At 44.8% G+C, this 71,731-nt stretch overlaps 5 protein-coding genes across 5 annotated transcripts; 4 read left to right on the forward strand and 1 right to left on the reverse strand.

Annotated features, from left to right (window-relative positions):
- The first annotated feature begins 218 nt into the window (after window positions 1–218).
- On the forward strand, window positions 219–1,595 carry LOC128714614 (basic helix-loop-helix neural transcription factor TAP). Its single transcript, XM_053809487.1, has one exon. It carries the CDS (start codon window positions 219–221, stop codon window positions 1,593–1,595), a length of 1,377 nt encoding a protein of 458 aa, XP_053665462.1.
- A 12,852-nt stretch (window positions 1,596–14,447) lies between these two features.
- On the forward strand, window positions 14,448–15,612 carry LOC128712170 (pyridoxal kinase). The gene is made up of 3 exons (XM_053807065.1): window positions 14,448–14,540; window positions 14,638–14,887; window positions 15,029–15,612. Exons 1-3 carry the CDS (start codon window positions 14,448–14,450, stop codon window positions 15,610–15,612), a joined length of 927 nt encoding a protein of 308 aa, XP_053663040.1.
- Window positions 15,613–16,508: 896 nt separating this feature from the next.
- On the forward strand, window positions 16,509–21,737 carry LOC128711320 (protein FAM76B). Its single transcript, XM_053806189.1, has 4 exons — window positions 16,509–16,598; window positions 17,221–17,405; window positions 17,971–18,058; window positions 20,172–21,737. Exons 1-4 carry the CDS (start codon window positions 16,509–16,511, stop codon window positions 21,735–21,737), a joined length of 1,929 nt encoding a protein of 642 aa, XP_053662164.1.
- A 672-nt stretch (window positions 21,738–22,409) lies between these two features.
- Window positions 22,410–22,823, reverse strand: LOC128714732 (uncharacterized). Its single transcript, XM_053809612.1, has one exon. The coding sequence runs from the start codon at window positions 22,821–22,823 to the stop codon at window positions 22,410–22,412; it is 414 nt and encodes a 137-aa protein (XP_053665587.1).
- A 575-nt stretch (window positions 22,824–23,398) lies between these two features.
- Window positions 23,399–28,508, forward strand: LOC128714225 (uncharacterized). The gene is made up of 9 exons (XM_053809101.1): window positions 23,399–23,430; window positions 23,504–23,699; window positions 23,768–25,048; window positions 25,124–25,232; window positions 25,301–26,407; window positions 26,474–27,151; window positions 27,235–27,392; window positions 27,468–28,304; window positions 28,374–28,508. Exons 1-9 carry the CDS (start codon window positions 23,399–23,401, stop codon window positions 28,506–28,508), a joined length of 4,533 nt encoding a protein of 1,510 aa, XP_053665076.1.
- The last annotated feature ends 43,223 nt before the right edge of the window (window positions 28,509–71,731 follow it).

The following is a 71,731-nucleotide window of genomic DNA, read 5'->3' on the forward strand; positions in this document are numbered from 1 at the left end:
CTGCACTATGCGACTTTACTTAAAGCTAAGAAGAAATTAACCGTACGTGTGTGTGTGTGAGTGAGTGAGTTTACTAAGAATAGTTTATAAAGATACTAACTATAGTGCCTGACGGTGAAAGTGTAGCCACATGAGTGTGCTTTTATCCACGAAGTGTTGTCACCTCTGTACCAGTGTTCTGTCCCAGTGCTCCAAAGGCTTCGAGTGACCCGCGAAGTATGTCCTCGTACTGCGGTTTCGATGATCGCTCGTTTGAAGACTTCGACGACTACACGTCGGAGGACAGTGGGTTCGAAAAGAGCTATGAGTCGTGCGCCGGCGATCTTACGTTTGCCGGCTGTCTGCAACAGGGCCCGCGGAAGTTGAGTTTTCAGCATGGAGCGCTCGCCCCACAGATACCAACCCAGATGGATATGATGCTTGCCGAAACCGAGACTTCACCTCCAGCGAAGAAACGAGGCCGACAATCGCTTAAGGATAAAACGGCAGTGGCGTCCCTAAGCAAGAAAGAAGCCGGTGGCTCGTTCTGTCCCAGTCTGGGTGTTCAAACTTCCACTCCGGTTAAACCCACGCCTGGCGATGGTGGTGTGGACCAGAAGCCAAAGCGAAAGTACGCGATGGGCAAAAGTCGTATCACGCGCAACCGGAGTCCCACGCAGGTGATGCGCATCAAGCGTGTACGGCGGCTGAAGGCGAACGATCGCGAACGGAACCGGATGCATACACTGAACGAGGCGCTCGAACGGTTACGGTTAACGTTGCCGACCTTTCCCGAGGACACCAAGCTGACCAAGATCGAGACGTTGCGCTTTGCGTACAACTACATCTTCTCGCTGGTGCAGCTACTCGATTTGGACGGCTCCATACAGCTGGATCTGGAGAAGCTGCAGAGCCTCACGCTTAGCGGGGAGCGCATCAACAAGGAGCTGTTCGACGCGATGTTCATCAACCCACCGCCGCCGGGTCAGCACTGGGGCATGGGAGGACCGTTTACGGCGGGCGAATTCTACAGCAGCATCCAGCAGTACGGTGCCGTTGTTAATGGGCCCAGCACGGCAGATATTGCGTTTCCTCAAGCAACGGCTGCGACGGGACAATTTTCCAAACAAAACTATAACCTATTTCGTGGTGCCTTCGATGCGGCCTACAATGCACGGTCGCCACCAGTGAACCAGTCCACATATCCAGCCGAATATTCACACCAACAACAGCAAACCGCATCGCCGATGTCGATGTCCCAGCAAAGACCTCACCATCATCATCATCCCCATCATAATGGCACTCGACAAGCGTCGTCGTTGGCCGCAGGACCTCCAAACATGCAGCCCGGACAGCAGCCAACGTACAGTCGCGACGGTTACTACCCACAGATGGCACAGAATGGAATGTCCGAGTTTAGACCAACAGCAAGCTGTCCGGAAGTGGTCAGCCAGCAGCAGCGCCATTCACCCCCAGGAGGTGTTGGTCAGTCAATGCACTACAACAGCAGCTTCTACAACCAAACTCCACCCTGGCGTGAAGGCAACGGAGATCCCAGCTATACGGGGCTAGATTCGGGCATATTCGATGACTTTGGTGGTGCCGCCGTAGCATGAAGGTGGAGGCAACCCCCCCACCTCTCCTACTGCCCAGTGCTTAGTGAAGGTTTAAACACGAAAAGTGATATGCGAAGAACGGTTTTTAAAAGCAATTCTAGAGGTACAATAACTATAGGTTAGACGCAACTCACGGCAATCATGTTGTTCATGGCGATAGACTTGTGATTGTTCTGTGGCAAGAACTCAACGGGCTGGCGTGTGTTCCAACAGGTGTGAGGATACAGTAGGGCCGGTTCTTAAAATCGCAGAGCAATGGTGATTCTATCCACGTAGTTATCAGAAAATGCATGTTTAACTGTTTCAATCGTTTACTCCATTACAATCGGTGCTGGAAGGAATTTTGTGACGGAAGTTTCCCATTTTTTTCGATTGTCTATTTTAATGTTCTCCTAGTTTTGTTTGTTTAATGTTCCGCTCTAGTTTTGTTTTCTATTTTGCACCATCTTTTTCTATGTTTTCACACATGTTTAGTGACAGTTTTCATTTACGATGTTCTGTTCTTTTCATTATTTTCATCTTTTTTTTTTTTTGTTAACTCCTCTTATAGAAATATGATTCTAAATTCTTTCCAGCAACGACTGTACGTTTCGTTAAGATAAACATTATTTTTACAACTTTTCTGTCGAGTAAACAGCTTGTTTTGCTTCATCAGTTTCGGAATGGAAAGCAATGATCTGAGGTAAAATGATTTGCTTACTAACTTGCAGAATGTTTTTCAACATAACGATGGTCTGATTTAACTAGTCAAGTTCTTGCCGAAAGTTTACGTAGACGTAGAAACCCTGTGGGAAGTGCAGGAGGTGAACGATTGTTTCGTGACATTTCGGTGCTGCAAATCTCACTCAACAATCGTTTGCGGAGAAATCCGTTGGAAGGATCGAAATTCTTTTGCTTTTGCTCCTTCCGATCCGATTTCAGCATCTCGCCAATTCCTTCTGCAACATTGCCTTCACAAAATACAAATCATATACATTGTACCAACTAAGAGGTATAGCTATAAAGTGCTCTTCGGCAAATCAGGGCCTCTTGAGAGATTTTTTCTATATATACACAAGCTAAGTAGGAACTTTTTAACACGTTTTTAGCGCCACAGAAAATAGTAGCGAAGAAAAGCAAACGATGAATAAAAATAAAGTACCGGAAAACACCAACCATTATACATAAATATGTTTCGTATTGCATCTGTACGCTTGGCGGATGACCTTGTTATGCTGTTTATGATGAAGTTTGTTGTTTTTTTTCCACCAATTTAGCGAATAATTTGAACCTTCTAATCGGTGATGCCAATCGCAATGTCACGAGATTCGTTTCGCGCATTAACGGACAGGTCGGTCCGGCTTCCGAGCGCTACCCTCGCTATTTACACCAGCCGAAAGAAAAGGGAGTTCCACAATGTCCAAACAATGACTCTGAATCGGCGATGAATGGATGGAATCAAAAATTCATTGCTAACGTTTGTCACCCGCTAGAAGCTGACGTCGAGCTGCACTGACGTACGGACCCAACTGCTGGATGGGAAAGGATACGATTTTCCCCTCTCACCAATCGCATCGAATTTTGGGTGGAAAACGGAGAAAATCACGGGTGCATTTTGGTGGTCCCTTTAAATCTGAAACCTGTCCAACGTGGAACAAGCTCAAACTCGGCTGGCAAGCGCAAAACCCCAATTCATCACAATTACCCGAAGCAAACAAACAGTACAAAAACGTCATCCGGCGTGCGCGCTCGGCTAAGGGTCGGTTTAAATCGCTGGCGCACGCATGTTCGTTGCCTGCACAACGTTGCTGGAAGCGCACAAAAGACCCTATTGAAGGTGATGGTGACGGTGGTTGCACATCCAAATCACCGCTAGCATCCGACACGAACGACAGCGCGAGGCAACTTCGTCAAACCCGAGGCGAAGAGTCCTTGCGGGTCCTTTCTGCGCGTCCCTTTTATCCCCGCCGCGTTCCCGATCCGAACCGTACGGGCCTGTCAAGCGGCCGAATTATGCGAATAATCCACTGTTCAACACCTCGGGGGTTCCGAGCGGTGCATTGGTCGGGCTAGCACAACGCACAACGCTGCCAACGGGCTGCCTAACCGACGCGACGTGCTGCCCTAGCACTCGAGGGCTTGGAATTGAATTTCCTCTGCACTATTATTGTTATAGCCATTGTTCCACGGGCACCGGTGCACCAAAGCGTCCCTCGTGCTCGTTAGAGAGTGCTCATAAATCTCGCTCGGCCCTTTCACCTTCATCCCCGGTGCGCGGCGCCAGTCTCTGACAAACTACTAAACGTGGCTGATTGATGATACGTTTTTCGTCGTTCAAATTCTCGTTGCATCCACCTCCCGTTTTTAGACGAGCGCCGCGAAGTTCGCATCGTCGACCATTCGCAACCGGACGGACGGATTGGCTGAATCTCGAGCGCAACGCTCCTCTGGTAGTTTGTAGCAAACAAAAAAATAGACAAACGGGCCAACTCTAACGCTGCTGCTCTCATGAATATCCGACCTGCAGATCGTTAATGTTCGTCCTGCAGCATACAGAAGAGAATCCTAATTGCACCGTGTTCCGTTTGGAGAAATATTAATGATTTTGACGAAGTACTTGCCATCGATTCCTCATCAATCAGTACTGTTTCGGGAGCGAGTGACAACCGGAGGTACGAACCTCATCGCAACACCTCATCATGTGATGGCCATTTCCATCTATAAATTCCATTTTATATTACATGAATTATTTATAAACCGTACTGAATGCTTATGCGGAAGACTAGAGAACGGTGGAGTTGCTTGAAAGAAAGTGTTTTAATTTCACAGAGAATCTTATGGTTTAGGGCCTCAGTGTTTGGTCTAAAATATTGAAGGCTCTAGAATGGAACTTGTCGGAGGATCCTGTAAACTCCAAGGTAAAAGGAAGGACATGATAGCAAAAGTACGATCCCGATCTTCAAGTTGGTAAATAAAGAGTATTTTTCGCTAAGTTTTTTAAACGAAAACTACTGCTTAAGGCGGGTTGTTCGGTGTCTTACTCGTGGCATGGCTTACAGATGGAAAAATGTAACACCATTTTCATGTCCAGTATGTCCTGTCATGTCAGTTGTCGTTACATTTTATTGGATTTGTCGACGAATTTCCTTTGGTCCCACGTCCATTCATGATAATAGTACGTTACACTGCGCTAAGTACATCGGAAAAAGCCGGTTTTTGCATTTCATACACCTTCTTTTTGGCGGAAATTAGATTCAAACCGATACAACGCCCGTGAATACATTTCCAATTCTTTGCCCCCTTTTTTCCGCACCAACCGCACTCGGGCGAAAACGGGGGAGAAAAGGGACCAAATCCATTTACAAACAATGTGTAAAGCCCAACATTTGAGTTGGCTCTACGGCCGTCCGCCGTGTTCCCTTCGAAAAACACAATGAGCCACGGTACAATCGTATCGCCCCCGTATAATTTTGTCATAACCTCAGCAAAACCTCTGCAAGGTGGTGCACGGCCACAAACACAGGCATGGAAGTGTCCTGCACCGCAAGGCTCATGTGCGGGGCCGTTATTGTAAGTCGAACATTGGACAAATCAAACATTGGCATAATTTTTATTACCAAGTGCGTGGCCAGTTGCATCGCTGCAGGAGGTCCTTTTCGGTTGGAGTGTACAATTTTCGGTCGTAAAAATCATTCTGCAGCGCCGGTAGACATAATTGCCCAACTATGCCCATCAATTTGGGAAGATCCTTGTACCACAGACCTTGCAGGTCAGCTCATCAGCTTAACGATCATTTCCGCTATGTTCTAGACACCAACCAGGGATCCGGGGAACTTTAAAACCAGGTTCAAACTGTTGACAACTCCATTGATTGTTCAGGAAAAGTGGAATGTTTTCCGTTTCTGGAGCCATAAAACCGGCGACTGACATTTACGACTGTAGTCGTTGGGGAGTTTAGATGTCGCACCGATGATAAACCCCCTTCAACTGGGTCAGAAACAGAATGTGGAACAGATGTGTCCCATCATCCTCGTCTGTCACCGGACCTGGAGACTATAAGAGGCATCAAATATGCAACATCAGGCTTGCAGAAAAAAAAGGGTTCTGCACGGGTGTTTGGATGCACCGAGAGTGTTGCAACTAAACCCGTTTCGAAAACCACCCCGCGTGCAGCAACAACTTCAAAACGGGTGACATGTGAAATAACATAACTGGCGGCAAAACCACCAGTGCCAATGTATTTATTTTGTCCCTCAACACTTGATTGGCCGTATCGTTGTTTAGCCTTTCGCGGTTTGGCATTAGGTTGCGGGTAGCAGATGCAACAGATGGAACTAGATTGCATCGAGATGAAAGATGCTACAACTGCAAACGGTTGAGCGGAAGTTGGAGTGTTTGTTTTTGCATGCGTAAATAGAGGTGACCATAGTCTGTTTATTTCATTATTAATTTGATAAGTTGAAATCGTTGTGCTTGGAGAGGTCTTGTTACTTCCTACCTTCATTCCGATCTTGTGAGTCTGAGATTCAAGAGACAAAACGACAATCATATTGGACTATGAAGAATGAGACATTCATACAAACAAACTCTTCTCTCTGCAAAAAAAAAAACCTCAAACTCCAACTCAAACTGATCATTCTATGAAAGAATACATCTGGAGGATTCAGATCACCGATCGCGAGTCAGGAATCCTGATCTCCTAATTCAGAAGATCATCCTATATTGAAGTACGGTATGCATCTAACATGGAGGATCTTTCAGTTTCGTACTTCACGTAGAACCTCAGAAGATTCAAATCGTGGAATTCGACGCCACTGCCACATGTCTTGAAGATGACCTGCCTTATACGCTGAAGAGTACCAAGACCTAAGTCTAGACATCATTCACCATTTTCAGAAATACATAAAAATCAATTCTCCAAGGAAAAACTTTGAATTCTCCAAGAATGATCGAATTCCTAGTGGGGTCTTTTTTGTTCCACATATTCTACCAACTGGGTGCCATACAGAGCAAGGTAGGTACTATTGGGGTAGGATGTGCTCATCAAAATATCCTTGCATCTTCCAAACCTCCTCTTTTGGGCAATTAGTCCTCCAAACCTAAAATGTGATTCAGAGATCTTTAATCTTAATGTTCTATTCAATATTGGAAGGTGAAACTCAGTAACAGCATCGATCAATCATGTCAACTATTTGGAAGAATAAATAGATCATCCTGCAATATGGACATCAAATCAAGTGCCTCCGACCCATTCGTTGCCACCGGTTTAAAGTTGTAAAACCTTCAAACAGCAAACTAAAAGTCAATCAATCACGGCACTCTCCCCAAAACGTTAAAGTGTTGCTACAACTTTAAAGTACCCAAAACTTGTGTCGCAACATTGGTCGCTTGGTCTGAAGAACAACAAACAAACAAACCCACTTTGCTACGGGCATGATTAAAACATTTTTGATTCGATGCCCTACCACACGCACACGTAACTCAAGAAATTAGCCACACCAAGCGCACCCAGGGATTGTTCGTTCGTTGCTTGTCACGTTCCAACGGGACCAGTGTTTTTTGGCCCAATGCGGGCAAATCAGGGGAAAAAGGGATCGACGGTTAGATGAACCAAAAAAAAAAATGCCAACTAACCTCTAATCCTATCAGCAAACACGTTTCTGCCCAACGGGACGGCAGCATTCGTTGCCAATCTTTACCGATGCTCATTGGCAGGATAAAAACGCTAATGCATCGCTCCCGTGCGTCTCATCCCGTCTAATCACCTCGGCGTAGGAAATCATGATTGACGTTAGGTAAATATGTAATGAATGCATTTGCCTTCCGTTTGCCGTACCGCAGCGCCTCGCAGCCATCCACAACCGGAAGGCAACGTAAACTTTTGCCCGGTTTTATTAGCTTTTAATAGCCTCGGGACAGTTTGCCGCAACCGGTACCACCCGTACCCATGTGTGCAGTGCTTGTGTTGCTATTAAATCACCCAATTTATAAGGGTTGCAACGGTGCCTTCAGTACTCCCTCCGGTTGCACAATGGTTCCGGACGGAAGAATTTTCCTCGTGTAGTTCGACAATGAAAAGAAGCAAACAAATTGAATTTTCTTACGCACCCACACCCGGCTGCATATGCCGTGGCCCATAATTAACCGTGGCCAGCTTCCGTCCTTAGCTTTCCGTAGCCTGCAGGTAGAAGACAATCTTCCACTTAACGAAGTTTTGCTTCCAGCAATACGGCGGAACCACGGAATCGGCGTCACGAATCGGCCGGGAAACGTTGGAGACAATTTTCTCAATCCCATTTTCCCCTTAGGCATACGGGGGTGGGGGGTGGAAAACAGCGGAACAGAAGCCCATTTCCGGGACCACATACACTGGCAGGCAGATTTAGCGTGAAATCTCGGTACTTCCTGCAGCCGGCAGTTCAATTCTTGCTCCCGGGCCCATTTGCATCCGTGTCCTTTTCCTTTTTCCTTTGAGAAGATTTACTGTTTTTCTTTTTTCGAACAACCTGATTTTTTTTGAAAATATTTAACCATATTGAAATGCACTTTCCCGATTGCCCGCTCCGGATCGGTGTAGCGAATTGGTACAAATTGGTTTTTTCGGAAAAAATTTCTTCCACCTTCTTGCCCACCGTTCGTCCGTGTTTGTCAACCGCAACCAATGCGCGAACATCGCAACGCATGTGGCACCGTTTAGTGGCCCTTTTCATCTTTCATGCCCTGCCCGCAAAAAGGGGACAAATCCATCCGAAAAATTAACCATTCCTTGAAATTGGTTCCTATCGGATTACGGTGGCGGCCGGTTCCGAGGAAAGCAGCCGGACCAGTAACGTAACATGTGACACGGACAAGCAAACAGTGTTGCGAACCGTTTGGAAAGTAAACAGCATTTAAATTCATTACCATTTTCGATTTGTTTAGCAGCAGTGCGTCCGTACGATACGTTCCGGTGCGGTTGGCGGCAGGACACGCTCCGTCCGGGGCAGCCCAGTTAAGTCGAGCAGCCGGAACGAAATGCATAAAATTTCACGCTCTTTAAACAACTCAATCACAGCGTTCCCGTTGCGTGACGCGTAAACCAGTTGTGCTTGGGTCGGGTCGTACCAATGGTTGGGAAAAGCTTTTTTCCGAAACGAAGGGAAAATACGAATCAAATCAAATTATAACGCACGACCAACGCAAGCCAATCAAAGCAGGAGCGGGTTGAAGCCGTTAGCCACGTGACTACTTGTCACTCTATTAGAAACCATTTACGACGCTTCGGGAACCGCACCACCATCCGGTTGAGGCGATTTGGCTAATTGTTCTTAATTCACCGATCCGGATTTTGCCCACCCGGCACGTGTCCTCCAACCTCCAAACCGGTGAAAGAATAAACAAATCGTTCACCCCGTTTTTCCCCGGATTGCGCCACCACGAGCACCCACTTGTTGGCGCGTGTTGTCACTTAAATGTAAACTGAATGCTAAACGTAAACGCGGCACCACGCATATAGGAGGAGCGAATGAGCGAAGAGCCAATCTTGTCACACCCCAACACCTACCGGAGTGTGCGCAAACACGACGATATGTGCCGCCATTGCTAAACAACCGGATCAGTTACCAACGTGGCACGTGGCGGGTGTGAAAAAATCCCGGCCTTGCAACATGCGCTGTTTGGCGCCGATGGAGCGACCAAACCGGGTGGAAGGAGTTTGCAGCGATGGCGCTACCGTAAGTGGTGGTTTCCGGCTTCCGGAAGACTCATCGGGAAGTGGGTGAAATGGTGTGAAAAGTGATTTCTGTGTTCTTCCATGACAGTTGTGGTGTTGGGCCGTTTTTTATACCAAATCGAGGTTGTATTTTCACTATCATCATTCGGCACTCGTGCCCAACTTTGGGATGATTGTTTGCTAATAACACTCAGGCATACGCGTGTGGTTTTATTGTGTTATCTACAAAAGTGGACAATTAGTCCCGTGGGAAAAGATTGTCCAAATGTTACGGACATTACACCGCTATGTGAATGTTGAGACATTTAAACAATCAACTGGTTGTATGAAAATGAAGGATGGAGTAGCAACATCACATATTTAATTCACTTACATACAGTTAATATAGTGAATTATTACATATCTTCCGTCACGGCGATAAAGCCAGTACAACCGGAAATATGACTCAATATGTTCAATTTTCGTACAGCGTATTGGTCCAGGCCGGGTTCCGGTGGGCTGGTCATGTCATGAGAATGACACCGGACGACCCAACCTGTTTTAAGTCGTCCTCATGAACAGAGGAGGCGTAGTAGGCGATGGAGTGATGGCGACCATTAGCGGTTTAGAGGACTCATGCAGCAGGCCAAGAATTTACTGAGATTTATCCAAAAATATTCTGTCCACAGCTTTCGAGTGCTTTTAAACGGGTTAATGGTCTTCGATAAAACGATATAATAAACTCTGTTCGAAGTAATTCGTACAAGTCGCTCCTTCAGGACAATTACCTGCTGGCTATATGCGATTGGTCTTGAAAAATCCAGGTTTTTCTTGTCTTGTTTTGATTTAGTCCAGGTACTTCTTCAATGTTTGGACAATTGATGCAACATTCGGGGGCTTTACCTTCTGGTTTTGCTGCACTTCACGCGTGATGTCTACTGTCGCGGTGTTTTCTGATGTGGTGTCCAGGACAAGACTATTACTTGGCACTCCTGGTCTTGTTGAAGCTAAGAAAATACATAAAAGAAGTCAGATCGACCATTGCAGACAAATACGAAGTGATTTTAGTGTGTAGAACTTCTTCGGTTCGGGTGTGACGCATGCAGCCTAGGTTGCAGGGTACCTGTATGAAAAGTTGGTAAAGTTATTTAAAACAAATAAATAATATATAAAAAAAATAGAGAACATCGATTCAAGAAAAACGCAAGCTACCTCATAATTTATACGACTAGATGACTGTAGAAAACTAGGGATCTGTGAAGTTCTTAGTCACAATTTATCGATCCTAAAATTCTTCCAGAATCAAAGCTATTTGGCGCTAAAAAATACCCGCACCAGTAAATCTGCTTAGTACGAATTCTTCTAACTCCAATAGATTTATCCAATATCTTTTTGCAGTTAATGCAAGAGCTATTCAGGAATAAAAAGTCATCAAAACCCTGGAAGTTCTAGTGATAACTATTGAACAAACTGAAACAGTTACCCGACAATAGAATGTATTAAAGGTTATTTAACTATTAAATTGAGAACTTTGCACTAAAAGCAATCAACAGCTGTAGCCAATATGCAACAGCAAAAACACCGCCAATTACATTCCATTTTTTTGCCGAAATCCCACCATCGCTTCAGTTCCTTTCCTTTGTACCGTTCTGCCTGAATGAACGCTTTATAGGACGTCATGTTCACTTTTATCGATGTCCCACCGTGTCCCATTGTTAATGGACAGTAGTCTTAGCACCTTTCCGGCAAGACCCGCTCGAAGTGACAATGTTTATGCGATTATCGACCAGATGAAGCCACCGCAACTAAGCCTCGCTAGGGGAGAGCAAGAGAGCTACCTGATGTCCTGCCATGGTTCACACTTCACCGACACACCTTGCCGGTCGGTTTCCATTTTTTTTCTCTCATCCTTTTTAGATCTTTCTTTTCCGCTCCCTGTTTGTTGGAAAAGGTGTCGGAAAGCGAAAAACCGTTGACATTGGGAGGTCTGCTTCACTATTGTGAGCTGCACACCGCAGGATATACTGGGGACGAAAAAAAAATCTGTTGTCAACAGAAGGAGTACAAAAAAAAACCTGATCGTTCCACACAACTGCACACACGGCAGCACGCCACGTGCTATAAATGCGCCCCGGCATGTCCCCCGGCGTTGCGTACTGATGCAGTTGGCGTGATAAAGTTAAACGCCACCTTCCGGTCCGGTTTGAAACGTGAGTCCTGTGACGCACCGACCGGAGAATTCCGTTAAAGCGGCACCAAATGGGAACGGCTCCAGTGGAAAAAGGTGTAAAAGCCATCGTTCTCCACTATTAAGCCATTAAGGTGCCGAGGTTCGAAAGGGTCCGCAGCCACGCAGCGATGTTGACCATTGGCAGGCAACCAAGCGGAACCTGGTGACAGCTGCATTTGCATAAATCGCAGCCCGGTAGACGGAAAGGACCCAGGCCGAAATCGCTGTCCTTTTTTGATTTATGGACATACCGTTTTCCGGAACTTCCGGTGCGCCGGAAATTTCCTGTTGATTTCAACGATTTTGGACCAAAAATTAATTATTAACACACATACACACATCCTTCGCGCCAACGTGGTTGTTGTGTATTTTATTTTCATCGAGACATCCGGGTGCAATAGGATCGGAAAATCGCTACCAAAAGCGAAAATCCCGACAGATGCATGTGTCGATCATAATCGGTGGCAATCGGTTTTTTTGCGTGCGATTTCAGTTTGCTCCAGTTTCAGTGCTGTCGTGGTTTTTCCCTTTTTTGGGTTATTTCGAAGTGTTTTTTTTTATGAGAGATAAATTGCAAGCCATTGTGCAGTTGCAATGGTTTTATGGGTTGCTTCCCCCACATTGATTATTTCGGTAATCCCGCAGGGAGAGTTTTGCGGACTTGGGGTGTGCGGAGTTCGAACGTTGTAAGGACGGTTATCGTTAGCTGTGGCAATAATTGTAATTGAATGTAATCTTTACTCCAGCGAAAAGATGTAACGATTAACACCAAAGATTGATACTTTCGGAACGAAAATTTGGATACGTCTACAATGTATTAGTAGGTTGCGTTATTCCTTCCTTCCATTTATTACATGCACTAAACACACATCTACTCGTGACGTTGCGAACAGGAAACAATCCCCTCGCGAAGCGGTACGATCGAGCGTACAGTTGTAGTGCCCTTCCGGCTCCGGAAATATTTACAAACAATTGTGCCCTCTCGAGTTGAATCGATGCGTTACGATCTCGTTGCGCCACTCAACTTTGGGCCCGAAGCACGCCGTAACAGCACTAGTGGCCACTTCATAATCTATCAACACACCGTACCCATCTCTACCTGATTCCCTCAACGAGGCCGGTGCGATGTGTGCGGACTTCGAAGGACCCTAAATTAGGCTACTGCAAGGATAGATGTTAGCGAAAAAAAAATATGAATTTTTGAATCGTAGCGTCAAGAATAAAACCAAAAGAAGGGTGGAAAGTAAAATGATACTTCTTTCTTTTGCTCACCACGATCACGGGACGATCGTTCCTGCATGTGGCCCCGTGCCAAGATGGGTACGTTTGATAAGCGATGCAATGGAGGAACCACTGAGTCCCGATTGCCACGTGCAGCCTGCAGTTGAGAGATTCACCTTACCTGTAGAATTCCACCTTTTCAAGCGACTCGAAGAATCCGAACACGAGCCATTTTTTTTGGCGTGATTTTCTAACTTCCGAACAGATTTTGAGCAAAGAGGAAACTTGTTGATGGAATTGCTTCAATGAACTGCATAATTCCCGTTCCAGTGTTTCAACAGTTTGCCGTTGTGTATGACGGTACCAGATAACTACAAAATTCTAAAGGTTACAGGCGCCCCTTGGACATGAAGCGTTCATCGATGCATAGCGAAGGGCGTGCGGAAGTAATTTAATATTTTTGATTGAATGCAAAGCACGGTGATACAACGGCCCACGAGAATGGTTAGCCGTGTGTGCCCCGCGTCATGGGGGTGTGCGCTGATGTAACATAACCCCAATTGAATTTTGCAAAACCCTTGAAAAGCCGCGCCAGTACTACCCAGAACCATTATCGCTCTCATCTGCAACGCAACGGAACCAACGTTCACAGTTTTCCTATCCTTTTCTGGTAAGGACATCCGAGACTGGTGCTTCCGTTGGTCTTTTTTTTTTTGTATATGAACCTGAACCTGATATGAATCTGATTCCATCGACCGATGCTGGGTGTAATTCGTTTTAAATGCATACAAATGCACTTTAACGCCGGTGTAACAGTTTCTATGAAATGCCGTTCGGAAGGGAAAAGTGATGCCGATCCGTTGTTAATCCGATCAGTAATCCATGCAGTAGAACAAAACCACACCGAAATCCGGTTTATGAATTGCGGTTTTCCTAATGATGCTCTTTTTGTAATACGAAACACATTACTGTGGTGTGTTTAGAATGCAGCAACTATCGATAAACAATTTGAAGTGATTGGTTGAATTAGAAATAAATATCGATTTATCCAAAAGTAAGAAAAAATGCAAAAAATATGTTCATAAAGAAACCAAAAACTTGTAATGCAGTGGTGGAAAATGCTCTATAGCTCATGTTAACCGTTGCTATAAAAAATTATGGCTAGCTATGTTCCCAGTGATGCGTGTGCAACTTTTTATTTTAAATTAATTCTATACAATTTGGAAGGCACCTACGCGAAAATGTCTAAGAAATGAAATTATGTTATAGAAATTTTTAAAATCAGTTTTTATCTAATAAAAGATTACGCTATAAAAAAAATTCCTTGAATATGAATGGCGACTACTCGCGCAGACGAGCCCTGCATCAACAAACAGCTGTCATACGCATGGCGATTTTGAAAAATAAACAACCCACAATTTACACTCGTTTTGTTTAACAAATCCTAGTGTGTGTGTTTTTTCATCACCACCAAATGGACATTTCAGTAATTATTCAACATCAAACCAATTCTTGACGTGATGAATTGCTAAATTGCCTAATAGAACATTATTCAATGCAAGGGGTATGTGTTATCTTATCGCCAATTGCCTTCACTCATACACGTGATCCACACGAGCCTTCCAACGCACCAGGGAAGCAAATGCATTTAATAACAATTGCATATTTACAGCGACGCTGTTAGTTCGCATTCAGCTGCCGAGTATTACGCACAAGCCCGGACGAACACATCATGGCCAGCAGTGGGTTTAACCGTGTGCTATCAATTCAAAGCCATGTCGTACATGGGCATGTGGGAAACAAGAGCGCCGTGTTTCCGCTTCAGGTAGGTAGCGTGCAGTGTGTTTAGTAGCAATGTTCAATGTTAATTGGGTCAGGAGAACAAGTTATAAAAGTGCATATTTTGCCACTTTTCCTTGCAGGTGCTTGGCTTTGAGGTAGATCAAATCAATTCGGTACAATTTTCAAACCACACCGGTTACAAGAACGGTTTCAAGGGGCAAGTGCTGAACGAGAAAGAACTGGCGGACGTTTACGGTGGACTGGTGGACAATGATTTGCACAAACTCTACACACATCTGCTCACTGGATACGTCGGCAACCCGGCGTTCCTCCGCGAGATCGCAACCATTCTCAAATCGCTTCGCAGCGTGAACGAGAAGCTGATTTATGGTAGGTGGTGCAAATGTATGCGTGTATACTCGGAAGCATCTATATTTAGATAAGCGTTTGATAGAGAGGAGTGGTGGAGGTGGTAGGAGTGATTTTGCAACATTGTAGCACATTGTCTGATGAGCTGTGTTCTCCTTACAGTATGCGATCCGGTGATGGGAGACGATGGCATAATGTACGTGCCGAAGGAATTGCTGCCCATTTATCGCGATGAAATTGTCCCGCTCGCTGACATCATTACACCGAATCAGTACGAAGTGGAGCTGCTCACTGGAAAGCAGATCAAAACGGAAACGGACATTTGGGATGCGATGCAATGGTTCCACGAAAAAGGTGTTCGAACGGTTGCGATTTCGTCGTCGGAGTTGGGCGCAAAAGAGACACTGCTGGCGTACGTCAGTAATCGTACCAACGCCGGAACGGAAAAGTACCGACTAAGCATTCCAAAGCAGGGCAACAATGTTATCCGCTTCACCGGTACAGGTGATCTATTTGCATCGCTCTTTCTGGCACACTCGACGCTGACGAACAATGACATTGGCGCTACGCTGGAACGCGCGATTGCTACGTTGCAGGCAGTGATTACGAAAACGCTAAGCTTCATCCCGGAACCGGTACTCCAGGGTAAAGTACCTGTTACGTCTCAAGAACGTGAGCTGAAGCTCATTCAAAGCAAGGCCGACATTGAACAACCGAAGATTACTTTAAAATGTGAAAAGATGTAAAGACGACGTTGGACGATGGAGCGAAGGTATTTTATCAACTTTGTGACGATTGTGACAATACTGAATGTTGTTTTTTTGAGGGAAAAATAATGTATGCATTTGTTGTGAAGCCAACTTGAGTGGTTAAATATATCTGTGAAACTGTAGGCATGTAGTACGAATTTTACTGTACTTGCCTTGATCATCATCGTTGTCGTAATAGCTGAGTACAATCTACATAAAGGCTGTCCGGAATGATAATAGCATGAAAGCATGCAACATTGTTGCAGCGCAAGATAAGCAAGATAAGAACCGTTGACCAATAAGCATCTATTTATTCATATTTATTTGTTATTGTTAGCTGATAACTCAAACTTACAATTGTTTTCTTATCTCTTCTCATTCCCTACTCTCCCTTTCACATATTTATAGTTCAGTATCAAGAACACCACAATTGGACCGTTCCTGCCGTTCCTTCGAAATTAAAACGATGCTGCACCCATTAAACCTAGGGTTTAAACGTGGTGTAGAACGTTCAATTTAAACTGAAATATTTTATTTATGCTTCTTTTAGACATATTAGCTTTTAAAACTATTCAACAAGTATGCAGATTACCAAAAATTCATACACCAAAAAATATGGATTGCTTTCCATGCACCTCAACTATCAAAGACGATATCAAAATGGCTTTCCTAGTGGGCTATGCCGCTGTCACCTTCCCTACACGGGTGCGTCAAACAGTAACGTCAAACAACTGACGCAGACGCAGAGAAAATAGACAAAAAAAGCGTAACGCAAGAGCAGGGAAAACGGTTTTGTTCGGTGTAAAGGGCAAACAAACCAAATAGCAAATTTGTTCGTTTATTTCGTGCGTATACGTGCGTGGTTTTAAGTTACACCCCCTTTACGATAAACGATGAGCGGTGCCGTGATGTTGTTTGCCTGCTCCAAATGCTTCTCACGCCATCCGTTCGAGGAGTTGTCTCCGGGCCAGCAGCTTTGCAAGGTAACGTATACACGTTCTTATAGTGGTGTACCTTTTTCACTCGTTTTTGAGGCTTTTTGGGGCGTTTAGTTTGTTGACGAAACAATGCTCCAAAGAAATGCACAAAAGATACGCGCAAAAATGTGTCGATCAAAGTGACCTAAGGCACTACGTGAAAGCGGGTATGACGCCAACAGGATCTAGAAAATGGCATCCTATTTGAGAAGTGACGTGAATCATTTCAAATTTACATTTTCGCTGTGTACACTGGTACGAAACGCAAGGTTGTGCAAAGCACTCTCAACAATTACGCCTCAGCAAGTGTTTATAAGCGAAAAAATAACACAATTTCCACTACTGCCAAGTTGAAAAAAGCCTATGTGTGAAAGCGTCATAGAATGGACGTGCGTGTGTGTGTGTGTGTGTTCGTTCGAGTATGTAAGACAGAAAGAGAGAGAGAGCGAAGAACAAGGGAATGTTTGGGGGACTAAAGTTCACTGTGACCGTGAAAAGTGTTTACGCTGGCTTTGGTGAAAATTCGTAACCTTAATCTAAGAAAACTAGTTATAAAACGTGAAATTGTGCTCAATACCTACTAATTTTTTCCTTTATTTTTTTCTCTTCCCTCCTCGACATCCGGTAGGACTGCCGTGGATCGTTTCCGGTGGTAAAGTGCACCTACTGTCGCTCGGAGTTCCAGCAAACGTCCAAGGGTAGCACGTCGGCTATCTGCCGGAAGTGTGAAGCGAATGTAAAGCAGTATGGAAAACCATCCGCCTGTGAGCTCTGCAACATCATTGCAGCATTCATCGGATCCAAATGCCAAAGGTTTGTGTTAATGAAAGCGAATCGTGCGTTTTGAGGTGTTCTTTGTTGCTTTTTCACACTTGTGTTTCTCATATATCCTAAACCGTATCCCAAAACCTTCCTAAAAGTCACGCCAGAGCATTAACGCTGAACACTGTGTCATTTCAGTACAAGTTTTGCGTTTATTCCGTTCAAGCAATGCCTACTTCAATTGTCGCTATCCTTTGTGATGTGTCTAATTTTTTATTTCGGTTTGTTTGCTCCTTCCTATGACAAAATGTTAATTAAAACAGCATAGATAAAAAATTACTTAACTATTGGTTTGGAAATTGTTTTTTTTTCAGTCTAGTTTTGAATATTTGAGTAAAATTATTTAACATGTTGTTCGAATACCTTCTTCATGCAATGTTCATTTTCCTGTCCTTCCCTATCATCACAAACACAAGGCTTACATTCCTAATCGTTGCCTTTAGTAAGAATAAAAAAAAACAACTGAACTATCTTCCGCCATAAAAACCACATGAATCCTTCAAAGAAATCGTTTGATTATGACGCAAACATATTTGTACCATCCCACCCCGATTAGGTGTACAAACTCCGAGTTAAAATATGGACCAGCAGTAACGTGCGATCAGTGCAAACAGCGGTGCGCCTTTAATAGGCCCGATTATAAGGTTAGAATGGCAAACCTACTGCGATTCAGCCCTAGAGCAGCCCACTAGCGCGAATAAAGCCGAACTCACACAGACCGTGACTGGTGACTGGTGGTGTTTTAAGCTCAAACAGATAGCGATCCTCACTGCAGAGGATGCAGTAAAACCGGTTGTGGCCGAAGCGGCCCGATACACCATGAGCATACACGAAAACATCTCCTCACAAAAGTCACAGAGTCCCTTCAAAACGAATGGGACACTCTCGCGCACGCATGGCACGCAAATCGATCGGTCGGCCCACCAATAGGATGATCGTGCCGTGATATGTGGCCGGCAAAAGCGAATACATATACAGCAAGGCACCATGCCCTCAACCATGGCGTCAAACGATTCAACACCTTCTTCTTCTGTCCGTGCAAACGGTGCAAAGGGACTGCAACCGTTTTAGGATAATATTGAAATCAATGAAACGGTTAGGAGAAAGGAATAGATTAACCTAAATGAGCTAGCGAAAGTAACGTTAAGATAGAACGAAAACGAGGACAATTAATGTTTTGTGTTACTTTAGCAAATAAGTTCGTTATTCGTTCCTGGTTGAGGTAACAAATTGTGAGCAAATATTAATGTAAGATATAGCAAATTATCGTATTACATGTTATCACAACGTCACGCATGGCTGATGATAGTCTTCTGAGCTTTAATGGAGAAAGTTACCAAACTCAGCCTAGCTGTGTGCACATTACATACGTAATTCTTTTTTAGTTTTACCCAAAGTAAGTGATCTGAAGATTAATGTCAGGGGTTAGAAGCATCCCTTCTTATCAGAGCAAACAATTTACATGAATAGCATAAATGTAACCTAGCAACATTGTGCAATGAGAGGTAGAGGCTCTAACAACTAATTTGAATTGAATTAGTTGTGCTCCGTGTTTATCTCCCCCATTCCAGTCAGAGTGTCAGTAATGGATTAATCCTTTTCTTGGCGTAACGACGGCTCATTAGGTCATGCCTCCTCTATCTGGTCTATTACACATATGATTAACACGTATCCCGTATTGTATCTTTGTATGGAGGAACCTATGAGATTTGGGTACCGGCATGGAATGGCATGGCATGGAAGACATGCGCCATTACCACTAGCCAGTAGGGTCGCGCTACTCGGAAATAGATTCTTTCTTTCTCTCTCCCTCTCTCTCTCTCTCTGTTCTTTGCGTTACGACCTACTAGGCATTTCTGGCTTACTAAACTTATTTTACCACGTAGCCGGATCAGTCAGTCCTTGCTAGGGAGGATTGGTTAGGTCCGTTCGTATGTAGAACGGCGCCGCTACCATCATGCTACCAGGCCGCGCTTCGGAAACAGATTAGGAACTATCAATAAGAGGACAATCAAGCCTTACTACAAGAGAGCCGCTTCTTTGTGACATTTTGATTCCCTAGTTATTAATTGAGTTCTTGTCATAATTCTTCCCCAAAAGTTTAACTAATTGTTAGTATTCGTTTTAATATATACCGATGTCATTCGGTAAGTAGAAAGTTTAATTAGAAAAAATAATATTTTACTAGGCACAAGTTTGCGATTACATCAACAAGTGATCCTTCAGGCCAAATGCACTGTTACTGTTCAACGAATCGAAAGTCACCGGATTGAATCGCCGAAGATCTATTTATGTTTAGCGTCATGATCAAACGATTGTTCTTTCACTGGTTTCCAATGGATGAAATGTTAGTCACAATGGCTACTCTTCATATATTTATAATCAAAATATCATTTTCAGTTTTATTACAACGTTTTTTTGCTCAGACAAAAAAAAAACAACTGCTTAAACTTAAACACCATAAAATATGCAAAATATTTAATGAACCAATTCAACAATGGCGTAATACGTAAAACATACGTCGATAAGAAGTATTATAAACTTAAGGAACACCATTGGACCAATCAATAAGGACATGTGGAGAAGAAGTGTTGGTGCCATTTGACCAGAGACTGGAATTGTATTCGTGATTAATCCTTGATTCTCTTTTCATTCATTTGTCTTTTGCCCAAACCGAGCAATTTGTTAATGTGATAGTGTTAAATTGCAGCCAGCTGTACTGAAATGCAACATTTTGTTTATTTCTTTTTCAACCAGGTTGATGGCAAGTTACTATGCTGGTTGTGCACGCTGTCTTATAAACGCGCCCTCACTAAAGCCCGCCAGGTAGAGAGCGAACGGCGAAGGGCCAAGAAACGAGCGGCAGAAGGATCTTTCCCGCCTCCACTCAGCGGCAGTGGAACGACCGGTGGTGGCAATGATAGGCGCGATCGGATGCACGAAAAGATGGGTAATGCTGGTGGACAGGGTAATAGTGGAGGAATGAATCTACCAGGCGGTGGCAGTATGTCCAGCCTGCCACCACTCGGCGATCTGAACATGAATCACGGCGGACCAATGGGAGGACCGGGTGGTGTCGGTCCGGCCGGTGGTACGGGTGTTGATCGCATAGACAGTGGTGGTCCCGGGGGTGGTGGTGGTGGTAACAGTGGCGCTGGCGGTGGACGAAACGATAACGGCAGACATTCGTCCTCCTCCAGTAAGAAGCCTCGCTCCGATACGGGTAAAATGGTACCGGATATGCCGACCGATAAGCTGCTAATGAAGAGCGCCAACAGTGGCAGCGGCGGCAGTGGCGGTTACGTCGATCCTCACAGCTCCGATCACGTGATTGCGATGACGCAGCTGAAGGAAACGATAGCAACGCTGCAGCGAAAACTAAAACAGAAGGATGGCGTCATACTGGAAAAGGAGAAAGAGATCAGTGCCTGGAAGGGTAAACACTTTCATCTCGAGCAGGAATTGATGAAGAAGTATAAAGACATGGAGAAGAACTACGAGTTCAAGCTGGACGTGCTCAACAAGAAGCTCAAAGCTCAACTGCTCGAGATCGCTGCACTGTCGAAGGCGGTCAAAGAGCGGGACGAGAGCAAAAAGAAGAAGGTGGTGGTTAGCGGGTATCTGGCTACGACGAAGCTTAGCAAAATAAGTAAATCATCCGGCGATTCGAAGGACAGTTCCGATAAGGAGAAGTCTTCGTCGACGCTCGGTCGTACCGGTGGCGGTCGTAACCGTATGCTCGACGATGACGATGATGAGGAAGAGGATGAAAATGGCAGCAACAAAGAGGACAAGGAAAATGACAGCGAAAAGGGTTCCGATAAGGGTGGCTCTGGGAGGAATACACCGCGCGACAGTGGCAAGGATAGCCCGCGTGATGTGGATTCTGGCAAGGAAAGCCCCCGGGAATCCGACAAAGAGGACGAGAGCGAGAAGAAAATCATGAAACGAGGCATCGAACAACAGCAGCAAATGCAAAACGAGGATTCGCAAAATGCGTCAGAAACACCGTTGGAAGCGTACGAGCAACAAGCAAAAGCAAACAAGAGCAATGGTTCATCGACCAAGGATGAGGACGATTCCGACCGGGAAGAGGAGAAAGATGACCGCCGTAGTTCGGATCGCGGATCGGAGGACGGTTCGGAACAGTGTTCGGAACGTGGTTCAGACCGGGGCGGATCCGGTCGTGGTTCAGATCGAAGTGACAACGATTCAGACAAGGAGAGCGATCGAGAGGATCATTCCGACAAGGGTGGAAGCGATAAAGATAGCGACCGAGAGGGTTCAAACAGTGGGTCCGAGAGCGATCGTGATTCGGATTAGGATAAAACAATGCTGCTTATTTTATGTGACAAGGTGCCCATCGAGAGGTGGATACACCGCTTCTTGCATGCGCTCACTGAAAAGCGGGAAAGCATCCAATCCCTATGCTCCATTTATTTTTACACTATTTAAATTAAAAACAAATGCAAGAATGGTCCAACGTTTGTGTAATGTCTCGTATTAGAAGGGAGATTTGACTATCTCGATTAGCAGATTCATCATTGGCCAGTAACGTGAATGCGCGTTCTTCTGGCTAATAAGTTAATTGTAATGTATGTGGTCTTTCTGTTTAATAGTATCCGTTCTTCAAAACCAATTGCCTCATTTTAAAATTGTGAATGTAAGTTGTTTTTAGCGCCATCAGTCACTTCATCATAATAGTGAGTCGGAAGTAGAATGCAGATTCAAGTCGTATAAAGATTGGAAACGATTTTGTAAATCATGCGCGTGATCGGACGTTTCTTCCCAGGTATCGAAACTGATCGCCACCACCAACCTTCTGAAACACTTTCCACGCAGAATGTGGACGAGAGGATACAAATAAACATATTAAAAATAATCATTGTAGCAGCTTAATATTGAATGATGAACAGTAATGCGGTTTGAGGATGGTATATTTGTCTTCCGTAATAAACTCCGTACTAATAGTTATTATCTCCTAAATTACAACGTTTACCACGCTCTGATTTTTCCCTGTGTGGCGTCGGTTAGTATCCACGTGTTGCGATCATGTTTTTTCATCGACATCTGCTTGTGTCGCGGATGCGTTTTACAAATAACGTACAGCCGCTCCTGACGCATCACAAAGTAGCAATCCTTGCAACGTCGCTTCAGTCGACCCTTTACTTTAAAACCGCTGGCAAAGTTCAGCAGCGGTACTAGACGTGTTTGCAGTAAATTCGATCTAACCACGACTGGTACGGAGCATTGGTTAGCGAGTGGGGAAGCTTTGGCCGGAAGCGCCAACGAGTGAAAATATGAAACCCCGCTCGTTGTCGGTCGGACCTGGCTCGACATCTTGGTGGAACAACGTGAGATCGACACGGTGCAAGCAGACCGTAACCGAGCTAATACCGATCCCCACATAGTGCTCTGGAATTTGAAACAATCGAAAATCAAGAAGTGAAAAATAATTAATGTTATCAAGGACCGGTTCCTATTATATTTTTGCAAAACTAACCTTTTCCCGCAGCTAGTGAAAGAAGTAAACAAACTGAATCGGGTTATGTCACTCACCGAGCATAATGGTAAATCCAATGTTCACAAAACAAATCCTTTCTCGTTCGTATTTTTTCTTACTCCAAAATATTGTTTGCAAAAATAAAAATATAGAAATTACGCTAGAAACTATCGTCCTTAATGTCCACCTATGGCAAGAAAAACTATTTTTTGAGCATGTTTTAAATTTTGCATATTTGAAATTGTTACATGTCATTTGCATGACCACGGGCTCGATTAGGTGCAATTTGACAGTTTGAATAAACGGCGCTATTGTGGGCCAATTCGGAGAACAATCTAGCATGCACAACGAAAACTTGCGCTTGTTTCGCGCTCTCAAACCGGGAAACGCGTGGATTTCTGTTAGTTAATTTGAGAATAGGAAGAAAGTGAGTGTCTTTGATAAAGTGTTGTTTGGTGTGTACGCACGCAAACCTCACATTATGGAATCGTCAACAGAGGATGCCAAAGAAAGGTAAGCGCACATTCGTGTGAGCAACAGCAAAAAATGCAACCGTAAACGTTTTTGCCGAATTCCATTCTTTTAGCGACAGCTTTGATTGGTACCTCTCTCGTTGTTTCCACAACGAGTACAAAACTATACCGATACGGAGCGTTCGTCTTCAATTGGGCCGTGGCGATGATAATGACTTTCAGTTTAGCCCAAAAACATATCATTATTTGTCAAGGAATCATTGCATCTTGCAGATTATTGATGGAAAGCCTACCATCACCGATTGTGATGTAAGTATGGCGTATACGTATGTTAGCACTGTACGAAACTGCAAATATTTCATACCTTTCTTCCTCAGTCGCAGCGAGGAACGTTCGTTAACAGTACGCGTCTGGACAAGTCCTCTTCCGGTCCAACTGAACTAAAGGAAGGGGACCGTGTTGGTATCGGGCATAAGAATGATGAAATACAACAATATTTCAAATTCCATTCGAATATACTGAAGTACAGAGTATGTCGCAAGATTCCAGACGAAGAAGCAATAATCATCTCCGATGGGGAAATAGATGCTGAGAACAGTCCTACAATATTGCCTATCATTACGGAAACGACGTCTTCAGAATCTCTGAACCAAACACAAACTTCGTGTCAATCGAACGAAATCAAAATATGCATGCCAAAAGCAGCGTCACCGGTTCCGGGACCTTCTGGTTTGAAGGCGACGGAATGCGTCTCGATCCCGGTGGAGTTACTGAGGAAATCGAGCTTTGAAGAGGAGTATGACATGTGCATGACTCGATTGAATGAGGATAAGGTCGAATCGGATGCAGAGCCGTGCTCGTCTAAATTTAATGATAGCGAGATTATAATCCTTTCGGACGATGAAGATGAGTATGCGGATCTGCATCACACGCAGCTGGTACTTGAAGAAGTAAAAAAAGAATTAGCGGATATGCAAAATCAGAACATTTGCCATAATGTATGTGACGATACGAATGACAAGTGGACGTCAATGTTGAAAATGGATATCGACGCAACACAACGCTACAAAGAAAAGCCCAAAGAGTACAAGGTTAAAACTGATTCCCTTAAAAAGGGAAAAACTGAGAACAAAAGCAGCTCCTCGAAGAAGGAACGGGTTGAAACCACCACCACAAAATCAAACGATAAAAAGCAAGAGCACAAGTCTGTGAAACACTCAACTGGTAAAGAAAACACGAAACAATCCACCGAGACGAAGGATAAAAAATCCCACAATGGTTCTTTGAAAATGTCCTTTAAACGTAGCACGAAGGATTGGGTTATAGCAAATGAAACGAATGAGGAAGCGAAAAAGTTGCGTAAATCTGTTGACTCATCAGCGACCAGCGATGAAGCTGAAGATGGGGAGAAAGGGCAAAATACGGACGAAACGGTCAAGCTCAAAAGTAAAACTCCAGTTGTGCAAGAGCCATCGAAAAATATTCGACAACGACGCCATTCGGTTGCGGACTGGGCTGAGCTTCAGGCTAGAAAACCCCATGGGGTAATTGAAATCGTTCCACCGGCTGGCTTCATGCACCGATCTCCTGTCTGGATGACAAGTTCCAGTACCGACCCGAAGCTTGCCGGCTCCGATCCGAAGCCAACCACAACGGCTGTCGCCCCGAAGCCTACCACCGTCATTCCGAAACCAGCCACTGCCGAATGTTCATACGGCCCGGCGAAAGATAAGGATGCATCGCAAACCAATGGTAAACCCGGCTTAAAACGTCGTGGTTCGATTGCCTCGCCAGAGGAAATGCAGGCACTTTTCCAGAAGAAATTTAAACCACGTCCAAATGGTAAGTGTCTAGCGTTATCAACCACTAGCGACGGGTTTGAATTAAGTTTTGGCTGCTTCTTTTTTCAGTTCCGGACAAAATATTTGAGTTTCATCGTATAAGTGCTGCAGAAAAGGAGCAAAAGGAGCAGCGTAAAAATCGATTGATGGAAGTGAATAAGAAAAATCAACAAAAAATCACACCAGCGAGTGATGGTCCATCCGTGGCAACAAAAAAAACGAGTTCGACTAAGCCAAAGGTAAAGTTTACTCCAAACAATCGTGGAATGTTTCTTACCGCTCCTATTCCGGCGCCACCTTCGCGCGCCGCATCCACGTCGCGTCCAACATCGACCGAGGAAAGCATCATGTGTACGCAATCGACCACATTGGACCAGATACCGAATGTGGACAGTGCGGAACAGGTGAACGATACGCGTCCGAAGAAGCTTACGTTCGAAAGTATGGCACGCGTGAGCAACGTCGACCGGCCGGTTCCGATCCGAAGTGAATTAAGGAAGATAACTGACCGCCGGTATTCGGTAATAGAGCCACCGACGTATTTAAATCCACAGCCACATGCGAGCGCAAAGGGTAACCTTATCGCAATAAACCAAAACAACACTGCTACTGGTTCGCAAAGCTTCGCAGCGAAAACAGTGCAAACAACTAGCAACAGCACAACGAGTTCAAACGCTACTCACGCTTCCCGCGTTGCAGCTCCGTACGTGTCATTGGTACAAAAACTTCCACTAAAAAGCATACTCAAAATATATACTCCCAAAAATAGAGACGAAAGCTCCACGCGAAAACGCGTGACAATCATGGAGAATTTAAACAAGATGAATTTGATTGAAAAATATATTGTTCCTTCACCGATTGCAGTTCAAGAACATGTTTTGTCCCACGAGCAGGAACTGCTTGCTGAAATATTCAAATGGTATCCACAATGGTTGATCGCTCAGCAAACGAAATCGCCACGCAACGTACCATTTGCCAATGAGGAAAAAATGATGCCAAATTTGGAAGATTACGAAGATTTTGAGTGCTTTAGGAAGCTTCACACTCCGTTCCTAATACGCGAACTTTGGAATGAAGTTAGCGCGGATGCTAAATCAATGCCACTTACCTTGGTCGCAAGTATAATCGATTACCGTCGCCCAAAGTGTAATGCTCTGTGCGAAATTGAATGTGAAGGTTGGTATGCTATCATACAGCTGTAACTACTGATCTAACGCACATTTTGTCCCCGTTTATTTGCAGTTTCCATCAGTACCAGTGAAATGCAACAGTCGGCATCATACGATTTCGGCATCATGGAGTACCAGATATCGCCGCAGCAAAAACGTAGTTGGTTTTTTTACAATCACACGCAAGTGCCATTACAGTACGCAGCGAATGTTCAGGATAAGAGTGGTTCACACTCAACAAGAGCAAAGAAGTACATTTTGTATGCGCCATGTGTCGTGCGAAGCCAACTGGAGCCAGGTCAAACGTTCGTCCTGCGTCCATTCACAAGAATCCTTTTGAGTTTGCGACGCGCAAATGCATTGGCTACACTGAAATTTTCACCGTTGCTGTGCAATATTCTGACGCCTTCCTTTAACGTGACAAACATCCTAACGGTTACCAGGCGGACAAAAGCGAATTCAGTTGTGAAAAACTGTGCACCGAAAATGGAACCGGGTACACTCAATTCGGGCCAGATGAATGTTCTGTCATCGGTGTTGGCTGAATGTTTTTATACGGAGCTGCCTACCATTTCCATCATACAGGGACCACCGGGCACAGGCAAGTCCCGAGTTATCAGTCACTTGATTTTGCAACTAATGCATATAGCTCGCTCAAATGGCACTAAAATGAAGGTGCTGATGTGTGCTGCTTCGAATACGGCGGTAGATGTTATAGTGAAAAAATTATTGAGGTTTAAGGAAAGTACAGGTAAGCTCTATATGAAATGCGATGCACCATTCCACGTCGACGTGCAGAGTAGTGATGTGTTTTATTCTTACTCCACGCAACAGCTCATACAAGAAACTTAAAGGTAGTACGGACGGGATTAAAAACCAAAGTCGACCTGTCCTGCATGCAAGTGTTCATCGATAAGCTGATTCAAGACAAAATCAGTTTGGAATATGGGCATGATCGGCTCAGAAATACCACTGCCACCGAAATAAAACCGGTAAGTGGCTTATAAAACAGAGCATAGTTTTTGGTAAAATAACACTGATGATTATCATTTTCCTATTTTGTGTAGCCCCGAACAAAGGAGGAGATTACGGCACGCTCTCAAATATTAAATGAAGCGGATATCGTATGTACGACGCTCGGCAGCTGCCCAATACTTGCATCGTATTCGCTCGACATACAGTTCAACGTGTGCATAATCGACGAGGCTACGCAATGCACGGAATTGTGTACGCTGCTACCGCTACAGTATAAAGTATCGAAGCTAGTACTGGTGGGTGACATCCATCAGCTGCCGGCAACCGTACTGGACCAGCAAAGTATTGAGGCAGGGTTCCGAAAGTCGCTATTTTCACGCATCTATCAATCGTACATAGATAAGCAGAAGATGGACGAGTTAAAGGTACTTACGACACAGTATCGTATGCATCCGGACATATGCCATTGGCCCAACGAGTACTTCTACCAGCGTCAGTTGAAAAGTGCTCCCTGCACAGAAGCACAGCGCAAGGACATTCCGTTGAAGCCGTATATGGTGATAAGTCTCAGCTACGATCAAGAACTGACACAGGCTCAGTACGAAATCTACAACAAGGACGAAATTCGTTTCGTCGTCGGATTAGTGAAAAAGATCGTGGCTTGCTGCAGTAACCGTGCGTCCGTGGCAATAATAACACCCTACGCACGGCACAGAGAAGAACTCATCCAAACGTTGCGCAATCTCTCCCTTCAGCGTGTGGAAGTGCATTCGATTGATTCTGTCCAGGGGAAAGAGTTTGACGTTGTCATAATTTCATTGGCTCGGTCGAATGGAACAGGATTCCTGGATCAACCAGAGCGCATCAATGTGGCGATGACACGTGCCCGACAATGCCTGGTGTTGTGTGGAAACTTCAACAGTCTGCAAGTAAGTTTCTCCGCACACTGTTTGCTCATCACAATACAATAATTTCGTTCTTGATATTTATCTACACAGCACAAGCCTGTTTGGTCATCGTTGCTAGCGGATGCACAGAAACGAAAAGTTTACTACCAACTCGAAGATCATGACGCGCACGCATACGGCGAGCAGATGGTGCAGAACATCATGCAACGGCTGCGCAAGAACTGAAACTTTACATAACATTTGTTATTTTAGTAATAATCTACACAAGACAAACATCAAGCTGCAAACAGGAACATCCGATGCACTTTGTAGGAGGATGTTTAGTATTGAATACCTTTGTTTATGTACATTTCTTAGAAAGATTAATTTCTTTTGAAAAATGTAAACATAAAGTGCCTTGCATGATCTGCTATCTTGACTTTTTTTTCCTCTTGGTTTCAATGTAATGTTTTAAACATACGAATTTTACAAATTTTCGAAATTTGAAATCTTCACTTGATTTGCATAATTTATAATTTGATCATGCTTTACACCTACGTAGAATTACATTAATGTTCGGGGGTAGAGTGAAGTTACCGGGACGTAACTCGTAAGATCACACTGAGACTGACTAAAGAAGTTAACGCATTGTACGCGGTTGGGATGATAGTGGTAAAGAATAAAGCAAGCACTATCAACCTTCATTGGTTCGGTTAATTTTCCTGTTTGCTGGTGAGATGTGAAATGGTATTGGTGAGAAGGAAAAACAGTAGCGATGAGGGAAACACCTGCAGCGCGTACGTACGCTTATCTGGACGCTCTCAGGATATGCAGCTTGTGAGCAAGGAGAAAGAGAGATAGCGCGAGCTAGTGAGAATGAGAATATTGGCGGTAGAAAAATGCGTGAGCGCGCGAGAGCGTGAGAAAACGCGCGTATAGGAGAATCGGCCAGAGAGAAAGGAAAATGCGGTGTGCCTGCTACGGTTAGCTTGCGTTCCACGAGCAGCAGCCTGTTCAGTCGAGAATTGTTGTCGTTCGTGACGGGAAGAACAGTGAGTACGATTGGTGTGTCCGGCACACATTAACGGGTTACCTTTTTTTTTGGTTGACTAAAAAAGAAACAAAATCTCTACCACAGCCCTCTAATCCTCCCGGCGGTGTGTTGTACCCTCTGTACAGCGTTTCTGCCGCCCACGTACGGTTTGCGTTTCGTGCGGAAGGAAACTATGTGTACACCGGGACGGGATTGTGCACAAAGCAAAAATATGGTGCATTAATAATCGCATTCCCTTCGTGTTGGCAGCAGGTGTGCGCGGGTGTGCGTTGTTCGAACGGGTTTTAAAGAATTAGCAAATGTGTGATAAGATGTCGCTAGCGCAACGCATGACAGTGTGGTAGGATTACAGAGGAAACAAAGGCAAATTTAAACCTTACCTTAAGCTTTTAATCACAGCAGGCGTGTCGGTTTTGCTCAACTGCTCCACACCCCCTTCTGTGGTGTGCCGGAATACAGTCGCTGTTGGTGTGCGAAAGCAATGTGAGGTGAAATAATAGCCAACCGCCGCATACCGTTAGTCGTGAAAAGGTGAGCTGGTCAGTGTGTCGGGCTTGTTGCATCTAGTAGCCAAAGTGCGCATAAATGTAATATAATACATTTTCAACCATTCCTACGTGTGTCGGGCTTTGCGAGATGTGTTGAGATATGTGCGAACGAAGATACAGGGAGAGTCAGTTTGTTACCAATTCCTACCGTCAGTAATCCTGTCGTACTTTCGCCCCGAGCCTGAAAATTCATCTAGTGTTCCCAGTGTAGAATGTGAGTTATGGGATTGTTCTATGGAGATCTGCAGCTGAAAGCTGGAAATTCGTGAAAGGTACCAACTCAAGTTAAACATTTCATCGTAAAAATATATCACTTCATGAACAAAACGTTTTTTCTCTTAAAAAGAAGGTATATAAGAATTCGGCCACGGAGTCGATGCGTGAGAGTAGTGTGGGCAAACGAAACGATTTATACGAATTTCATTACAATTTTGATGCCATTTCAGTATGCGTATATTGCAATTGAATTAAAATAAGGGTTTCTTTTTTAGTTTTAAGTTGTTATCTTTTCTTTAAATTCTATAATCTCAATCAACATGTTAGATTCTTCATTATTCTATGCATCTTTCAAAGCATTCTTGAACCATCTACCAATGATAATTAACCTCACTGTAATATAGAAACTTATCGTTTTGAACACGAAATAGCTTGTCGCGGTTATTACGAGTAAGGAAAGGCCAAATTATTTAGCCGGAAGACGAAGTAGTATCAAACTCACCTTAGGGCCACAACTTCCAAGCCCATTTGCAAAATGGGACCCTGTGTTTTAATTTCTTTGCTGTTTTCATTAGTTTACCTACCGAAACGGGTTCAACGGTAAATCTGGAAGGAAAAGTGCCCGCGAGATTTTCTAGGGTGTATGAAAGAGAATCAGACTGCTGGTGTAAGAAAAAACGTGTTCAAAATCCTGAGAAAGGAGAGCAAAACTCCAGAGAGAGGAGAGAATAAGATACACAAAAAAACACTCGCACACACAGAGCAGGAAAAGAAAGAGAGAGAGAGAGAGAGTGAATGTGTTCGTGCATGTGTGTGTGTGTGTGTGTAGGTAGGAAAAAAGGAAAAATAATGAGCATTCCTGTATTATGTCTGTATTGGTGGTGAACCATCGTATCAAAAATTAGGGGAGAAAAAGGTTTTCAAGCCCCAAAAAGCACTTAAATAAGCCAACTTTAACTGGGTCCACTCAATACCAGTAGCCAGAAAAAGGAACAGAAATCAAAGAAATATCTGACACGGGGGAAAACGTTTTGAATAATATTGTTGCTTATATTTGTAAAGTTATGAAATGGATTGCAAAGGTGTATAACTTAAAAAGCGATTAAATGACAGCTGAAACACTTTGTAACATGCATCGTTGCACTCAATGAAGGTATCACAGCCTAATGTACTATCAGACCTTCGCCCTCTCGAACATTCCATTTCAGCGTAACGAGACACGGGGTTTTTCGTCAAGCGCGGGTGGCTTCCTTTCCGAAACCAAATTTCCCACGATCCCGAAACAGGTCGGGAAGATTCTGCCACCGGTGGTACGAAAATTTATCTGCACTCATCAATCTCTATGCTCGTGATTAATATCCGCCCCGGGGCCGTACCTCCGCAAGAGTGTCCCCGCTGTACCGCGTATAGTGCCCTCCCCAGAAAAAGGGCAAAGCTTTTTGTAACACGCTCCGTGCACATGATGGTGGTTGGTGGAACCCCGCAGAATTATAATGGGAGCGTTGGTGCCTTCAAGTTGAGTTGTTTAAATTGCGTGAATTGTGGAGAAATTCATATTCTCCAACGTTTCTTTGAGAGTTTTCCAAAGACCTTTGGAAGACTAACTAGTGGATGTGCTGATTGGAAAGCAACACTTGATCCGTTTATTGTGATAAGAGTGCTGGATTTCTAAGACTTCTAATTTGTGTTGTATCTATCGATCCTTAGCATCGTTCAGCAAACATTACCAGGAGCTCTTAAAATGTGTTAAGATATTCAACATTTTCTCGATTTGTCTTAATTGCGAATTCCTGTCGTAATCGTCAGAGTCCGTTTCGATAGTATATGCTAATCGATCCCACCTGTCGTGAGAATGCCACAGGCTCGTTCGGGAAAATCCACCAAACTCCCGCACACAAACGGTACCATTTGCGTAAAACTCGTTCAGCTTTCATCAGTGACGTCAAACGCCACGGGGATGCTCACAGCAGCGACCGGGGAAAAAGAAAACGGAACGCCTTGCATGGGGGGTGTAGTACCTTGACTTGTTTGACCAACTCGAATTCTCGCAATACTGAGACTTTTTAGACGAGGAAAAACCACTTCACCGTTGTACCTAACCCGGACCGTTTGTCTGATCGCCACGGGGATGGTTTGGTACCGCTCGTGCACACGGTAAGCGAAAAAGGCTTAAGGACGTCCCAGACCCTCGACACTGCACTGTCGTCGTCAATGTAAAGGATGCTGTCAGCATGACGCGGCGGAAGGTCCTTCCCTGTTTGGTGAATTGCTCTCCAAATGCTTTCTGCCGGGCAGCAGCCCGCATTACTCAGCAGTGAGCAGTGCCCCGTTAGCGTTCGGTATCTTTGCAGTATGCTTAAGTAAAACAACCAAGCAAATAAGTGAGCGCAACAACAAAACCCGGGGGGGCTCCAAAACGGGAACGCTGTAGAAATATCGACCAGCCTGAAATCTTGCAAACGGGTTGTACGCCACTCTATGTCCGCTGTTTTGTTGTTTCTTTTTTTTATTATTATTTTAGAGTGAATCTCTTTTGATCATGCATTCCTCGTGCCAAACGTTCGATTGTGCCAACATAAAAATTAAAAAAAAATCCCCCAGTTCGCCAACCCATAGACCGTAGATAAAAATCAGGGCTTGCAGCAAGCGGTTGGGATATTGCTTTTCGTGAAAAATTCTGGAAAACATAAAAAGCTGCACAGACACAGACACACACAGTTGGCTTTGTGGTGTACTTTTCATGCTGTTTTATTGTTTCTTTCCATCGAATGATGCTGATTGCTTACCGCGAACCTGTGCTTGCGACCTATTTTGCATATCTGCCTGCACTCACGACTATGGTTCAGACAAAGGGACGGCCAAGGACCTGGCAAATAAGAACCCCCCCCCCCCCACCACCCCCCGCTCCTTTACCGTTTCCAAAAAAAAAGGGGATACCAATAATTTACATATCGCCAGATTTTTGCGTTAAACCCTTGCCAAAGACGCCGCCCGGGGAGCTCCGGTGTCCGGTTTGTGCCCGAAGTGTCCTGGCTGGAAAGTGCAATTCTTTGGCAGAACGTTGCTCGCATTCAAATGAATGGTTGCCCGTGTGGCAGAGCTTCGCGGCTGTCTTACACGCAAGTGCGCACTCCCGTGGGGTTCGTTCGTTTAAAATGGGGAGGGGGGGTTGTTTTTGTTCGGTTGGTAAAAGTTGGCAACCACTTTGGCCATGGATGTTGTTACCTATCGACCCTTATGGAAGAGGGGAACCATAGACCAAAGCACTGCACTTGCAGGGGGGGTTTTTTTTTATTAATATTTCAAACACTTAACTAAAAGATCTCCCTGACACTGTCACGAGAGGTAAAAAGAGTTTGGTGGAGTTTTAAAATTTGTACCTCAAACCAACATTAAGGATACCTCCCAACTTTGACGCAGCTAGAAGACGCATCTCTCAGCATTCATCATGCTCCAATTCAGATCGAAACTTTACTGCCCCGTGGCAATAAACATAATTTTATTTGCGCCCAACCGATACGCATTTTCAACCGTTCCGCCATCCGATGGAACTACGGCGTATCATAAAGTAATATTTATGAATTATACCTACTTTATGACATTTTACAATGTCTCGGGATACATTTTAGTTTATCGACCTCTTCCATTTTTTTTTGTTTTGCTTTGCTTTTGCCCACCACTAAAATGCGCGATATTTGATCGTTCTGTGTTGGGGTTAGCGGATTTTTTGTTTATTGATTCGTAAGCAAAAGCGTGTGAAACCGAAGCCAAGCAAGATGAAACCAAATCAACTGGTAAGAAGGTTAAATTGCCGAAACGATAAAACTGTTTCTCGCACGGTGTTGCACGACTGCTTACCAGTCACATTTCGAGCGCAATTTCACCGAACAGAAAACACAAAGCATAATGAACAGTTTCCTTCTGCTGTGAGCAAAAACGAAAAGGAATGGTAACGAGTGGCTGGTTTCTTTTTTTTTTTGTTACGTCCTCCGATGTGCCATGCTCGCCAAAAGAAACAACGAGGAAACAAGCACAACTGAAACAAAACAAAAAAACAAAAGCAGTCACAACTCCCATAACATGACGGAAACAATTTCTCTAGCAAAAGCGGGCTCATCGCCGTGAGATGTTCACAGTAACGATTCTTGTTTCTGCGCTGTGTCTCGGGAGTGGTTCTTTCCTACATTTGTTTTTTTTTTTTGCTTCTTCCGAAAAGCTCTCCCCATTTTCGCACCGATCGAAATTCGTTTATGATAACGCCGGACTCGTAAACTCTGCCCTGCCTCCCCCCCTCCTCAAGGGCAGAACATTGTCTATTTGGCTGTTTGGCTGCAGGGACACACCACAATAAACTGGGAAGCTATAAAACAGAACACGGGAAAATCCACGGCGGGAGTCCGCTGGGACTGAGATGGAACACAGCGAGGAGTTGTGGGAAGGTTGGAGGGGTTGGGTTGGTAGATCATGTTATGTTGTGGATAAAGTTTCTGCCCTTGCATTCCGGTTGGGTATTTTCTTTTTTAACGCTTACCTATTAACCGACGATCAATTAAAGAGAGAGAGAGAGAGAGAGAAAGAGAGAAAGAGCGAGAAAGAGAGAAAAAAAAAGTTGCTCCAAATTAAAAGGGGGATGGAATTTTCATTTAGAATTCAGTAAATCATTTCGGGGTTTTGACATAGCTTGTGGAATAGAAAAAAAACACTTTCAGGGATGCTAACAGTCAGCAATACTACCTATTAGAAGCCACCACGTGGAACGGACGGAACACACGCAACGGTACGCGGGTGAAAATTATTCATTATCGTGCACAAACGGTGACATCGTACCGGGCCGAGTGTTCGCATTACGTCAGACATTGGGAACGTGCGTGTGACTTGGCGGCAGCACCATTAATTCGTTTACAACTCCCACCCCGTTCGATTTTGATTACCTATGGCCCAGGCACCGACGGTGCACGATCGATCCGGGTCGGTGTAGGAGACTCGTGGAGTGATGTGATAATCGAATCCTTGAAGGGATTCGAATCTTCAAGTTCGAATTCTACTTGGGATTCGAATCCCTAAATCCTAATCCCATCCGATTTTCATAGAGCGCGACAGCAAAAGTTAAGATATTTTTTGTTTACAACGCTAGGATCCACTTCTTTGCGTTACGCCTCAACAGACCCCAAGCTAAATAGACACGGTTAAATATACAAAATATTGAAATATTTTACTAATATCATCATATTTTCCCTACCAATACTATACACAAACAAACAAAAACAAAACAAAATCGGTCTGTAAAAATCAGAAGATTCGATCGTGAGCCATCGAAAAATAAAACTTCACCGTACAAGAATGACGCCAGTAACAAGATGCTCTTGCTTAGGCCAAGAACAAAACCATCTCCCTCTGTCTAACAAGCAAACAAATCTGTCACAGCGCGAGAGCACGTTGGTTGGTGTCTATTCCCAACAGAATCCGTATAGAATCCCAATCGGAACCAATCCTTTTAGAACCCCAGTTGGTTCCAATCCCTATAGAATCCCAATCGGATCGAATCCTTTTGGAATCCGTCAAATGGGATCGGATCGGATCTTCGAATCTTCCGAATTTAAATCTTCCCAACACTAGATCCCGAATGAACCATCGATATAAGACAAGTTTGCTTCGCACGCACCCGGCCACGATCGGCAGTCGAATCGAACGAAGATGGTGTGCGGCCGCTAAAGGCCAACCTATGGCTTGCCACGGTGCCGATGCAATCAGCAGAAAGATAGAATGTCGTTTCTCGTGACGCGCACACGTTTCTCCAATAAATGGCACCGAAATGAGCTTTCGCTTGGTGGCTGTTTGGGTGGTGGAAGCAAAAGAGGTTAAGGATGATAGTAGCGGTGGATATACAGAAGCTGGGCGCAATTTATCGCTTAACTTGTCCCAAAACAACCAGAAACACAAAAACATATTTTCCACATTTTCATTCAAAATTTAAGTTTCGATTAGTTAAAAAAAATAGCTGACAATTCGTTAAGGAGAAAAATAAAATCCCAAACGATATCATGAGAAAGGTCGATTAGAAGAGCTTTAGCCTGATGGGTGAAAGGAAGGGACGATTTTGTCGGGTTTTGCATGGAACGGCTGGGAATCTGGAGAAGCGGCACACGCGTATGCCGTAAATGTCGAAATTTCCCATTTTCCACCAATCAATCGCACCTCGCAAGACGAATGGAATTCAGCGCCAGCGTTGGCGAACTTTCGCTCCTACACCAGCACCGGAGCTTTGCAAGCACAGCAAACTGGCGTTCTGTTTGTGGGTGGCCGGGGTTAGTTTCTATTATCGAACCCCAGTTTTGAATGCGATCTTTCGCATGGGTATCGGTGTACGGGAACGGCAGAACTTGTGGTGAAGTGAATAATGAAATAAGACGAGAAGAAAAACCCTGGATTACACACATTGGCCCACGGGGGGGGGGGGGGGGGGGGGGGGGGGGGGGTGGGTAGGAAATACCGTACCATATCTAGGTTCCATTTTGGTGATTAAACCGGAGGTTACAATCGTACACAGAAAGACAGCAGTACCGGTTGGTTGAAGGGTCACACACAGCCACACATTGAACCGATGGCAGCACGACGCCATGCCACACTCCACCGGGAATGGAAAAGTTCAGTGACCGGAAAATCGATTAGGGTATGTTGTTGCGGTACAACAGGATACGATCATGTTGCGAAACGGGTTTTGGGGAGAGAAAAAAAACCCCGCCCAACCCAACCCCCACACGCTGCACGTGTAGAGCGCGCCTGTGTTTGGTTTGGAATTGATGGGGTGTTACGGTACGCCGTACCGAACGCAGCACACGCACACAAAACTAGTCGCTTCGTATTACGGAGGTCATAAGCTCATGCTTAAATTGAATAAAGATTTCTACACTCCATTGCGGTTGGCGGCTGGCATGACAATGCAATCAGCGTACCATGGGGACGTGCTGACATAATTGACAAGCATGGTAATTATGCTCACGAGCCAGTGTGTGTGTGTGTGTGTATAGGTGGAAGGGTTGTCAGGACTTCAGCTAGATCTTCTCTATTTGGCACACGAAGTAATAGACTTTCCAATTTGTCGCTGTGTCGTCTAGCACAACTCATGCTCCGTAATGTCGGAATTCTATAAAGCCCTTCATGCCAATGTACCAACCTTCATTTCCCTTTGTTATTCACGATCGATTCAGTTGGGATATTGTTTTTTTTTTGTTTTGCTTTGTTCATGCATGTTACAACCCATGTAAGACACATTTCAATTCCATGTCCACGGAGTATGTTTGTGTTTTCTTGGTGCTTGGAAAATGGAAATGGTTTTTTCCCTGTGGTTAAAGGATCTTTTGCCAAAAGGGACATAAAAGTCCGTCGTGACTGGGAAGTGTACGGGAATTCCAATATTTCCATACTTCCCATCCACCCATCCACCCACCGCTAGCGACGGTATCGAAAAATGTGTCCTGCGGCATGGTGCCGTGACCAGGATTGCTCCATTACGGTGGCTGTAATTTGAAAAGTTTCACTTGTTTACTTTAGGGAACTGGCGCAGAGTGTGTTGTTTCTTCGTGTTTTCTGCCAGGAAAGGGCGCAGAACTGGTAGCGTTCTTGCATTGTTGGTGAAAATACTGCTCGTTGTGGCACTATGTTAAAGGGCGCTGCTCTTGGCGTCATCGATGTTGGCGTCACACATACACTGCCTGCTCGTTATCGCATTTCATTATACAAGCGACGCACCCGGTCGGTGTGGTAAAGATAATATTCGTAAAATGGCTCCACGGTGTCGAAGTGTTTCCCTTTTTTTTTTGATGAGGAGAGGTAGGGGGAGGGAGGGGGTGGGGATGGAAAACAAAACGTAACAATAAAGACAAAATATACGGCGAAAACGGCTCCTAGATCCGCATGGTTTGCCGCATGTGTGCGCGAAAGGTGTCAAACACGCGTAGGCCAAAGTCGCCACCAGTCACCAGGAGACTCTTCAAGATGATAAGCGCCGCGCTATATGTATACGTAGAGCGGAAAACCAACCAACCAACAACCTAGCCTGCGAGGATAATCTGCTTTGCAAATGTAAACCGATACGAACGACCAGCACTAATTACGAAGTTGTTGGGGGAAGTTTTTGGCGTACGGAACGGCGAATGGCGTACCGGCACGATACACACCGGTACGGAGCAGTATCGGACCGGCCATTGCCAAGCGTTGTTGCGATGGTTGGTCCGCGCCGGTTGCAATCGAAATGGCACGATTCGGATGCGTAGTGGAAGGGAAAATTGTAATTTCACGCTCGAACAATTAGCATTCTACTTCCACGCCGCTTCTGGGCAGGGAAGGAGTCGAACCGGCCGCGTTGTACATAACCACACAAACGGAATCGATACGGTTGCGGTGCTCTGTGGCAAAGCTTGCAATAGATTCGTTTTTCCGCCGTTACGGACGAAATAGGCTGGGCTCTGGTGACATTTGTGTCCGGCACAGATAATTGTTGCACGCCCCAAACGGCCCTGCCCTGGTCCGTGGACCGTGCGGCACGGACATGGGCGGAAGAACATGTTCCACCATCGGAGCTAACATGATGCGATGACACTTTGTTTCTGATCGTACTGCTAGTACAAGTCCCTGGCTATTGGAAGCACTCGTTTAAACATTTATAATTAAAATAAAAGCTCATAAAGTTCTCCCTCGCTTAATGGTCGATGTTTCCAAAACTTCAACACTGAGCCGAATAACTCCCCCCCCCCCCCCCTTCCCAGCAGTACCAACATTCAATTCCCGCTGAAGATTATCTCTGTGTTGTTGTGCGAACGATGAATAAAATGAGTAAATTTGCATTCCCAGTTACTCATTACATTTAACAGAGTTAGTGTGGAAGGACTGCGCAGTGTTAGTTTCAACCCGCTGCCACGAGATGGCGCTCTCCGATACGCTACTTATTAATATTCATTACAAGCCGCGTCATACAATTGCTCTCAATAGACAAAATGTGTTCTCCGTTACGTCAACACCTAAACGGGGGGGGGGGGGGGGCATCCATCATTCGAAGGAACATGGCGAATGGTTATCAGATGCGAGAAGCCATCGACAGTACGCAATCGGCAACAGCAGTATGGGAATAATTATTTAGAACGTATCTTACGTTTGCGATCGTAAATATGCCCTTGTGTCAGATCAATATGCTAACCTGTTTTCGTTTTCTTTTTATTCTTCCATTCTTTCTCAACAGTGCTCCGGGGAATACATTGGACGTCGGGAATGTTGGAGAATTATTGGAATTCTGGTGTGGCATCGAAGTCACTTCAGGTCCTTGAGGTTTAAAAGTCATTTACGTCGCTTAAGACCGAAACCGAGCCACTACTCAACGGTGTTGGATTGAGAGAACATAGTGACAATATAATTTCCCCATAGCTTGAGTGTCTAAAACGTTAAATTATGATGTTGGTTTGTGTCGATATGAAAGGAACGCATCATCATCATCATCACATGTCTATGTCTAGGGTGCGGTAGTTTTTGGAGACTTTTAATATGATTGTATCGAAAACCAATCGCTCACTATCAGAACACAAAGCCCTGAACGTTGAAGGTGTGGCAAACGGTTGAACTGTCTCTAAGTAAACCTTCTGCTAGTTAGCTTCTGAAGAAGTGTGTTTCTTTCTTGAAGAAGGCTGTAAAACGATGCTTAGATTGCAATATTAGGATGAATTGTTGTTGATTGTGCTCTATCAAATCTCCCTTGCTATACTTCTGGATAGTACAAAAGGTTCCATCTCCACTGTTGTTGATGTAAACAGGTGAATGATGTTAGCAAAGAGCTGTTAGTATATTGCAGTGGAGATGCGCGCCTTCTACGAGGGTACGGTCTCGTGTGGCGGTGTTTATGAGTGTGTTGTAAAATCATCCATTAGATAAAGTGATAGAGCGGCTAGCTGCTTTTGCACAATTTGTTTTACTCATCTGCCATCCCTCTTTCTCGCTACAGTGTAAACCGGTGCGTCCTTTTCACGACCGGGTTGGAGTTTTCCCCTAAAAAAGCGCGCGTCCCCCGCCCGACCAGTGTTTGCAGTGTTTGCCGGCGACGCTTGATAGGAGATTGATTAAACGGTGCATTAGCATAATACCCTTAGCGCTAAGTGTGCCAGTGCGTGAGTGTGGTGTGTGTTTTGTGGTCACAACGTGCGATAAAAAAAAGTGAAAGAAGGAGCTGTTCGTTTTTTTCTTTCAAACCTTCTAGGGCCAGCTAGGAAGGTGCACTGCGAGTGTGATAATGTCAGGGTTAGGTTTAATGGTGGAAAATGTAAGGCAACAAACCGAAGAAAGGTGTGAAAAGCTTGCAACGGATAGAGAAGAATTTATCATCTAATGTGTGTGCGTGTGTCGCAGTGGGACGCTTGCGAGAACTAAAACGTTAACAAAGCGGAGCTAAACGAATGTAAGTAAATGAAGTTTTACTTTTATATTATTAATTTGTTTCACTACTTGTGCAATGTTTCCACTATCATTCGCTCACATTTCATGCAGACAACGATTGCTTACACCTGTAGAGCAAACGTGATTACATTTTAAAAATAAATGAGAACAAATCGTCCATTAAACGAGGATGCACTTATTGCATTATTTAACGATTAATCGCTGCTGGTGACAGTGGCCACACGCGCTGACGGTGTGGCATACACTATGCATGGCCGAAAACAGAATGGCGATTGGTCGCCAATGCAGCGCGACCAGATTACTGATGAAATCCCCTGCTCGCGATGAATCGTAAGCGGTTTATCCGGGGATGATTTAATCATGCTGTTTACCGGTGACACTGCACCGAGTTCCATTATCCAATCCAACAAGGGGAACGTGTGCATTGACTGGTTGAAGGTAGCGATAGTTCATGTCATTTTGTATTTTAAGAAGCGCTGGTTTTGAGCATTTGTATAAGCGAACTTTACAATTACATGTGCATATATTTTGAATGGAAAGCAAAACAAATATATCTCCAATTCAAGCTACATTCTTCCTTTATGGAATATTGTTCATGCATGGTTTTTATTTTCGTATGTAGCTACCATTACGCTTTGAAATTAGATAGACCACCATTTTTATGCCCTACAATGTACATGTCCTCGGTATAGTTTCGTTCCGGCTAGTTCCAAGTTACTAGGTCATAAAGTTGGTCGTATCGCTGTTGCCAGAACGGAACGGGGTGGAAATCACCTACCCCCCCCCCCCCCCCCCCAAGCAAAAAGGAAACCATAACCATTGCCATACCCAACAAAACCGACTACACAGCGTTGGGTGACCACAGAAATGGTCCCATTGGGAGGCAAAGTGATAATACCTCTGTCCCCTCCCCCCACCAGTGCCTTGGGATGTGCGCATGACTGTGTGCTGCAAAAGGGTATGAACTTTAGCTTCCGCTAGACCTCGTGCACAAGATCCTTTTGAGCCATGCCCCCCATTCCCCTTCCCCGTTGCACCGTTTTTTTTTGCTTTCCTCCGGGGTCGAGTGTTTTATTGGCCACGTCAGGAGTGAACGTGGTGCACAAGTTCCACGGGAAAACCCCTTTATTTCTCCACTGCACGAAGAAGCTGTCCTTAGCTTTTTTTTTCGGCAAACGGAATGCAAGGAACGACCCTCGTTGCAGGGCACACTCTTACGTACACCTCGGTGATTTTGGAGGAGTTTCCCCTTTGCAGCATGTAACTCGTTGCCTTCAACTTCGTCACCATAAACGCCAAGATGCGTTCCGGTAGTCTACGCGTCCCCTAAGAAACGTTTCCCAGCATTTCTGTTGAACGGGGACGAAACCAACCGGGAATGATGTACGACATCCGCATTTACTTTCGGAACTTTCGGTTCCTTTAATGCTGTCTCTCCATCTCTCGGCGGGTATTCTGTCAAACTGATGCTGAATTCCTGGCATAATCCTTGAGCGGGCAATAGTGCATATGGGACGCTACCGAAACGAAAAGGAATATCACCTCACCGAGCGCTTCCTTCAATCCTTTTTTTTTTTCGTTTGCCTGCAACGCACTGTTGTGTGCGGTTTTATTACAAACCGCCCGGAGCATCTCTGGCTGGCATTACAGCACGAATGCAGATATTGTGTTTCAGGAAATGACTCGATTCTGGTGGAAAAATAAATCCAGCAAAGCAAGGAGCCAAACGGTATATTGCTATGGAAAGAGGTTTGTGAAATAAACTCTAGTGGCCCGGGCTCTTTGGGTGGATTATTTTCTTGGCATCCTTGGTTGGCGGTACGTTAGACGAGCGTATAGAGCTATTCGGGTGTGATAGCAGTAACATATATGAGGACCATTTTTGGCATTGAGTGCGATGGCATATTTCAGGACGATATATTTTATGCTTCGATTCTCGTGAAACTATCCATATCGAACCATTCGGCTGTATTGTTTTTCATTTTCTGCGCATGAGTAACAGTAATTGAATTTAGGAATTTTGAAATTTTTTTTTAAATTACATCAAAATTGTTTAATGTGAATGTTTTGAAATTCCACTTCTGGCATTCGTAGACTTCATTTACCAATATCTAGGAGTAATCGGTCTTCCTTAGGAAAGACAACGGTCCGGATGGGATTTGTTACCCAGCCTGTTGTGTGAAGGCCGGCGCCACTACCACCAAACCATCCGCTCGACTCACTTCAGCAGTACTTATTTGTTTGTTTGTATCATTCGGTTGCATTGTGCCAGATTAGTGGGAAAATTATGGCAGATCGTTGGTTCCGTTCCAGCGCTGTCACCCGCTCCGGTTGCACTCATAAAAAAAAGCTCATGAAGCGCTTTTCTCACATCCTAAATGGCGTACGGCGGAGCAAAACAGCACCAAAGTACAAAACCAAAACCAAAAAACAAAAATAGTAAAAGCGAGCAAAACTTCTTAATCCGCTCGGGAAATGAAATGCAATGTACTGCCGTATTTAATTCTTGCAGCAAAACTCACCCTCCCAACCCCCCAGCCTTTCTGTCTATTATCTACGACTATGGTGGAGAAACCATGGCGAAATCAGCTAGTTTTAGTTTTGCTCCCTTGCACCCTTTGGTCACACTCTTCATCATTAGCTTGAATGAAATAATCTTCCCTCCTCCCTCCCCTCCCCCTCCTGGGTGGTAGGGTGCGGCGTTCGAGCGCAAGGGTTGTTGGGGGTGGGAAAAGCTTCCCATTATCGCTGGCAACGAAAACAGCCGAAATGGAAATGGGGTAAAAAAGTGGTGAAAATGATGAAGAAAATCTACATGAAATGACGAACGAACGCAGTGAGCGTAGGAGCCGGAAGAAAAAAGAACTCATCTTCAGCCAGCGCCCGTTTGTGATTTTCTCGCTTTTACATCTCTTTTTATGTTTCAATTGTAGTTTTTCGTTTTCTTCATTTGAAACCAAATTTTCCGTGCCCTTTTGTGCTGCATGAACTCCTCACACGCGGTGCGGGTGTTGCGACGCGAGTTGTTCTTAAGGGCAAGGCTATGCAGAAAAGCACCAGAAGATAGATAATTATCTCCTGTTCCCCGCACACGCGAGACCCCTCCCCCGTTGTTTGGCCCGACCCACAATGTCGGCGTAATTTTCACTTTCATGCTGGCTGCCACACTCCGGTGCGGAATGAGCACAGACAGCCGCATTCCACCGTACCGCAGATGGGCAACGGTTTGAAACATAATCCCCGACCGCGCCTGGTCGTGTGGTGTGATGGTCTGGTCTGATGCTTCCTGCTGGTTTTGCTTGGTTGCCAAAGCGCAGGACGAAACAACCCATCCAATTGTACCTTGCTGTCGACTTCTGCTGGCCCGCGACGTCCGGGACAAGGGGGCTTTGATGGATTTTCAAGAGCCCGAAGAGAGTAAAGCTGGAATCATGCCCGTTCATTGTACGCTTCGTAAATTTGCGTCCCCCTCCCCCGTTCCTCATTTGCTCGTCTACTTCCGGTACTTGTGTCGGAAACTTTTTGCGGTTCTTTGAAGAGAGATAGTGGGAGCAAAGCGGCAACAAAAAGAAGCCAGCAACATACAGCAAAGTATTTTGTATCCTAACGCTACCTCCAAGAATAACTCTGGTTCCATTTGCTGCAGTTTCATTATACCGCCACCCGGCCACCTTGCGATGAAATGAGTTTTTCATCACGCTTCACGAGTGAGTCAGCGAGGAAACGCTGTCTTGTTTCCCAAAAAGAAGCATCGTTTTTGACAATGAAACCTTCTCTTGATGCACTGTTGCTCAATGATACACACCGAAGCAGGGTTTGCAATGTCGATTCGACGGTATCATGATTGTTAGTCGTAAGAAATTCAGCAAAATATACATTTTATAGACCACGGAGCATCACGAGCATCGCATCGAGGCACCCGGGTGTGGACATCTCTTTGCTGACATCAATCGTTCTGCCAACGGAGAAAAGGATTTTAGCCCAATTAGCCCAAAACTTGTATCCGTCCCGCATGCCCCAAGATATGGAGCGGCGGGTACTCTATCATGGCCGAATGTTTTATGCGCGTCCGTAAGCCGACTTTATCGCCGACACAATTAAAGTTATGGCAGAGTGGACTTTGGTGGTGATTTATGAAATTTGTACCGGCACGTGTGAGCTGCCCAGAGTTGGTATGGGGTTGGGAATCCCATCCTGGGTACCGGGACGGGAAGAAGATGCCAGATGAACGGTGTATAAGATCGGCGTGATATTATGTTTGCTGACAAAGGGAGCATTATTACAAGTGCCGCTGAGGTCCTTTCGGGAAGGGATTATCTCCACAAAAAAGGGGCGAGACCTTTTTGGCCGAGGCGTACTTGTTGTAAGTCAGCGCCGTGGATGATTTCATACGCTATTTCGCGTACCGTGAGTGGTTTTTGTCTACCTTGGAGTTTACTGCTGTATGTGTGTGTGTGTGTCCTAGCGTTCTGCGTTTCCGTGGCGTACCGTTGGCATTTCCCAGCTGTGATCGGATCGATAGAAACAGGGTGCGGTAATAAATTTCCGAGATTGCAATCGATGAATACCTCCGCTCGCTCTCTGCTTCTCCCTTTCCCCGCCCCTGCCGTGTGTTTTCCTCCCCGGTGGACTAGCCTGTTGGGCTGGGCAGTGTATTAAGCGTTCTTATTAATAGCCGCACCATTGAAAGAGGTTTCGCCCTGCATTATCTTCTTAGACCCCTACCGTCCACCGACGCATGCCGCATGAAACGCATCGCTGCTGGAAGGTTCAAAGCGAACTAAAAATAACCCGGAACTCATTCGGATCGGGTGCTACTATCAGGACTGCGCCGCACACCGAAAGGCCAACCGGAGGCATTAGTTGGCAATAATTTAACCAGGAAGACCGCAATGAGATATCCTAAAAGATGGGTTTAAATAATATAAATGAAACCTCATGTATAAAAAAACAGCATATCTTTTAAGTAAAAAGAATAGAAGAAAGACAGGAAAGAAAAGAAGAACGTTTAAAAAACGTATCAATAATAGAAGAACATAACAACCTTGTCGCAAGTATACTTCCATCGCTTTGGTGGAAAAATCAATGCACTGACCTCAAACACGCGCTACTCGCATAGATTGTCCTATTTGCAACCTTCAGTTTTGTGCTGAAGGTCGCTAACCGTAAATCAAAGTGCCTCTCAAAATAGCCTCGGCCCCAGCGTAACGTAACCGGTTTGCCTTACCCAGCTGAGCCAGACCTAGTAGGTAAATTATGTTGCACTGTGTGAGGCCTTTTTTGCCACCCTTCCACCCATCCTTCTGCTCTGCCGTGCGATTGAAACGTTGCATTTTGCGCCACAGTACCTGCGAAACCTACACGGTACCGCACCGGTTCACGGGGCGCACCAACAAAATCCCAACGCGTTCTGCGTTAATGTACGGCGAAAAGTCGTCACCGACCGGGCCCCGTAGACGGGTACCGTTGGCGAAGAAAATCGGCCATTTGTGCGTTTGAGCTCGCCAGCCGCTCCGACGTCTCGATCGTTTCGGCCGCTATAGTGCGATTGTGCAGGATATTTTAAGACATTCAGCTGGCGGTCTCTTTCACACGCTCTTTCCAAAAATACACTCAATCAAATGAATCGGCGTCCGCGAGCGCCTTTTAACTGCCACGGCCGGTTCTGTTGCCGTGGTTTGGGGTGGCGTGAAGGTGTTGTTTTGTTTGTGCTGGGATCAAACGAGAACGCACAATGTTTTATGCCCGTTTGAATTGCACCCGCGCTACTGGTAGCGCTGTACGCGCTGTGTACGATGGGCGATATTGGGGAGTTCTTCGTTACCCATTGAAGGATAAATAGGCAAGAGGGTTTAAAAGATACGTGTTCAATTACAAGGGGCAACCCAACATAAGAAGAGACTTGTGTTGTGCCTAATGAATCTTTTGCAATGAGTCATTCATTCAAATGAATCTTTATCGAGGAGTCATTAAAACACGTGAGTCAACTGTCAAATGATTCATGAATTCTCAAGATACGAGAATCTAAAAGATTCATAAATACTCAAAGATTCATGCATCCAAAAACATTCATCAATCCTCAAAGATTCATGAATGCTCAACTATTCATCAATCCTCAAAGATTCATAAACTCTGATGGATATAGCGAATTCAGATTCATATTCAGATTAATTCATTCAATTCAAAGATTCATTCAAAAACATGAATCTGAATCTGATTTACCCAACACTAAAAGAGACCCAAGCAGCAAAGACAGAATCTTCATGTGCAAATTCGTCTAAAAGAATAACAACATTCTACAGTGCCCCAACGAGACATCATCAGCTTCTCTTGCTCCATTTTAAATCGTTTTTTTTTGTTTGCTCCTGGAGTTCTGTACATAATGTTTCTTCCGTTTTTGTTTTGACCAGTTCCGTACTGCGCGTCATTCGATGGTTTGGCGCACCGGCATTGCATACAACACGTGCGTAAACAAAAAGCTGAGCTAGCTGGGACTCAGCTATCCTACTACGCCAGTCGAATATTTATTGTGGATCGTGGTTTGTTTATTTTTCCTCCGCGTAACGTGAGCAACTTAAGGCATATTATTTACAGTGGAACTGCTTCGAGCGGATTTGCGTGTTGCGTGTGTCTAGCGACCGATTGGGTACGTGTGGAAGTGGTTCTGATGATTTAAATACTCTTTAATCGAACTCATGCTACGGTCGATGGTTTTATGCATAAATCTGCGGCGAGACTGCACGGTGCACGAAATGACTGGCGCGAAACCAAAGCCTTTGATGTGCAAACGTTCCTTTACGGATTCGCGTGAAGTAAGGTGAAGATAGTCTATAAAGTATAAGGTATATTGTTCAATATTGTTTATTTATTAAACAGCCATTAAGCGTTGGGTTTTACGACGCCTAGATGAATAGCCCAAGGCCATACCGGAATTGCTAAAAAACAATTCATAAACTTCCATTTAACACCTTTGAGTTTTGCATAATTGGTCGCTTTTCAGCATCAAAACAATTTCCCACACGCTTTTTCCGCCCCATTTTTCCCGCTTGTTATCGTGTTGGTTTTATGGTCACCGCTGTTAGGCACACTGGCGTCACAGCATATAACAGCGCTTGCATATGTGTTCCATTTCCGATATTCCCTTCAATCCGGGGAATGGGAAGAAAAGCCATTTAACGGGAAAATAAAAACGGTTTTGCATTCATCGCCCCGCACCGTGCGCACGGTATGGGGATGTGTCCAATTGTTATTTTCTTTGTCCATTGTTGGTGCGCTTTCATTCTGAAATGCATTTTGTTCCCAACCGTCGGAGGTTTCATGCATTTTTCAACCCCACACACACACACACGCGCAAACCGGGGCGTAAACCTGCCGTGCCATTTGCGAAGGCAAAAGGTGACTGTTCCGTAGCATTTTCTCACCTCCTTCAAGTGGTGCAGCGCAGGCAAGCGGTTCCGTCATAAATGTTGATATTTATGCATCGAGGCGGAAAAATTATGGGGCCCCGTTTTGGTTTTTTTGGTTTTTACTTTCCATCGCTTATTTTCTTCTTTTCCATCCAGGCAAGGAAAATGGAAACACTCCAAGTACTGGCCCATCGTGCGCTGGGTGCACTTTTGGTTGTGCTGTGCGGTTTGCTTAAGTCGTGGCTGTCCTTTGACTGCCAAACCGGAAGAGCTTCCACAATGAAATGATATGCATGGAAGAATATTGTTTTTGCCTTTCCCGTGTGCTGAGCGTGTTCGTTCTGTGTACATGCAGTGTGTTGTCCTATGCACATGTCGACCTGGTAGGAATATTTTTTGTGCAATTCGAGCTGGGCCAAAATTCAATTAAAAATTTAAAGCTTTTGCAGTAGCGTGGTCTGTACACGCTCTTTACCACACTCATCCCTGCGCTATAGCATTTTAATATTTTCAAAAAAGGAGTGTTCCAATGTTCAACAACGTTCAATATCGATTGCAATAGCAAAAAAATGTCCCGTTTTAATTTTTGGTCACAATTTCATTACAGGAAAGGTCCACAAAGTCGAGCAAAACTTGCAATAAAAGTTGTAACCCCATAACCGCACCGAGAAGCTGCCGCTAGCTGCGCTTCTCGGACAAAATATCAACGAACGCCACCGGCAAAAGCTACATTCAATGAACTGTTGCAAATTACGATTGCCCTCATTTGCCTTTATGTTGCACGTTCCATTTCGCCCTTTTGCTCGGTCATTTTATTTGGTGCAAAAGGAAAATAATCGTAACGCTACGTGCAGCAGTGACTCGGTTTGCGATGGTGGGTATCCGCCCCGTATCCGCCATCGATGCCGGTAGCAAATGGGTGTCGGGACGGTTTCAGCAGTGTGCGCTTTGCGCATCCAAAACAATGCCACTCGGGGCGAACGTACGGCAGGGTAAGCAGAAACTAAATTAGGAAGAAAAAGGGAATGGAACCGAACATAAAAGCACATACATGGAAACTGCATTGAAACCGTCCGGCTAAAGTGCAGTGCAGCTCGTACATTGACGTATCGAAGTGACAGAGGGAGAGGGAAAGAGACAAACGAAGCGTTCTTCTACTGCCGATGGCTTGATGGTTAAACAACCAACCGCTAATAAAGGCGAAACTGGGACAGCGAAAAACTGCAGCCGGAAACGAATGAAACAATGGTTGACATTTCGTACAAAGCGAATATCGTTCGGGTGAGGGAAATTGAAAGCGAATTTTGCAGTCAGGCATCCAACAAAGAAACCCATCGTCCCGATCTTGCAAACGAGTACACACATGAGTGTATGCCCTCCAGGCGAGTAGAAAACCCAGCGAAAATGATGCTAGCAAAAGAAATTTACTTTTCACTACCCACTACGTCAGCATGTTTGTCGCAAACGTACACACGCTGCGTTATGATGGGTGGACCATAGCATTACATCTGTAATTTTCCACCAAACCACCGCCTGTTGCCCCGCCGCCATCATCGTGTAAGTGTGCTTCATTGCAACTTTCACCATTTTTTGCACCGTTCATTCTTTTCCTAAGCATCTCCCGTGCTGAGAGGGTGTCGTATAAACATTTTCCTTGGAGCTGGGTGAGAGGGCGAAACGGTACGCGCATATCAAACCCAACCCTCACCCGTTAAGATCATTTGAATGGCACTGAAAGAACTGAAGTTAGATGACTTTCCGTGTGAAAAGTTTACTGGCACACACTCGGTACAAATTGTGTTTTTGTTTCATTTGCATCACGCTTTATTATTACCACATGGAGCACGGTTTTCGCAAAATGCTACCGTTTGGAAGAGTTTTCCTTTCGGTGTGTGAATGTGCACCCGATGGAGGCGCCTGGTGCGATGGAGACGCTTGGTGCGATGGAGACGCCTGGTGGTTCACTGCAAATTAAAGCAGTTACGATTATTGATGAATTATTTCGTGCTCGAAAAATGTTCCGTGCACAAAGTCATGCACTTTAAGTGCATCAACAGTTTGGGCAAGCATGAGGTAAGCACGCGATGGACCGTGTTAAAAATAGAATGCAATCATGAAGAAAATCATTCCACCGCTTTAATTACCTTTTTCTTACGAAAGTCGTCACAGTTCATGTAATAGAACGCTTTAAACCATTCCTCCTATATCTAATTACTTCTACGAATGAGTGACATTTATCAGGGGAAAGTAATTTCACAACTTGGCTCCGATATAATGTTTCACCCTTTTTTTGGTACGAAAACGGCGCGTATCGAGCTTACAGTTATAGCGCACCTAATAAACACATTCATTACGTTACGGGAAGGTTCCGTACGCGCGGCCATAAATGTCAGAAAGGGCTTCAAATGATACCGTATAGCACGCGCGAGCTCCCTCCCTCGTATGTATCCCCCCAATCCCCCAACCCTACCCCTGTTCCAGTGCCTCTGACTGTCATGAAATTTTTCAAGATTAGTACGTAGCGCAAGCAATTCAGTGTAGCATCGGACGAAATTTACCGACCTCATAAAAAACTCATTCTACCGTCATCCAACATGGTCCCCGTCCACGTTATGAGTTAGTGGTGGTGATGGTGGCGGTGATGGTAAAAGGGAGAAAGGAAAACAGAGAAGTGAGTATGCGATGGCGTGAGCGAAAATGTTGTCCCGCATAAACACGCGGTCCCCAAGCCGTGACTTCCGCACACACACACAAGCACCCCCACCCCCCACATAGAGCCCAAAATTTATTCCAGTATTTCCAATCGATTTACCCGATGTGCAATTAATTTTCTCAACTGAAGCATACGCTATGACAGTTCCGCACGTAAATCCCGAAGTCATTTATATAAATATTTTCGCCTGCTGGTTTGGCAGTGTGGGTTTCTTTCATTTTGGTTCTCTTTTGCCCTCCCGAAACCGCGGTAGAAGGATTAGTTGAGGAAACGTTTTGACAACCTATTTCCTGCTAGAATTTGGGAAGTTTGGATAAAAAAAACCACGCCGTTTGTCAAACATAGTGAATGTTTTTATTCTTTCTCGGTTGGGTGGGAAGGGTGGGGATGGTGGGGTCTAGGACAAAAAGGCCACATAACTGATGTTGTTTAAGTTTTTGAAAAAATATGCCCCCAATAGTGTGTACTCTCTTTCATTCAGTGTCCGATTGATTATCTTTAAATATTTCACCTTCCTCGAAACTTCAAACAAAGGATTTACTTTTGTTTTGTGAAATGCGTGTGTGTGTGCGAGAGGGGTTTTTTTTTTTTCTTCACCAAATGCAAATAGTAGGATGTTTTGCTTTCGTCGTGAAGGAGAAACCTTTTACCCTTTTGAGTTCTTCTGTCACACTCGATCGATAGGTGAATGGTGAGTTTTCTCCACCTTTTCACACACATGCATTCCTCCTCTACTCCTCCTCCCTTCCCCCTCCCCCCTCCCCCCTCCTCTCACCCTCCTCCTTCCCACCATCTTGGCATCTTCGAAAATCTCGTACGAAGGAAAAACGATCACAAAAGTACGCCGGCTGGGAAATGTTTTTCCTCTTTTGCCGCATCGTTTCGCGTTTCAATCGTCACGCGTCGTGTGGAAAGAGACTCTTTCTCTCTCTCACTCTCTCAGATTCAGGCTCATATCTTTTCGCCCGCAGGCATCGCCCTCTCATCGGAGTGGCCCATCGCTGATAAAGCTTGGCACAAAAATGGCACAAACAAGCAAATCAATTTCGTGTTCCGCATGTGTTTCACCGAAGCGCCATGAAGGGGTGGAGTGTGGCTCGCTGATGGGGTGGGTGTGCGACAGGAACTACCGCCAGCCATTCTCATGATTTCGGGAGCAATGTGTGGAGGCTGATGTGATTTTCGTTTTTCCAACTCCTACCCCAACTATCGCTGTTTTTGATGTTATCCATTTTCTTTTCACATCCCGCCGAACGCTGGTGTGCGGATGGGTTGAGCGGTGAATGTAGCCTAAAACACCAGTGGCACAACCAGTACACCCCATTATTGGCTCCAGATATCGGGCAGTGCCTTTGCCGGTACTTAAAGTGTTGCGCGTTATCGCTTTCCATGCAGGCGACCCCGTTCGTACGTCACTCGTACGCGTTTTCCAGTCACTCTCCAGTCGCTCCAAGACCAATCAGAGTGATCCTTCCAATTTCGCAATGAGCGCCTGAGCCTTTCCAAGCCTAACTTGTATCGTCCACCCGGTTTATGGTTCCGGTTTCTAACAACAAGCATCAATGGCGTTGGTGGTGGTTCGCGTTTTCTCTGCATCGAGCACAATTCGAGTTGCTGTGGTTCCGTCAGCGACGCGATGTTTTGTTGCTGTCCGGGGTGGGATGTCGCATCAGCCGGCTGGTTTTGCTTTGTCGTGCCACACCCTTTGACTGCGCAGAAACGATACAAACCCCGTTTGTCGGGAGAAAAGCTTGGCGTGAAAAAAAGACTGCCTCAATTACTTATTCAACTACACGTGGTCAATCTTTTAATGGAGAGTTTGAATGTTGGAAAAAGATAATTCGCGCAAGAGTTTGTGGAAAATATTTATACATTTAAGGAAGCATGAAACCATGTAGAGTTTTTTTGTTTGTTTCAGACATGAGAAAGAAAACGATGGAGAACAAAGGCAATGACAAATGCTCGTTGAACTCTCAGCTTTAGCAGAATGTAATCCAGCCTAGCCATTCTCATCCGATTTACGAGTTGCTCCATCCTGGGGAATGGTGGGAAATGTTCCTCCAACCCAACTGAGCATTTGAATGGACTCGAAAAAGCATGAAGCTTTCATCCGCTTCCTTATTGCTTCGGGGGTTTCTAACTTCTTCGGGTTCCGTACCATACATTTCCTTCATCCAAAAGACCCACTCCCTACCGCACAGCAATTGAAAGCTTTTCCGCATTCTCTTGGTTGGCAAGAAAAAAATCTCGAATAAAGCACGGGATGATTGTGTTCGTGCCACAGTGTGCAGGACTTTTCCAGCACCCCACGAGCACCAGCTATTGTTTCCAACGGTTTGAAAAGATATGCGATGGATTGTTTTCCCTTTTTCGGGTTTTGTTTCCTCCCGCCGAAACAAACAAACATATAAATAAACAAACAAAGGAAACAGAGCAAAGCGAGGGAGTCAAGCCAACCAAGCGGTGTGAGATGCACGACGAGCGATTGTTTCATTTCCAAACCAAACGTGGCAACCCCGTCTGGAAGTGGGTTGTTATTCAACCATTCAACCAACGCGGGTTGATCCCACTTTTCGCGCTGTTCCCGGTGTAACGGATGGGATGTGTTTCATCTCTCCACCGCGCATTGATGGCCAGAAGGCACTTAAGGGCACTGGTTTGTCTCACGCTTTTTGTTTTTTGCTTGCTCTCTCGCTCCATGCATTCTACACAAAAGAAAGATGAAGTGCACTTTTTGTCTTCACTTTCCATTTTCCAAGCGTTGCAATATTGTAGCATCCCAAGAAAATGTGGAGAAAGCATTCAAAAACACTACAATCACGATACAGATTGAGCATGATTTGTTTTTTTTTGTTGTCTGCTTGAAAAATGTTCGCCTATTTTGCATTGCGCCCGTAGTTCGTGGTGATTGCAAGACTGTTTTTTTTCCACCGCGGCATGACGAGGATGAGTAGTCGTCGCTATTTTGTAAAGAATATGGAACGTTCGGCATAAATGATTGCACCACGCTAAAAATACGGAAGATAAAAACAACCGACCAATCAGCGAACCAACTGACTATCATTAATCTCAAGCACTGTGTGTGCCCTGCTGCTGGGTCGGGTGCTTACCCACCCACTCGACCACCCTCTAAACGCTTAGATAATTCTATCGGCTGGCCTGGAGAGTGCGTCGTACTGATGGGCAGACGAGAGCTTCCATCTTTCGGTGGTGCGTTTTGATCGGCCCATGAGTGTCTATCATCAAAAAGTTCGTATTACTATTCGAATGGGTGTGTAGTAAACAGGGTAGGGAGGCAAAATCATGACCGTAGAGGGGTGTGGGCTTTGGTAAGGGTGGTGTTGTCGGTTGGCAGCGGCAGGAAAATAATCACCTCCATTCACGCGGTAAGAAGGAGATTCGTTTGCTTCCACCGGAGGTCTCCCTCCCGGGCTGGCACTGGCAGTTTGGTTCGTGGGGTACCACCATTTTCCTTTGATGTTTTTATTGGTGGTGCTTTTTTGCATAAATCTCTCCACCATCGGTGCTTCCTCTCCACCACAGACACCCTGTTTTCCCTATCAACCCGCTTCATAGTGCCTCTGTTGACCTCTTGGATGCGAAACCGTAACCATAGCATTTCCATATCCTTTTACTCCCCACACCCGACACTGGTGCACAAGGGTGTGGCGTTTTCCACCATCGATTTCTTGCCGTCCATCGTCCGACCGGGCGGAACTATGGTTCTCGGTGAAGGTTGGCTGGTTTTATTAATATTTATGATAATCAACCCACATTCGTCGATCGCGCCACCACGGCGAGTTGGATTTGCTCAAAGACAGCTCAAATTTTCTTTCCACTGCACACACACACACACACACACACACTCTTAGAAACACTATATGAATCAGGCCAGCTGGCGGTTGTCGGTCGTAAGTTAGTTTTCTTCGACCGCCCGCTACAACGCTTCGACGCTCGTAGCACTCACGGCCACCCAGCACCGAAAGGCTACGATTGGAACGATTAGCGTGAAGGTTTATGGGTCATGTTCGCATGTTTTGTCAACGCGACCGACCGCAGACTGTCGAAGAAAGCCAAAAAAAAAGGTCGAGTTCAAGGATCGTTTGCTGAAAATAATCGGCAGCTGAGATACAGGTGACTTCAAGCGGTGAAGCGCTTGTGTACTGCTGTTTGGTTGTATTGTTCCTAATTTTAAGTTATTTTAAATAGCTTCAGCGAGTTAGTTAAAAGTCACTAGATATTTCGTATAATGCAGTTCAAAACAGAGCTAATTCTAATAGCTTAATCTGCCCTGTATCTCGACGCTTCGCCTCTATCTCTGGAAGCATCATTTTGAAAGTCCAGATCAAAGCAAGCGTTATTGCTTTGTTACTTTCGAAGCTGTTCGATCCTCAAGTAGCTAAAGATATAAATATTGTTACACGAAACACTTGGATACAATTTAAAACGATCCCTTGGCCCTAGCTCAACCCCCTCCCTACCCCCAGTGACTGACGTACCGTGCGATTTCGAGCGTCCCACGAGAGGGCATCCGAAATGAAAGCATCGAGCAGCGAAACATAACACCGATCATGCAACAAGAGGGTGGACAGCACCCAGCCCCGTAAGTAATCGACCTCGTTAAGGGTTTTCCCGAGGTGCCGGAAACACAATAAGGTCTGGGCCTTATTGAACAACAATTTACCGCCGTTCGAGAGTATTCCACAGTTTGTTGTTTTCCATCCTCCTCCCGCTCTTCGGTTCGGTTTTCGAGCGATAAAAACTAAAATGGCCTATCGCAAATATAGCGGGTGGTGGGTGGATTACACTCGGACATCTAGTCCCACCGTGCTGGTTGCTGGAACGACAAGGATATCATTGTGCGAAATATCAAACATTCGCCCTGGGAAAACCAGGTTTTGTAACGTTTTTTTTTTGTTTCTCACCCCTGTTATGCTATTGTAACCGGAAGAAGGAAAACAACACTGCAGTAAAGAAAGTTGTGAGCAAACGAAGTGAAATTTGAAACACACACTTGAAGCCCCGGGACAAACCGACGGTAAAATGCGACGGTATTGTCTAAATGCGTCCACGTTTTTTTTACGACTTTCTTCCTCTTCGATGACTTCGACCGGGCAGGTTTTCGCAGAAAAGATCCAACTTTAAGTTCGGGGCAGGACGCACAATGATAACAATTTAACGTACCATTAAGCTTCGTGTCCACCATGTGGATGTGGCCGTGTTGCCAGCGATGATACTACTTTCGGCCAAATTACAATTTTACTCCGTTACGGTTGGGTGGTTTGTACGCTTCAACGCAGGGGAGAAATGAACAGTAAAAAACACGCCGGTTCTTCATCACGATATTTTTCAATTTAATCTGGTGGATTTTAGGATAGCTACTCGCCTAGGAAATCTCTGTATTTAAAAAAATAGTTAGGGATTGCTTTATTCAATCATCCAACAGTAAACAAATTAGCCTTCGTAATGTAGCTCAGCACATTTTTTGCTTTGCATCAATAATGAATCAATAGTCATCATCTCGATTGCAATTTTGTCACAACGCTCCATTGTTAGGGAAAGCACCCTCGCAAACCACAAACACACAAATGGCAGCCGCCATTGCAAAGCATTGCAATAATGGCACTCGATCGTACTTGGGTGAAGTCCGAAATCGAAAATCATTAATCAAAAATGCAAACCCTAATGAATGTTTGCTGTTGGTTGTATGGGTTCATCGGGATTTTTTTTTGCTCTCCCTCCTACTACATACTCACTCTCCACGTCTTGTTGTGGTTTAATTATGTTTACCCAATTATTGGGTGAGATCAGTTCACATCAGTGGAGGGTGGGTGGCTGGAAAAGCGACAGGAAAATTAAACGCAATTCGTGTTATGGAAGAATCAGAGAGTTTTTTTTTGTTACTCTTTCTGACCAGAAAAACCACACTGCGTGTGCCATTCGCCTCCCACGGCTAGATGATGCTGCTGATTGTAAAATTAATGCAAATTGTCGCCCATCGATCAAGGGTGGCAGGTGGTTTGGTTGTGACCTTTCCGTACCACAATATCGATTGAGTTCACCTGAATGTACGTAATTGTGCAGGTTGCGTGTAAGAGCCTTGTCGAAGTAGCAAAATCTGTTGAGAATTTATTTAAAAATACGATCATACCATTTCTTAAACGCGTCTGGATATGTTTGAAAAATAGTATTTTTTCTTCCCAAAAGCCTGTTTAAGATGATTTGTAGAGGAGATATTTCGCTCGCAATGACGCCACAACCGACTGGGATCTCAACTGCCCTACGACACGAAGAATGAAGTAGAATAATTATTCCGCTAATAAATTCTTGATTAGTGTTGATTGTTATTGCGACCACCATTATACCAATTACGTGCACTACATTTATGTTCGATGTGAATTTTATGGTAATAACCGGTACCGCACTGTCCCGTGGGTGCTGGTTGGGTGTGGGATGAGCGAAAACCATTTCCCCGGTCCAGAAGTACTAGTTTGTGTGGGTGTGTGTGTGTGTGTTGTGCATGCAATAATGCAATGGGAAGAAAGGTTGGCAACAGTGCGAAACTACCGGCTCCAAGACCACCAGAACCACCGCGGTTGGACTGAAGCGAAACGATAAAGACCATTACGCGATGTCATTTTCGTCGTTTTGCTGTTTCTGCTGTTGTTGTTTTTTTTTGCGTTGCTGCTGTACTTGCTTCCTTCCTTGCGCTTCTAAATTGAGGAAGTCATAAACGAAGATGATGACGTTCGTCGTTTGGCTTGCGGCCTGGCGCATTTATGCAAGCGATACATGGAACGGTAAAGCTTTATTCACGTCGGCTAATGCTTTTGTGAAACAATATTTTGCCTTTTAATGCAAAGGTCAACCCGGAAAAGTGTGTACGTTCTGTTTATTTCTACAATGTCAGTATTGCTACATTGCAAAACATGTAAATTTCCAGTCGTTTTCTTTAAAACTACAACCCTAGTTGTGACAAAATTGTTCCAAATTTAATATTTAAAGGATTGTAAGAGCAACTAAAACCTTTTCCTTGATTCCTGACCATGTAAAAATACAAAAAAAAATATAGAAACATGTACTTTGTCAAAAACTGACGAAACTTTCTCAGCTGCGTTCGAGATGAAGACGCTTAGATGGGTCTTTAATGACGTATTTCCGCAAAAGGTCTATGGAGAAGCAACTGGAATGACGAACGAGCGGTTCGAACTCACTATCGTACAGCAATTTAACCTACGGCTGGGTTGATCATGTCATTAGAATGACACCGATCGACCCAACCCTTTCCGACTAGTGTCAGATGGCCAGTTTCATGAATTTCAATGAATCTTTGAACTGAATGAATGAATCTCCATCTTTTTTTTTAAGATTTATGAGTCATCTAAGAGTTGAGAATTCATAAAAGATTTATGAGTCATTTAAGAGTTGAGGATTCATTAATCTTTTGAGAGTCGATTCCCAATATGAATGACTCCTCACTAAAGATTTATATGAATGACTCTCCTAAAAAAAGATTCATTAATCAGAACACTACACTCGATCGTGCATGGTTTAGAGAAGTCCGACTGAAAAGAAGCGTATTCTGATCAACTTCTGCTAAGACTAGTCTAGGGATCTAGGGATCTTGAACATGATCACAATTGCGATTGTCGATTTTTGAGTGAAAACTTGCCATCAACCCCTCGAAAAGCTCGAAAAAACATCAATAAATATGCCCATATCTAATGATTCCACTTTTATAAATAGATTTCCAACTAATAATTATAACACTTAAGAGGTGACATTCCTGCCTAGCATTGCCCCGTTGTCAGCAACTTGTGCAAAACGCTGGAAACTGTCTTGTGGACCCAATGCATGGTGTCTGTTTGATGGTTTACTGTCAATTAGACGAAGCGTGAAGAGTGCTGTTTAACCGATCGTAAACGGGCTAACAATACCCGTGTGTGCTCAATAGTGACGAGAATAAATTGTTTCCTATTCGTTTTATTTGCACTTGAAGTAGGTCAATTAAGTTGGTCCTTCGAGTAATTCTGATTGCACAATTCCCGCGCATTTATTATCTGCCGTGTGAGACATTCTTTGAAACATGCAAAAACCAACATAAAAAAAACAATAGAAATGACAAACAAACGGAAAACAACATTAATTGCAGTTCACCCAAATACCACAATAATTCCTTCTGCTCCTACTCCTGCTCCTGCTGCTGTTCCTTGGCACACAATATGTGCATAACGAAACTGATGGCTCTACGTGAACACGGTGCTACATCTCGCACACGTCCATCATGCATGCCATCGCGCTCTCGGGACAGATTCTCTTCGGTTACGCTCGATGTAGCATGACTCAAATAATTCTCTGTCAAATTGTCGCCCGTATGCGCGCCTTAATGAAAGAGCGTTTCAGCGTGTGTGAAATACTGCTCAACTGCAGTAGTTCGCGTTTCTTATCCTACCCCCGCATTTGGCCCATGCGGTTAGCTCATCTCATGCCGAATCCATTGCAATATTCATAATCATGCCACTGCCGCCACCCGCTGCTCGATGTTCGGTCTTTTGAATCGGTGTTTTTCGCACAAGGCAACTCGAATTCAATTTCATTCAGTGCGAAACAAAAGATCCCTCATGTTGCTACCGATGTCGGGCAGAAACGGTTCCGTTTTCACTCATTAAAACTCACAAAATGGGAAGGAGCCGGAGTACGCCGACGGTACACGATCAAAAACACATCACGCGCCAACACACAAACGATTTTTTTTCGGCGAAAACATGTCGTTCTCGGTTGCTAACAAAGTATATAAAAGCAAACTGCCGGGAAAAAGTGGGTTGCGCCCGTGTTTGCTTCATTTTCATGTGCTCCTCCACTCAGTTGGACGAGTGCGTTTTTCAATCAAACTTTAGCAAGGTCTTGTTTAAGTGTTTTTCGACTCACTCTCAGGGACGTTTTTATGATGCATCGGTTTCGTGAAGAAGTGGGTTTCGAATATTTTTTTTTATTCATTTACACAAAAATACATTCATTACTCGCGTGTTTTTCTTGTACTGCCCCTCCATTAGCCCACTTGTAATGAGTATCAATTGTTTGCTAAAAATCTTCAATTTGCCTCGCACAAATCGATGGTAGCCCAAGGTAATTGTGTTACCTTCAAGATACATACGAATTGCTACAAATTTCGTTGCGATAGCATTTGTTCGTGTTTGGTCAGTTATTGTGCGATTATTAATTATTCAACCGTATACGCCGTCCGTTGTTCGATTTTCCATCAGATATTCAGGCCTGGTCGATTATCGGCGGGAGTCGGGGCGGGTTAAGCAAAACATCCTTCTAATCGATATATCATGCCTAAATAATATCATACTCGGTTCATTCAGTTCCGTCGCTCACGAAATAGAGCTCAATAAATGACAATTAGCGAAGTAAACTTTTGGGCGCTTAAGACTAACTTAAAAATAATTATTTTCCTAACCAACTTACAACATTATCCTGCAACACATTCAACATTGGCCCAATGTATTGATGTTCTTCTGTTTGAATTTTTCTCTCTCCATGTCTTAGGTAAGTTCGACATCCAGTTCGACGCCCGGTCGACGTTACGAACGCAACCCTTCTTCGACCGGTTAGCCTACACTCACAATAAACTTCACCGTTCAGACCTCGGTCCTTGGTGGCCGAAGCGTGGTAAGCGTGTCCAATACACTTGTAAGCTCTTCGTAACCTTTTTCTTTCACCTCCTCAACTCAGCTACTTCAGGTTGAAGTGTTCTTGCTCAACAACGCTGATTGAATGGCGAGAAATTATTCATAGAAATTCGGTCCGCCCACCCCCACCCCAAACCGCCATTTCGAGCGCAAATCGTTCGAACTTGCAAAGAGCCCAACAACTCCTTAGTGGAGAGTTATTATGGAAAGGTTGCAAACGCCGCTAACGCTCCTGCCACTATTGATGTCCACTCCGCATCCCTCCGGCACTAGTGGGCTGTTTGAGAACACCGTTTCACATTTCGTGCTCCAAAAAAGGACCCTTTCACCAGAAATAGTACCAGCCCGAACTTATTTGCATACTTTTGTGTGAATTTCAGCCTGTTTCAGCCGGGTTTTGTGAAGGGTCGTACGCTTGGAAGATGGTTGCACTGTACGGTGTGCTGGATATGAGGAGAGTTATTAAAACCTGCCAGAGGTGTATGCGGGATAAATTTAACCACCACCACGAAATGACGCACACACAGAACGTGGGTTGTTGTCAGGAAGACTCCAAGCTGATTGAATTCGCTTCGAATTCGCTTTAAGTTGAAACGTTGACACCGATTCCCGACCGTGCTTCATTCTGCCTCGATGCCCACTGTTAGACACTTGCAGTAAAACAAACTCCACTGTTTGCACTTCCGTTCCCCCATACGGATTAGTGACGGCATTTTTATATTTCACACAAGCTCCGTTTTACTGTGGATACGTGATGCTTGTGAGATCCGCATTTTTTTTTTTATCGTTTCGCTGAAAAACCGACCGAGAGCCCCATTTCGATGGCACAAGGCTTCCTTGTGTGACGTCCTGCCTGTTAAGCTGGACTTGTTTTACTGCCCTGCCCTGTTTCCATCGCACAACCGGCTGTTGATTGGGGCAACAGGCGATGGGTTTTTGGGTTGTGGTACGAGACCGTAGCTCGTAAAACTGGCCATCACACACGTGCGGATGGGCGGGGCCACAACGGATAGTTAACCAGCGATGGCCGTGCGTAGAGGTAGCCGTCGTTCGCAATTGTGGCCATTAAAAGAGATGACCCGGTAAACGCTTACCCTGCCGGTGCTTATGCACGTCCTGCGAATAATCATCTACCGCTTGAGAGTGACGGGGGGGATTTTTCGTTGTTTCCATTATACATGACCTAATGTTAGACCTTCTGCTTTACCTCTTACACCTTAAAAGTCGTTGCAGCAATTATCTCCGGACGACTAAGTTTTTGAACTGTCAGAATTAAAGGTACTGCCTTTTTATTTGACGAGTAAAGAGATTAAAGAGAAGATCTTTTAGTTTGATTCGTTATCGTATAGTTGTCTTGCGATTCTACGTGATACCTTGCACGTTCCTTCAGATGGCTTTGGGCTGAGGTTAGCCACTTCAGACGCAAAGCGCACCAATATCTGAAGTGCTGATGGGTTTAACCTACCCAAACACTTAGCAGGTTAATTTGGAGCAAACTTCATACGGTGACGCATCGTACCGACGTCCTGCGGGTAGAACAAAAGCGCTGCCCCGGTGACTTCGTGCACCTTACGAAGGTGAGTTTTCCAGCATCCGAGATTTTAATCAACAATTTAAATTTTCTTTCTTGTAACGCTCGCACCATTTCCCTGCCCTCGTGCCGAAGATCGTTTCGTTGGAGGGCTTTTATGCTGCAGTCACCGTAAGAGCGGGAGGTCGTTAGATTGGTGTGGACCGTGCAGCAAAGTTGGTATGTAAATGAAGTGAGTCAATCTTGCGAGCTGATGACGTGCCGAGCTACGGTTGCCCATCATCTGCACCCCATTCCCGTGTGCCGGGTCAAGTGGGAACACCGCACGGGTGTACGGTGCCTATATTGACCGTGTTGCTCGCCTGCAGGGGCTACGGCAATTGCTAATTGAGGCACCTTTTAAGGCATACAGGAACATTTATTATGATCAGCTGTAGAAGATAGAGCTCGCTTTCAATTTCTTCTTTTAAAAAACAAGCCACTTCTCACCTCCGTGCCCTGGCCGGGCAACCTTCTGCCCACAGGTGTGCTCCATTCTATACCGTCCCTGCCGCCAGCTGTTGACAGAACCGACCATACACGGCCAAAGAGTATCTTCCCACCAGTGTTTCATCGGTGGTGATGACGATGATGATGGGCATCGTCACGTAATTGAAAATTAATTTTCTCCAGCACAAGTGCCGTGCTCTGGTCGCATTGCTACGGCCGGGGAAAAGATCCCTTATCTGGCGGCTTAAGGAGGATATTCTCCCCCCCTCTCCCCCCACCCACCCTGAATCTTCCGGAAAAACCACCCCGTTCCGTCACCGCAACGGTAAATAGCGAGCGAGAAGTTTTGCGCTCGAAGTCGGTGGCAACTTTTGCTTAATAATCCGGCCGACGACTGCTGGTAGCGTGAACACTCATTAGCCCTGAACGCGAACCGCGCCAGTGGTGATAGGATTCGGAAGACGCTTTTTATTGTTAATTGTGTCGGAGCAAATGCGAAAATGTGAAGCAACGTTTGTGTGTGTTTTTTTTTGCGGCTGACGAGATCTGGTCGGTTCAGCAATTTTCACTAACACTCCATTTTGCATTCGCTTCATGCTATTTCCGTCCTGTCAGCTCTGCAATCGTGGTTTTGTTTCGCTTTAGTGTTTTGTAACGGTGTCAAAGGTTAATAACCAAACGGTTTTGTGTCGATGGCATTAGTTTTATGACGGTTTTTACGGCATTAAAGACGTGGTTAGGTCGTCTAGATCTAGACCACAAGCAGTGCTGTGTTACTTTTCAGTATATAATCGAAATATTTCTTGTGAGAACTCCTCTTTAAACCCAATGCGAACCGCATCGAATCTATCGTAATTAATTCTATATGCACCTCAGTTCGTGTTAGATAAAAACGGTTCCCAACAAACGGCCCAAAAAATTACTAAAGCTGCACATAATGCACGTCGGCATTCACTTTATGAGTTTTTCATGATTCATTCCATTCCTTTGCCAGCGCCGGTGCTCTACTTAAACACCACTAATGAAGTGAAGTGTTACAAGATTCGCAAACAAAAAAAAAATCCGTCACACATTCCTGTCGCCGACACGACGACGGTGTCTGTTTCGTTGATTGCTCTCGAAAAATATGTCACCATGAGACAGGATCATACCGTGCCGGGTCGGTTGCACAATGCATTTAGCATTTCGGTGTGGCGTCGCTGTTGTTTCCATTCTGTTGCTATTCGTTCGTCTAGGTGGTGCCCACACAGCAAATGGGCGCATCGATGCAATGGCAACAACTTGTCCCGTGCCGACGTTTGTACGCTGATGTCATGAAGATGTCGCGCTAGAATCGGAAAATCAACAAAAAATGGCTGTACAAATATACCTAGCTAGATGAGGTTTTTTTTGCCTCGCTTCGTTCCGTACCATCATCCCATACGAGCCTAGGACGTATGGTTGAACAGCCCTGTCCGTTTCGTTTGTTCTCGAACGTGTGGTGACGCAGTGTGTGTGCGCGCGCTCTCGCACTTCAGCGTCAATTACGGCGAACCGTCATTGGAAACGTGTGTCAGTCGGCATGGTACCGAGACGAACATGAAACGCTTTGCTTGCCTTCTTTTTGGGTGTTGGGTGATTTGGACAAGAAACTCAACAACAAGAAAGAAATCACAAAGAACATCAGAAGATCATCAGTGTGGCGAATCGTGCGAGTGTTGATTGGAAATTAATGGTTCCGCTCGTTGGCAACTTCGCCCACTTTACAGCTATTGGGAAGCTCATTTTCTTCCGAATCTTTGGCGTTCGTGTATGATCCTGACTGCTAATCATCTTGGGCATTTTTGTGTTGAATAGAAATTCTTGAGATATTCTTCTTGAAGTTCCAATTCAGCATATGAAGTCTGCAAACATATCCTTAAATATGAGACACGCCAACAGATGTAAACTGCTGGTGTTTAATGCTTATCAGTGTCGAAAATCAGAGTCAGAAGAATAGTCGGGGTTTGACTAACTCCTCTCACTACTTCATTAACATCTGTTTGACACCTTTTTTTCCACAATTCATGCAGATTTCGCGAAACACGGACGAAACATTATTCCTTGCGTAAAGCATCATCTCCCGACACCTCGTTGATGGCTTCTCACACCTCGGAAACCTTTCGCAATTCCTATTCTACATTATCCTCCCTGCATAATACGTGTACCTTCATTTCGATTGCCACTCAACTAAGCCACGGGGAAAACTTTGCTTCATTTGCGATTTCGTACTCCGCTTCCAACTTTAAGGTGTATCAGATTACTTTCCTTCTGGCCCGTTTTTTTTTCCTGTACGCCTTTGTTGGAATGTGTTGAGTATGTGTTCTGATTGCAGCAAGTTGCGTTACGTACTCCTTGCCGTAAGCTCAATTGTCAGTTCCAGCAAAACTTAGAAGTTCATCCTGAACGTTTCGATGATGATGGTGCTGATGATGATGAGGGGGAAAAAAAGGTATTCTTCCGTGCAGAAGGGAACAGATTTTTCTTCTCGCCATACCGTCGGGCTGGGGTTTGATGTTTCAAGAGTGCTTCATACTTTGTTCGACACTGTCAATATGCAAATTTCGTTCTCTTGTATTTTTTGCCACACAGTAGTGTTCTGTTTTTCGTATGAAATTCCATCACACTTGCAGTATATCAGTGCTCGTCTGGAAAATGTACCTAAACGTTCGTGATGTTTAGACATTCTTCTGTATTATGAGTCAAGAAAAAATGCTATAATTGTAAGTAATGTTGTGAAATACAGAAAGTCTATTTAAATCAATGAAGAATGTTTAATAGGAAAGCTAACAATATGAATATCTAACGAACGAATACATTAACCCAGTGGCAATTATTGTTAAGGCTCTTTAAGCAAAGCACTTGGAATGTAATACACGTTATCCTATACCTCCTTTTGGTCGACTGCTTCGGAGCACGCGCGTAATTTTCCCAAGCCTCCCAAGCCACCTGAAACAATGTTCATCCCAACCGATCAGCGCAAAGCAACAATTATCATTGACGTCATCGGCGAAGGCAAAACAAACCCCCCAATGCCGCTCCCTAACCGTCACCATTCATGCGAGAAACTACACCCCAAAAACCCATTTCCCACTCCTTGTGATACACGCCCCAGCATCACCCTATGGCAGCAATGCTCTCGGGGAGCTAGGCGGTGGCGCTCCGACGTCTCTTGCATTGCACACACTTCGACAAATTGCTGACCTGCCCTGTGCGAGACGGCACAGCGAACAACCGCCAACGTCACAACTATGACGTCATCGTGAGATTGCTTGCTCCGCCTGGGGGGGGGGGGGGGGGGGGGGAGGAAACCGACTGGTTTTTATTGAGGAAGGGCACACGGCTGCATCCGGAGTCTGCGCACTTTTCGCAACCACGCACCGCAACGTTCAACAAACCGTTCCAATGTTGTGACCACACGCTTTGCACCCACCCACCCTCCGCAGACAGACAGGCCATCCCAGGCAGTGAGTGTGCGAAAAGCACATTCCCTTCCGCGTGTTAGTGTGTTTGTTTTGCTTCGCTTCTGCAGCTCGCAAGTCATTTCGCTTACCGTTTGCCCTTCGCACCGGTTGGTTTTTCTTCACCTTAACCATGACCACCTGCTTCGGCAACGGTTGTGCTGCTGTGAGGACATTCACGCGTCTTCCACGCTGTGAGTGAATTGCTGCTTCGTTCACTGAAGAGAGTGTGTCACGCGTCGAGAGAGCATTCGATGGATCGTTTATGACACTAGTTGAGTTCTTCGTTTGCAGAAACTTCACAACTGTTCACTCGCGGACTGTAGCAAGTCCCAACCCATCATCTCACCCCTAGACGTACAACGGAGCTTAAATGATTTGATGTTTGAAATAATTTGGTTGGATTCTACATTTTGAGGATAACATTTCAGGCCGAATATTTCATCATTCCTCCTTTCCGGTCCAGACCATTCATAATGTATCGCTCACACCGACTCACCAATGGTTCTCATTTCGTCTCACGTCGAAGCTTGGCTAAATCTCACCTCTGGCAGAAGATGAAACCAACACAGTGCCACGGGAAAACAGGATAATTGTGCTCATTCTTTGTCTCCAACCGAGACCGGAAAGCAGTGCGGCTTAGTAGATGTGTGAGTGTTGCTGGATAATGTTGCTCCTAGCCGCTCCCACACTTGCTCACGCATTTCTCTCATCAATGGATGAATGTGCTGTTGAGCTGCTCCTAGTGTATCCTTTCACACACTCGCTGTACCCGGCTATCGCACACATACACTCACCCACTTGTTCGTGCCGCACGCTTTCCCATTTGCCGCCACCGTACCGCCGTTCGCGTTCGGGGTATCGTAATGCGTACGGCATAATAATGAAGCCCCACCTTAATTTTCCGATTTTTCCGAATTTGTGAACGAACGTGCCTAAAACCGCACACGCGGCAACCGTGATGAGATTTGGTTCGCCCTATCTAGTTGCCCTGCGGTGTTCGATGCCGATTCGATCTCTGTTTGTGGGAACTGTGGGAAGCTAGATGTGGGGTTTGGTTTTGGAAAAGTTTAGCGGTCGATGAATAATGGAGTACTTTAAGTTGAACTTTTGACGATGTTACCAAATTCTTTCGCGTTTTGCTGGTGAAACGGCGAACTTAGGTAAATGTTGATGCGAGGAAAAGAACTAATCAAATCTTTCAACAATCTGTTTTTCGTTTACTTGTTTTTCAACCTATTCTATTTCGGAATTTTTTTTCCATGGAAACAAATTGTTTATTCACACTACTAATCTTGCAATATTTTTATTCGAAATTCACTTATTTTTTGGTAAAATTTGGAGTAAAAATCAAAATAGAAAACCAAATATTGCGTACATTTCTACCAAATCTCATTAATCATTCCGAACCATCACAAATTGACATGCAATCGATGTTTAAAATCTAAATATATTTCCACACCGCCCAATGTTAAACCATTATGAATATGGAAACGATGTTGCGAGCTTCCTGGCGAGCTTTCTAAGTTCCTAGAGATAAAGTGTGACATCCATTAAGGAAGTACGTGAGGCTTTTTGCGGTGGGAATAAGGGATACAAAATATCCTGGAAGAAACCCCCGCTCAGCCACTAGTACGTCCTGTGCAGGGATAGACGAATGGCTGCATGTGTACGGCCCGACGTTATTGAATGGTGTGTATTGAACAAATAATCGATGTCGTTTCCTCTCAAGCATCCCTTAATCCATGACCATAGATTATTCCCATTTTTGTAAACGATTTTCACATCATCCAGAACCGGCGAGAGAGGATGTGTTTAGAGCGTAAATTTTATCATCAACCGTTACGATGGTCCGATATCGAAGCAATACGAAGGTTGGAAGACGAATGCCGATACAGCGAAGGACGTAAGGTAATGTGAACCATTCAACCAGCTACATCAAATTACGCCTTGTCGTAACATCGTGTTAATGGCGTGCTCCCTAAGGCTCAATCAAATTTATTTTTTATTAATTGCCTTCCGCTTCATAACAGTCATCTTACTCGACATGAATAATTCTGGTTTCTTTGCTACCGTTTGTCCAAGCTACACCGTGCAACAACGAGTGTATTCAGTGAAACAGACAAAATTTTGGCTAATGATCAATTTTCTGTCATACGGTGGCAGTTGACCACACGCGACAAGTGTTAACGAATTAAGGTGTTTATGTTAGCATTTGTGCTCTATTTTCGATCATTTTCATTCATTCATCTAACCGAGTTTCATTCGCTCGCCCATTTCTTTCTATATGTTGCGAAATGCCTCGCCATAATGCCTGTCTGAGTATAAAAGCAGCTTATGACGAAATGCTTTCCTTCAACCCTAATCCCACAAAACACGCAGACACTTCAACTAGTGAACTGAGTGAACAAAAAACATAGGTCAGAAAGAGGGGAGCAATGGAGCAAAACTGAAAGAGCAAGTTAATGCACTTGGAGAGTGATCAATTTTCAAGAACATTTGCAACAAGCCGGAACGGATTTACCGATGGCGATTAGGCGGGCTTTAGTTTCCACCACGATGATGACGATGAATGTGAGCGTATTTTTAGTACGGTGGGTTCAATGTCTATACCAAAGATATTTAAGCGGGTATTCATTTACTTCCTTTACTTTCGTTTTAAACCGATGAAAGAAATGGCTGCATTGTTTTGCACTAGTGGCTGCAATTCGTTCGAGTTTAATTCGAGCACGAGCGATACTTACGCTCCATTTGTTGCGTCAAATCAACCGAAACCGTAGTCCTTCATTGGTTTCCATTAAATAATCTTAATGTAATGGAGAGAAATTCAGATTTAGCTACGTTTGTTTAAAGCATTGGTATCCATTTTTGCTGAAATTGTTGTACATCTTTACTTCGATTACAATCATGCGTCATCGTTACCAGGCGCCTCCATCACTAGGCGCCTCCATCACCAGGCGTCTCCATCACTAGGCCTTGAACATGACCAGACTCCATCAACTTTCAGATATAATTAGTATTACATTAGCTTAGATAAAAGTAAACGTTAGTTAGTTAGATAAAGTCGCATAAAAAGGAAGAAGATTTTATACATTTTACCAATACAGCAAGTAACAACCAACGCAGAATAAATGCTATCTGTTCCAATTCAATCTGAAATAAATCAGTTCGATCATTACGTCTACAGCGTGCATCATTGATACAATCCATTTCTTTGATCTAAATTATTGGAATTGCTTTTATAGGTGCGTTTGTGACCCAACCGATGCGTCACATCAAAGCAAATAAGGAAAATAGGCTTGGCAGGGCTGGAAAATGACGAGACCTTCAGCATTTACAGCATTGCCATAGATTCGTGAAACTATAAACACTACTCATGAGGCTATAAATATTACATTCACTCCCACTCCTCGCTGCCTCCGATCCCGATCCTTTCCCTAAAGCGATCCACTAGGACCGGCCGGTTCTGCTTTCCGAACCGAAGCATGTGTTCAGCGATGCGCAAAACTACGCATCTACGCGGCGTAACATGCCGTTGGCAGCAATTATTGTCATAAAGTTTTGTAAATAGAAAACAACCGTTGCTTCTTTCGCTTTCTTGCACCGACCGGCCGGGAGGCTGCACGTGGAGGAAAACAGACCACTTGTTGTGAACGATGCGCTGATGGGAAGCAAATGCGAACGGAAGGAAGCGAACCCAGGGCATGGAGCTCGCATTAGTAAAAATAAAGGTAAATTAAGAACTTGTCTCGGTCCCAGAAGGTTACTCGCGATCGCGTCGACGGTGTGCGGTTGAGAACGGTGTGTGTCAAGGACGCCTCTATGGTGACTACCCTATGCGGTCATATATCTCTGCGCTTGATGAAAGCGATGGGATCGCAGCGACGCAACGGCTGTGACACGCAACTAGTACGCGGCAGATGTACGATGTGATTGGAAAGGCAGAAGAAAAATATAAATAAATCTCGCCTTCTCACTTTCATCCACACTCGTGCCCAGATACGTCACATTCTGGGCGTTCGGCCGGGTTAAAGGGGCAACAGTGGGGTGTAAGTTTGACACGACGTCGACGTCGTCAAGCAAATATCATCCTCTATTGCCAACACTTGTGAGATGATGTCACGAAGATGACTTTTTTGTGCTTGTTGTTGCTCACCCATCGCAGCAGTGTTTACTTCCATCAGGTTTGCTGCATACATCTGGGCCGGCAGCTGCTCCATACCGTGCCGCTAGGAAAACATGATGTCTGGGGGACAAACAAAAAAGGCATCCCATATTCGTAAGAGATTCGGCCGAGATCAGAGCATCGCTGCGCTGACCGAAGCCGTTGGTAACATATTTGGCCGCGTTGATGACGAGGATGGCTGCTGCAGCGGCATGTTTGATTGATGCGGATGTGAAGTGAGATTTTATAAATAAATCTGCCCTTTGTCTGTGTCTCCATGGTGGATGCCAGACGGAATCGAATATACCCTTGGGACCATCGTTAGCGCCTACCCCGCCCACTGCCACCCGGACCAGGACCTGCGTTTTGTTTCAAAGTGGATGATTCAAAATTCAATCTGGTTGCAAATATTTGCTCAGCACCGTCATCTGCCGGGGGGGATGGGGCAAGCACGCCCGACCGTTAATGCAAACAAGAACCGCAGTGAAGGCAGCACTGGAAGAGAGGTTTGATGCATTCGCCTTATGGTCGATGCGGTACTGATGGGATCCCATTGCGGTTGACTTCTAAATCATGTGATAGAGGCACGAAAATATGGTACGCTTCAGAGGCCGTTGTTTGTTTTCGTTTGCCAACTATTATTTTCCGACGAGCCAATGCACATAGGAATGCCCATGGTCGGTGATGAATGATCACGTATTTCGTAGCTAAACAATCAATATCCAGTTTAGAAAAAAATAATGAAGACAAAATATTAAACAATTTATAAAATTCCCTTTTCCAATGTGTGGAATCGTTCCACGAAGTATCTTTGCGAAGCGAGCTCTAATATTTCATTGTTGGAAATTTTCCGTCTCAAACACTTTATTTAATTTAAACACACACACACAATCATTAAATGTTTCAAAACGTGAGAGACCTCCTACAGCTCGTGAAACCACATACAGGCCTCGGTTTCACAAGTATTCATGCTCATTAAAACTAATTCTTCGACGTAAACAAATGGTTTTTCCCAACGCCCAAACAATTGGCAAACGGGGAGAAATTATGGGGTGTTCACCGGCTGCGGAGAGCGTTAAAAAGGTTTCCCATCCAGAAACCTCGGTCCATTTATCTTCCAACTTACCAAGAGGACAGATTATTCTCGAGACAACTCGAACTAACCACCAAACCGAAATACGAACTCGAGACACGGCTGCACGCGCCTGCCCCTTCCCGGCACCTCCCCTATCCTCCCGGTGGTGGGAGAAGTTTTCGAGATTGAGGACGAATATTGCCACAATCCGGTCGCTAGTGTTGATAAACAAAACAAAACATTTTTATTGGTTTCGCGGTTTGAAACTCTTCGGGATGGTGATGTTCAATTTCCGATGTAGTTCATGTTTGGGGGATTAGTAATGGGGATTTCCCGGCGGAAACCATTATGGTTTTTCAATATTTTTTCCTACATTTTTTTTTGCTAAAGCTGATGAGTTTTTCCCACGTCGCTCGGAACGTTCTTCTCGCTCGCTTCTCGCCTACGTTACGGTTGGTTAGTTTGCCCCTTGACAGCGCTTCTAAAACCATTACGCCGTTCGCTGTCCGCCGATTAAGGGGACGCACTTCGATGAAGCAGCTGGCTTCGTTTAATGAGTTGCGAAGAGCGGCGTGATAAATTTAGTCCTCCGCACCTAATGCCATAGACAGCAAACCCGTGTCTGGTTGCTTCTCCATCCCCACACCCGCACCGTTGGCTC

The sequence above is a fragment of the Anopheles marshallii genome, chromosome 3, assembly GCF_943734725.1.
Source record: "Anopheles marshallii chromosome 3, idAnoMarsDA_429_01, whole genome shotgun sequence".
In the NCBI taxonomy this organism is placed as follows: Eukaryota; Metazoa; Arthropoda; class Insecta; order Diptera; family Culicidae; genus Anopheles; species Anopheles marshallii.

Excerpts from the sequence above, each read along its gene's own strand:
- LOC128714614 (XM_053809487.1), top strand. The coding sequence starts at position 219 with ATGTCCTCGTACTGCGGTTTCGATGATCGCTCGTTTGAAGACTTCGAC.
- LOC128712170 (XM_053807065.1), top strand. The coding sequence starts at position 14,448 with ATGGCCAGCAGTGGGTTTAACCGTGTGCTATCAATTCAAAGCCATGTC. Across the intron at positions 14,541-14,637 it reads GCGCCGTGTTTCCGCTTCAG|GTGCTTGGCTTTGAGGTAGA; the intron begins GTAGGTAGCGTG and ends TTTTCCTTGCAG. Across the intron at positions 14,888-15,028 it reads GAACGAGAAGCTGATTTATG|TATGCGATCCGGTGATGGGA; the intron begins GTAGGTGGTGCA and ends TTCTCCTTACAG.
- LOC128711320 (XM_053806189.1), top strand. The coding sequence starts at position 16,509 with ATGAGCGGTGCCGTGATGTTGTTTGCCTGCTCCAAATGCTTCTCACGC. Across the intron at positions 17,406-17,970 it reads ATCGGATCCAAATGCCAAAG|GTGTACAAACTCCGAGTTAA; the intron begins GTTTGTGTTAAT and ends CACCCCGATTAG. Across the intron at positions 18,059-20,171 it reads TTAATAGGCCCGATTATAAG|GTTGATGGCAAGTTACTATG; the intron begins GTTAGAATGGCA and ends TTTTTCAACCAG.
- LOC128714732 (XM_053809612.1), bottom strand. The coding sequence starts at position 22,823 with ATGTGGGGATCGGTATTAGCTCGGTTACGGTCTGCTTGCACCGTGTCG.
- LOC128714225 (XM_053809101.1), top strand. The coding sequence starts at position 23,399 with ATGGAATCGTCAACAGAGGATGCCAAAGAAAG. Across the intron at positions 27,152-27,234 it reads GAGGTTTAAGGAAAGTACAG|CTCATACAAGAAACTTAAAG; the intron begins GTAAGCTCTATA and ends TCCACGCAACAG. Across the intron at positions 28,305-28,373 it reads GAAACTTCAACAGTCTGCAA|CACAAGCCTGTTTGGTCATC; the intron begins GTAAGTTTCTCC and ends TTATCTACACAG.